Genomic DNA, 72089 nt, shown 5'->3' on the forward strand with positions numbered 1-72089 from the left:
GACCGAGCGCCGGCAGCACCATGAGATCGAATCAAGAAGAAAATGCGGCGATTAGTGTAGAACCTCTTTGGTGGCACCGATTAGGCCTTAGCTTCATCCGAGGAATCGGTGATGATGCTGCTCTTCCGGTGGTGCAGGTGAAGACAACGGTGTGGGAATGGAGGTGGCGCGAAAGATGAGGGGAACGTCGGGGCAACTCCTTGGAGGTGGAGGACGGGGTGGCTGAACTGGCGGGATGACGAGATCGACGACGGATCCTCATCCGGTGCGGTGGATGAGGGACGTCGAGGTGTTGTTGTGGACGACATCGTCGGGGAAGAGGCTCCAACTGATTGGCGGACGGAGGAGGGTGTGGGGCTTCACGGGTTTTCGCGGCCTCGGTGTACGAATGGGTGGGTGGATGGGATGGGAGGGGGGAACCATGGCTTAGGGACGCGCTTGTCCGAAATGTAGGGTAAGTTATGAAAGTACCCCCACCGATTTGAGCTAGGCGGTTCTTTCGGTTCGGGGGTATCACGAACATTTCACGTGTCGGGATTTCGCAGGAGGTGGGAGTTTTCGCGCGCGTTGTAATTTTGGGATAGCAAGGTGCGGGTTGAGATGGAGGGAGTTTTCAGAGCACAACGAGACAAAGATATATCTTACATATTTCTGGGTAACAAGGCGCGGGTTGAAGAGCCGGGAGTTTCGCAACACGATAGACAGAGATGCTAGCTTGAAATTTCGGCATAACAAGGGGCGGCTTGAAATTTCAGAAGAACAAGCTTAATGTGTAAAAAAGACAATTCACACCTCATCACTAGAGAGAGCCATGCCCGTTTTACTATATTACTATAAATGCATTCAAATACAACAACAACAAAACTATAAAAATCGGGACAACAAACATAACGTGTACAGTACCAAACCAATTTGCACTTCCCTCAACAATAATTTTTTTTTTGTGTTGTCTAGCATATGGACTAAATTTGAGTACATTTTCCCTGTTTGAATGGGATTGTACTTGGGTTAGTTATACAACCATCTAAATATTATCTTCACAACACATGACATGAATATAGGAGTAGTAAATTCCTATATAAATATAAACTACATGTACATACGATCTCAAATTCAAATATATGTATCCATTTTATGTTGAATTCAAATCATAGTACATGTATGCTCTATCTAGATGTTCGGAATCTAAACCATATATGATACTACGTACAATGTGTTTAACATACCCAACACACACACAAACACCATTTAGACTAGTAAGGTACACGTGCATTGCACGCATGAGATTTGACAACCAAATTATGAATAAATACCACATTATATATAGCATGTAAGCTTTGAGTCATATATGCATAATGTAGATGTTCGTTTAATTCTTATAATTCATCTCATTCAAAATCATTTAGTTTTAACAAAAAAGCTAATCTATTTTAAGATTCATGGAATTGTGCGTTGTAAAGCATAAAGTAAAAACAAACAATGGCAATTCATGTAGAAAAAAATTTGGGCAATTATGATATGGAAGATTCTAGAACAAAGGAGAAGTGCTTGTGTTTTGAGGTTTGTGCATTATGCTAAGTTCAACCATGGAGTCTTCTAGATTGTACATGTGGCAAAATCTGGTGGAATGTAGATGATATCCAATGGCTAGTAGTGCTCGGATTTGCCATCTCTGCACCGTCGGATTGGCTTCATCCAACGACCATCTTTCAAAATTATTCGCACACCATATAGGGGTATAGATATAGATATAGATATGTGATGCGAAAGCCACCCATCATCTCCAATTAGAATAGTGTGTCCATGCACGAATGCAATGTGGCCAAACGATGTGTGCCATCGGTATCTCAAATTCAAATCAGTCTGACGTTGTTCAATGTGTATACAGTATAACATGCTCGTTTCCAAACCACACCACACATATCTCAGTTATATTCATGCATGCATGGGTTTCAAACATCATGATCTCTTATTCAAATATTTGAATTCAATTTACATTGATTATGACCTCACCTAGTCTTTTACACCCACACAGTCGTCTTCTCTTTATAATTGTACCACTAACTTTATCTCATGCATGCATGCACACACACTACCACTCGGCATTACCCATCACACATGCAATCTTTTTCTTTAGGTCAGTCTCCCATGCATGCACACACATACACACCCCTCTTCATCATTTCGGCCATTCTTTATTTCTCACGTGCATGCACAACGATCGATGTTCCTCTATGTGTGTGTATATATAGCTAGGTCTTTCCCAGTTTTCCACACAAACCGATCGATCTATATATCTAGTGAGGTCTCACCCTCTTTTCCACGTACACATCGATCAATCTATACCTCTCTATATTGGATTACATAGCTAATACACCCACATTAGTTATATATCCAACGTCCCCCTCTCATCATCCATGCCTTCCGCTTCATCTCTCAGCCGCGCGCACAGTGGCGAAGACAGGGGGCAGCAAGGGCCCTGCCCCCCTAACATCACTATATATTGAGGCTAATATGAATGTGATCAGTAGATCAATTGCTGGTAAAATGGTTTAAGTTGATGAATTGGCCCTCCTCGTAAAGGATTAGCAATGCTTGGCCCCCTAGCGCATTTATTTTTCATGGCTCTGCCACTACGCGCAACAGTGCACGTTCCGCCCCCTCTCTTTAAGTATTGATCTCGCACTAGTGCACTCCTTCATAGTCTCCCTCCACTTGGCCCCTCGCACCATCTTCCAGCCCCCACCAGATTCTGCCACATGTACAATCTAGAAGACTCCATGGTTGAACTTAAGCACAATGCACAAACCTCAAAACACAAGTGCTTCTCCTTTGTTCGAGAATCTTCCGTACCATAACTGCCTAAACTTTTTTCTAGTTGAATTGCCATTATTTGTATTTACTTTATGCTTTACAATGCACAATTCATGAATCATAAAATAGATTAACTTTTTTGTAAAAACTAATTGATTTTGAATGAGATGAACTATAAGAATTAAACGAACATCTACATCATGCATATATGACTCAAAGCTTACATGCTATAGTGTGGTATTTATTCATAATTTGGTTGCCAAATCTGATGCGTGCAATGCACGTGTACCTTACTAGTACTTCTAGTATGTGCAAAACATGTAAATTAGAATTCCAATGGCACGCTACACAGTGTCTCTCCCTTTTTCAGTTCATGAAGCCACGTGGCACATGTGGAGGCGTTGTCGCGACCTCCTTGTGTGGATTGATCATAGTGATGTGTTGCTGGTTCCAGAAGAATGTACTCGTCCTCTCTCACGCACACTGGCAGTACATGCAGGAAGCGAAGATGTGCACACACACTCATTCCCTCGCACGCACACGTGGGTACACGGTGGGACACGTTTTTGTACGAAGATCCACCCCATGTGATAATTTGACGTGTGTAAAGTCCTTCACTTCATTGATGGTCAAATAATACAGCGCATGCAAATTGAGTGGACGTGAGGAAGGAAGTAGTTGAGAAAGACATTACTACTCCACTGCGTGCATGCGAGTAGTTAAATCATGGGTTGCTACTTCCATTGGTCTCCTTCGTATTCTGTGACAATTTTTGACCATATTTTTAAGTAACATAATATTTATGCATGTCATAAAAAGTGGCACAAAAAAGGGGCCAATAAACCAGGACGCAGGCAGCATGATCAACTTTTGCCTGCGCTACTGTTGGTGGCCTTTGTATTTAAATATGGACGGAGTGGAGTAGTACTATCTTTATCTTAGCCTCGTAGGGCTCTCCCAGCGCCTAGGCTCGCCTCCCCGCCTTACCCACCGGATCCCGCCATGGAGGATCCCACCATGGATAATCCCTTAGATACCAGGATCCCGCGGGCTGCCCTCTCGCTGTGCCCCACAGCACTCCCGCCTTTGAGCGAGACCCACATGTGTTTTAGAGGGGATCCATTGCTCTGGAATCACAGATCGGTGGCGCCGGAGGACATGCCAGGGCTGCGTTTCAGGTGGTGGGCAGCAAGGGCAAATCGGATCGAGGAAGAGCCGCATCGATTGGAGAGAAGTTCGAAGGAGCTGCGCCTGGCGCAGCACAAGGCGAAGGCGCAAGTCGATCTCAAGGGAGAGATGCTGAGGGATGTTAGCATCTGGTAGCGTCGCGTTGATTTCGAGCTAGGGCAAATGGCAGAGATCATATACACGGAATAAACTGTGGAGGAAAGAATGCGCATGCTTGCGGAATGGCATGAGCAGCCGGTGCTACTATTCAAATGGGCGGTAGGAGAAGCCAAATCGTGGGACCAGCTGCGTTGGCGCCACTGGGCATGCATCGTAGGCGAGGTGAGATGCCCTTCTTCCCCGCCAGCGATGCAGTGACCTACTCGATTGCTGTTGTAGTGAACTTGCGGCGCCATGGCGGTTTGCAACCGTGACAATCGCTCCATCTATATGTATTGTATTCCTGTGAAAATACTTGGTTGTTTGGAAAAAGATGGTAATTGATTTATCACTTGTTTTTGAATGCTTAGTCGTGACAATCACCCAAAGCCACAACCAGAAGTCTCCATCGCGTAATACCTATGGTCGGTCGCAGCAATAGACGGTCGGTCGGACCCGCGACACGCATGGGCTTGGTCTGACATGTACAACCAGTTACATCACTGACTTGTGCGACCACATTTGAGCATTAGTACTTGAAATTTGTGTTCCAGGAAGCTCATCGGGAGCTGTTTCGGGCCTCGAAACCAAAACCATCAATTAATCTTTAGCTTGTTCCCATCACATTCCAAAGCGTATAGTTTAATTAAGTGCAAACCCGCTCACACCTAGTACGTATCAAACCTGAACGTGTTCCCACTATGCAGGTTTTAGTACTAGTGCTAGTACTAGGTTATAAAAAGGGGAACTAGTTCCTAGCCGAAAATCACTCTACCTCTTCCTCCTCATAAGTCTTTCTTGTTCGTCCGTCCTTGCCATGGCCGGTGTGCAGAGCTCTAGGTCGAGAACTACTCGTAACAAGGGAGCGACAACCAAGGCCGCGGAAAAAAGGGCTCGTCGCCTGGCAGAGACCTCAAAAGATCTCTCACGGGCAGGCGAGGGCTCCCAGGAGCACCCTAGCCGCGGAGGCGAACATGCCGAGCTGGCGGCGCTGGAGTCGTTATCCCTCGACGACATGCCCGATCAGCTCAATAAGCAGGAGGAGTTCATCGACGGCTTGGTGGAGCTGCTGAAGGAGAGCCTCGATGACATGCCCGCTGAGCTCAATGAGCAGGGGGAGTTAACCACCGGCTTGGTGATGCTGCTGAAGAAGAGCATTGCCTCGGATAAGAAGGCGACCGGCGAAATCCTGCAACTTCAGGAGGACAAGGTGAAGCTCCGCCACGAGCTCGACCTGCTGAAGGAGGAGAACGCCGGCTGGAAGAAGCTGCATGAGAAGAGTAGTTCCTCGATGAAGATGCTGCATGAGAAGAGTAGTTCCTCGATGAAGATGCTGCAGGCCCTCATCATGGAACAGAAGGAGGAGTTGGCGAAGCTCCGCATCAAGCACCGGGCTGCTGTAAAGGTATGTAATGCGGGCATGGAACAGATGATGAAGGCTCGCGTCGAGAAATCCCGCGTCATGGACAGAATGAAGAAGATGGCGGAGGAGATGCGCCAGGAGATGGAGGTCATGGAGGCGATGAAGAAGCAGTTACGACTCCGCGACCAGCAACCCTTCATGTAGTAGAGAGCGGAGCCCTAGAATTGTGTGTGCATCTTCCGTCTTTTTTTGGGGGGATAATCCTCCTTCTTTTGCTCCTGTGTTTCTTATTTTGCTTCGGGTGTTTCGCCGCATGTGTCATGTTCTCTGCGAGGCATGAATAGAACAATGCTAACAATGAGCGGCGCTGCAGGATCGATGACTAGCAAATTAGATCATTTTTATCGCCATATCACACTGGGCTGCCGTGTTTCATGCTCCTCCGTCGTACTAGTACTCCTCAAGTGGAAAACTTAAGTATACCACACGGTTCTTTGCTCATCCTCAGGTCGTTGGCAACATTTATACGAGCAGTCAAATCATAAGGCCCGCCTTCCAGCAGTAATGAGCCGTCAAATCACAAAGGCCCTCGCCTCTCGTGAAACCGACCAAGCGAGACTGCCCCGCCCTCTAGCCTTTAAATGTATACTTTTGTACAATAGTACTACTATCGATGGTTTGTGGCATGGAGCAAAACTAACAAGTGTAATTAAAGAAAAAAGGTGGTACACATAAAGAGCGCTCGTCACCAAATTATGCATATAGTACTATTAAAAAAGCTAGTACGTGCTAGTACGTGCTTAGATGAGGTGCTAAATTCTATTAAAGAAGTTAGCATACCTATTTAATTCTTGGGTTTTTATTATTATGCCACTAGTTGTGTGTCGCTACTCAGTTTTGCCATTAGAAGTTACAACTACTCAAAAATGCCATCGATCCGCGAGATGCTTGCTCAAAAATGCAATTAGATATCTCAAAAATGCCATCATTCCGTTAGATGTTTTGCTCAAAAATGCCATTAAACATTGTTATTTTCACGTCAAACCCATTGACCATGTTATATGACAAAAATAAGCCTAGACCCACTTGTCGATTATCTCTATCTCACAATGATACGTGTGGCCCCGCTTGTCAGGAGTAACCAAGCAAATAATTTTACAGGAAAATAAGAACGCTATTGGGATCAAGTAGGCCCCACACTTTATTGTACTGTAGTGAGATAAAGGGAGAGTTGGCATGTTGGTCCATACATATTTATGCCATTATAACATGGCAAAAGAGATTTTAGTCACAATAATGGTGTCCAATCCATTAAAAAAACAATAATGGTGTCCAGCACAACGCACCCCTCAAATAAAACTAAGCACCCTGAAATTCTTTGACAACTAAACTGCTGGCTATATGATGTTGGCCATATATGTTGTACATATATAATGTGAAGAAACGAGTGGTAGTACTACCAACTACAAGATGAACTATAAGAAATACTAGCATGTATGTACTAAAGAGTTAAAGTAATAATGAGAAGGAACATAACATAGTTCTGCTGGGGGCTCACCACAACACACCCCTCAAATAAAACTAAGCACCCTGAAGTTAAACTAAGCAACTAATCTAGTAGACACTGCATTACAACCACCACGAGCAATGACACTGCCACCTTACTCGGACTCCTCATCCACGTGCTCGACTTCGTCCTTGTCCCTCTTCCTCTTGGCCGATACTTCTTTGCCTGAACCGCACACTTGGCTCTCGCTCTTCATCCAACCCTTGTAGATATTGAAACAAAGGTAGGCATCCATTGCAGCGTAATTGATGTGGTCTCTACCTAGTACATCCCACTGCCATGCACGATGAAACTTGGGCGGAGGTTTCGTCAGTTTACCGTACGAAGGATCAACCATGGCTGCTGCCAGGGTCAGCATTGAAGGCTAACGGGAGGACACCAGCACATTCCTCTGGAGGTTGAACGGATGGCCTACAATGAGGCCTATCCAACCCAGGACTTCTTTGTCGTTCGTGAAGTCTATAGAAACGAATTTGACTTTGCCGCCCCTGAGGAAGTTCTTAAAATCCTCGCGCTCAACGTCGGCATGGCATATGTGGTAGACCAAGCACAAGTTATGAACGCAAACCTGAATCAAGGCGGGCTTCTTCTTCTCTTCCTCCTTTAGATTCTTCTATTTTCCCAGGATTGTGGTGTACTCAACATCTAGCCCAGTGACCCAATCATCACCCTTTGACTTTTCAAACATGCGTCTGAAGCGAGCAAGGCATCCTTTCACCGTCGCGGAAGAACGGGTGTAGATGACGTCGAACTCATCGCCGGTGATGGTTCTAACCTTGTACTCACCGCCGATCATGGAGATTTGGGACGCCATGGATTTGGGAGGAGGGTTAGGATTAGTGGAACTGCTGTAATGTGAAAGGACGGGACGACTAGGAGAGAACTGCCGTAATGTTAAAGGACGGCCAGGAACGAGTAGGAGCAAACTGCTAGCGGTTTTCCGATTTAAAAAATGCTGAGTGGGGCTTGCGAATGACAGGGTAGTGGCTTGCCCGGTGGATAAATGGATTCATGCCCAGTACTATGGGGGCCCAATTAGATGTCATGTCTGCTAGACGCCCAATTAAATGGCTTCATGCATCTGCGTGTTCGCACGTCAAGCGTCGGGAAAATTATAGGTGTACGAAGCTTTCAATGCTCCCATGATACGGGCTTCCGAGAGCCCTTGGATCTGAGATCGAACGGTTGTATGGCATGATTCTAGACCTATGGGTGAATATCCTATCCTGGAGGGTTATTCTGCAAATTTTCAACAACTTAGCATGCGACCGTTCGATCTCAGATCCAAGGGCTGTCAGCAGCCCGTATCATGGTCGCGCCTACCACAACCGTCACCTCGCTCACACGGTCGCGCCCTTGGAGATTTCAGACGGCTATAAATGAGCATTTTTTTTGCCTACTTCACATGCATGAAACTACTTCCTCCGTCCAGGTGCGTTAGGCTATCTGATGTTGGCATGTCATACATAGTCATCACTTAGTCACTCATACAACAAGGTTAGCTGTAAGGTTGGTTATAAGAGTAATTTTTTTACTTCTCTCTACCTCTTTCTTCATACTCCCTCCGTTCAGTTTACAAGTCCTGCGCGTATACCTAGGTTGTCAATTTTATCACCGTAATATAAACTATATAACACAAAAAGTATACCGTTTGAAAATAGAACATTTGAAGTTTATAATGTATGTTTCTTTTGTAATATATGACTTCTAGTATTAGGTTGGTCAAATTGACGACCTAGGGGTACGCGCACGCCTTGTAAACTAAGAGAGAGGGAGTAGTATTTATTGCATTTGCCAAAAGGAGCAAGGAGTACAATACTTGGCACCTGTATACCATGGAGGTGGTCAGGAATCGGGAGACTCACGCCGGTCGTAGCCCCGCAGTTAAAATGATAATGGCAAGTCAAATCACAGGGCCCCACCTGTCAAGCAGTAAATAGCTGTCAAATCACATAGCCCTACGTCAGCAGCCTACTCCCTCATCTTCTCGCCTCTGTGTCGAACCGACTAGGCGGAACTGCCCCGCCTACCGCACGGGAAAAGTCCCGCCCTCGACTTTTAAATATAATTTTGTATCCGTGGATTGCGCCAAGGAGCAAAGCCTCAAGAAAACGGCGGTACACATGTATACAACACGCCCGTCGCGTTCGCGTCGCACCCGAGACGGTCAGTCGGTCTGGCGCGCTGCTCTCTGAATGGAGCGCGTGTCATATTGCGTTTGCACACATATGTGGGACCACAATTGAGAACCGACCATAGGCACACTCCCCGGCCCTGCAAGTCGGCTGAGTTAATAGAAGAGAGAGACGAGCGATATTACTGGAGCAGTGTTGTACAGACATCGGTGCCTGGACGATCCCTGCATGACACGGAAGATCAGTTCGTCCATGCATGTGACCAGACTCCAGCAGACAGCTGGATTTGAAGGAAATATGCCCTAGAGGCAATAATAAAGTTGTTATTTATATTTCCTTATATCATGATAAATGTTTATTATTCATGCTAGAATTGTATTAACCGGAAACTTGATACATGTGTGGATACATAGACAAAACACCGTGTCCCTAGTAAGCCTCTACTAGACTAGCTCGTTAATCAAAGATGATTAAGTTTCCTAACCATAGACATGAGTTGTCATTTGATGAATGGGATCACATCATTAGGAGAATGATGTGATGGACAAGACCCATCCTTTAGCTTAGCATAATGATCGTTCAGTTTTATTGCTATTGCTTTCTTCATGTCATATACATATTCCTTCGACTATGAGGTTATGCAACTCCCAGATACCGAAAGAATACCATGTGTGCTATCAAATGTCACAACGTAACTGGGTGATTATAAAGATGCTCTACAGGTATCTCCGAAGGTGTTTGTTGGGTTGGCATCGATCGAGATTAGGATTTGTCACTTCGAGTATCGGAAAGGTATCTCTGGGCCCTCTCGGTAATGCACATCATAATAAGCCTTGCAAGCAATGTGACTAATGAGTTAGTTGCCGTAAGATGTATTACGGAATGAGTAAAGAGACTTGCCGGTAACGAGATTGAACTAGGTATGAAGATACCGACGATCAAATCTCGGGCAAGTAACATACCGATGACAAAGGAAATTACGTATGTTGTCATTGCGGTACGACCGATAAATTCTTCGTAAAATATGTAGGAACCATTATGAGCATCCAGGTTCCGCTGTTGGTTATTGACCAGAGAGGTGTCTCAGTCATGTCTACATAGTTCTCAAACCCATAGGGTTTGCACGCTTAACGTTCGATGACGTTTTTGTATTATATGAGTTATGTGATTTGGTGACCGAATGTTGTTCGGAGTCCCGGATGAGATCACGGAGATGATGAGGAGTCTCTAAATGGTCGATAGTTAAAGATTCATATATAGGACGATAGTATTCGGACACCGGAAGTGTTCCGGGGGTAATGGGTACGTATCGGGTCACCAGAAGGGGTTTCGGGCATCCCCCCGACAACTACACGGGCCTAATGGGCCAAGAAGGGGACAAACCAGCACCTAGGGGGCTGGTGCGCCCCATGTAGGCCGAAATAGGGGGAAGGAAAGAGGAGAAGAGGGAAAGGAAGGGGAGGGATTCAGCCTCGCCCTTCCTTCTCTCCTCCCTCCTCCTTCCTTCCCCCTCCGGATGAATATGGAAGGGGGGAGGCCGAATTGGGAGGCGCCCAAGTAGGATTCCTCCTACTTGGGGCGCCCCCTTGGCTGCCTCTCCTCCCCTCCAACCTATATATATGAGGGGGGCACCGCTAGGACACACAACATTGATTCCTAGCCGTGTGCGGCGCCCCTTCCATAGTTTACGCCTCCGGTCATATTGTCATAGTGCTTAGGCGAAGCCCTGCGCGGATCACTTCACCATCACCGTCACCATGCTGTCGTGCTGACGAAACTCTCTCTCGACACTTTGCTGGATAAAGAGTTCGAGGGACGTCATCGAGCTAAACGTGTTCAGAACTCGGAGGTGCCATACGTTCGGTGCTTGATTGGTCGGAACGAGAATAAGTTCGACTACATCAACCGCGTTGTCAAACGCTTTCGCTTTCGGTCTACGAGGGTACGTGGACACACTCTCCCCCTCTCATTGCTATGCATCTCCTAGATAGATCTTGCGCGAGCGTAGGATTTATTTTTGAAATTGTATGCTACGTCTCCCAACAGTGGTATCCGAGTCAGGTTTATGCATATATGATATGCACGACTAGAACACAAAGAGTTGTGGGCGGTGATCGTCATACTGCTTACAACCAATGTCTTATTTTGATTCGGCGGTATTGTTGGATGAAGCGGCCCGGACAAACTTTACATGACCACGTTCATGAGACCGGTTCCACCGACAGACATGCAACTAGTTTTGCATAAAGGTGGTTGGCGGGTGTCTGTTTCTCCAACTTTAGTTGAATCAAATTTGACTGCGGCCGGTCTTTGTTGAAGGTTAAAACAGCAAACTTGATAAATCACCGTTGTGGTTTTTATGCGTTGGTAAGAACGGTTCTTGCTAGAAGCTCATAGCAGCCACGTAAAACTTGCAACAACAAAGTAGAGGATGTCTAACTTGTTTTTGCAGGGCATCTTGTGATGTGATATGGTCAAGACATGATGTGATATATGTTATTGTATGAGATGATCATGTTTTGTAAAAGTTATCGGCAACTGGCAGGAGCCTTATGGTTGTCGTTTTATTGTATGAAATGCAAATGCCATGTAATTGCTTTACTTTATCACTATGCGTTAGCGATAGTTGTAGAAGCAACAGTTAGCGAGACGACCACGACGCTATGATGGAGATCAAGGTGTCAAGCCGGTGACGATGGAGATCATGACGGTGCTTTGGAGATGGAGATCAAAGGCACAAGCACTACAAGAAATATGTCAACTACTGACCTTCTGGCAGTGACCCTGGAAGAATTGGTCATAGATCTATGACCATTTGAGACCAATTGGTCAAAAGCTGTTCGGGGGGCTCCAAACCCTAAACCATTGCGACCATTTTGGTCAAAAAGGTCGTAATTTCCTTACACGAAATGGTCATAAAGCAAACAGCGCTAGTCCGCTGCCTTATTTCCAGTTGTTAACGACCAATATAGATGGTCATAGCCTTGTAAATTGTGGTGGGTTGCGATGACTAGGCGCCATCTCATCAGTTTTGCCTATGTGTCATGTCCATGTGTCAATTTTTGCCCTAGGTTGTGAAGCAACCTATATTTCTGTTATTCCAAAAATTCCCAAAAAATTCTCATAAATTGTTTGGATCATATCTTCATCAAATATGTCAAAAACCTTCCTTGCCTAGTTCAAAAATAATTCAACAATATTCATTTTCCTATTCTGTTCAGAGCAGCACTTTGTGAAGAAAGTACCACTTTGGCATGTCCAAATAGTATCCATTTTCTACAGTGCTTTCCTATGCTCAAATAACCATCCTCCACCAAATACCAGCTCAATCCATTCATTATTTTGAGCCCAGCTTCAACATTCGTATTTATGTCCAGTGTGGTAGTTTGCAAAGCAAGTACCACCTAGGATCCTCCTTTTGAGCTGAAAATTTGTGAAGACGGTCTTCTAACTGATCATCCTCAGCCAAAACTCACGCCCATTAGCCATGTACATTTCCCGTACCGCTAATCAAACACTTGGCTGCTAATTCATGTTTGAGCATCGATCGGTCTCCTCGTGAGAATCTTATAATGTAATTTTCTTCCTAGCACCTACCTGGGGAGTGCCCAACCCACTAGACATGCCTAGGCCGCCCAGAACACATGGCGACGCCACGGTCACGCGGTGACCACGCGGCGGGCATGCGAGTTTACGCGCTCTAGAGTTGGGGCCCTCGGCCACCGCCCAAACCTCAACGTATCGCCATGAAACCATGTATTTATGATTAAATAGGTACTTATGTAACTAGAAATGATTTTTGGAAAAAATAAATAGCAAACTATGAGGCAGCTGCAGTTCAAATTTGACCCGCTTCCAGCTGAATCGGCGGAAATTTATCTTTTTCACGAGAGGTGGATCAAAACTTTTTACACCCAACCATTTTGTCAATTGTGCATTAAATATGTCCTAGTATTTTAGAAAATTGATTTGGTCCAATTTTGCAACAATTATTTGGGAGGTCCTTCACAAAAAAACCTCCTTTTGGGCACTTGAAAAATGGAAAATGGTTTTTTCGTCCAAAGAAAATGAAAACTTCCTTAGGCAACATTGTTTGCCATTCCAATATGCACCCTTGTGCACAATATGAGATCATTTGAACAAACTATGCCATGAATGTGGCCATAAGATTGATCATTTGGCTTGAAAGCCATTGATCTCCACACGTGATAGCTCGTTTGTGAGAACACTTTTTTAAAATAATAGTCGTATTACAAGTTAGTTATTTTTCCTTGGAACTTGGCCACATATAATGACACAATGCGAAGGTTTCCCAATTTTTTGAATTTTTTATGCCCGTTTCAAAATGCGGTCAAAACGGCGGGAATGACCATTCCTAGTTAGTGGTTGAATCTTGGAATTTTTTTGGTGTTTCTCTGATTAAATAGGTACTTATGTACCTAGAAATGATTTTTGGAAAACATAAATAGCAAACTATGAGGCAGCTGCAGTTCAAATTTGACCCGCTTCCAACTGAATCGGCGGAAATTTGTCTTTTTCACCAGAGGTGGATCAAAACTTTTTACACCCAACCATTTTGTCAATTGTGCATTAAATATGTCCTAGTATTTTAGAAAATTGATTTGGTCCAATTTTGGAACAATTATTTGGGAGGTCCTTCACAAAAAAACCTCCTTTTGGGCACTCGAAAAATGGAAAATGGTTTTTTCGTCCAAAGAAAATGAAAACTTCCTTAGGCAACATTGTTTGCCATTCCAATATGCACCCTTGTGCACAATATGAGATCATTTGAACAAACTATGCCATGAATGTGGCCATAAGATTGATCATTTGGCTTCAAAGCCATTGATCTCCACACATGATAGCTCGTTTATGAGAACACTTTTTTGAAATAATTGCCGTATTACAAGTTTGTTATTTTTCCTGGGAACTTGGCCACATATAATGACACAATGCGAAGGTTTCCCAATTTTTTGTTTTTTTTTGAATTTTTTATGCCCGTTTCAAAATGCGGTCAAAACGGCGGGAATAACCGTTCCTAGCTAGTGGTTGAATCTCTGAATTTTTTTGGTGTTTCTCTAATTAAATAGGTACTTATGTATCTAGAAATGATTTTTGGAAAAAATAAAGAGCAAACTATAAGGCAGTTGCAGTTCAAATTTGACCCGTTTCCAACTGAATCGGCGGAAATTTGTCTTTTTCACCAGAGGTGGATCAAAACTTTTTACACCCAACCATTTGGTCAATTGTGCATTAAATATGTCCTAGTATTTTAGAAAATTTATTTGGTACAATTTTGCAACAAATATATTATAGGTCCTTCACAAAAAAACTTAATTTGGGCACTCTAAAAATGGAAAATTGATTTTTCGTCCAAAGAAAATGAAAACTTCCTTAGGCAACATTGTTTGCCATTCCAATATGCACCCTTGTGCACAATATGAGATCATTTGAACAAACTATGTCATGAATGTGGCCATAAGGTTGATCATTTGGCTTGAATGCCATGAATCTTCACGCATGATAGCTCATTTCTGAGAATACTTTTTTGAAATAATTGCTGTATTACAAGTTTATTATTTTTCCTGGAAACTTGGTTACATATAATGACACAATGCGAAGGTTTTCCAATTTTTTGATTTTTTTTGATTTTTTTATGCCCGTTTCAAAATGCGGTCAAAACGACGGGATTGACCGTTCCTAGCTAGTGGTTGAATCTTGGATTTTTTTGGTGTTTCTCTGATTAAATAGATACTTATGTACCTAGAAATGATTTTTGGAAAAAAAAGAGCAAACTATGAGGCAGCTGTAGTTTAAATTTGACCCGCTTCCTGCTGAAACGGCGGAATTTTGTCTTTTTCACTAGAGGTGTATAAAAACTTTTGACAACCAAACATTTTGTCAATTGAACATTAAATATGTCCTAATATATTATAAAAATGATCCGGTCGCATTTTGCAACAAATATATGGTAGGTCATTTACAAAAAAACTCAATTTAGGCACTCGAAAAATAAAAATGATTTTTTTGACCAATTTAGATGGTCATAATGTCGTACTGTATTCAGATTGGTCCGTGGACGCATCACGCGGATCATGCATCGAACACCGTCGGATGATCGTGGATCGAACGGCAGTCATCAGCCCTTCCACACCATCCCCGAAACCCTAGCTCTGCCCTGTGGTAATTTTACATCCACCCCCCGCCTCCTTTCTTTCCCTCGCTCTCTTCTCCTCCTCTCGCCTTCCAGATCCTCCCTCGCCGCCACCCGCCCCTCCCCTCGCTCTCCTCGATCCAGATTGCTCCTCCCTCCCTCCCCTCCAGCATTACAGCGCCCCGAAGCGTGCGTGCTCGCCGCATACTCGACGAGAGGATAGCGCTCGCCACCTCTTCTCCACCTCGCGCCTCGCAGTCGTACTACAAACCAACCCCGACCGACGCAACTCCAGTCACTCCCCGCCTCCCGCGATGGTTGCCACGACGAAGATCCCGCAGTGGCAGCTCTTCATCGACGGCGACTGGCACGCACCCGCGCTCGGCCGCCGCCTCCCTCTCATCAACCCCACCACCGAGGCCTCCATCGGTCCGTACCAGATCCATCCATCCTGCTTTCTCTCTGCTTTCCATTCGCCCGTGCCGTTGGGTGCTCATCGGTAGGTTTGCGCAGGCGAGATCCCGACGGGCACCTCGGAGGACGTGGACGCGGCGGTGGCTGCCGCGCGGGCGGCCCTCAAGAGGAACCGCGGCCGTGACTGGTCCCGCGCGCCCGGCGCTGTCCGGGCCAAGTACCTCCGCGCGATCGCCGCCAAGGTACTACTCTCTTGCTGCTTCCGCGCACAACTACAACAATAGGCCATGTGGTTGCGTATGTAGATATGCTTGGATAGGTGAGATTGGTCGAGTTGTATTTTACCAAATATGGAGTAGCAGCTACCAGCGCGTAGTGGGATCTGAGCATTTTGTTCTAAAAAAAATCCTACTCTCCGATATATATAATCCTAAGACTCAAAACATTTTGTTCTAGACTCAACAACGTCAGCGATTCGATCAAGCAGGGGGCTCCTAAGTCGGGGATGGCTCTGATACCAACTTATAACACCCACGATGCGGCTATATCTCCCACAAGTCGAGGCACGACTTAGAGGCATAACCGCATTGTAGGTTTTTTCGCAAGAAGGGTCATCTTCACACAATCCCATGTAATGAACAAGAATGGGATAAAGAGAGTTGGCTTACAATCGCGACTTCACACAATACTTAAATAAATCATACATCAATCAGAGTACACACATAGACCGACTACGGTCAAAGCCGAAAGAAACGAAGATAACCCAACTGCTAGATCCCCGATCGTCCCAACTGGGCTCCTCTACTGATCAACAGGAAACGAAACATAGTAACGACCAAGGTCCTCGTCGAACTCCCACTTGAGTTCGGTAGCATCACCTGCACTGGTATCGTCGGCACCTGCAACTGTTTTGGTAGAATCTGTGAGTCACAAGGACTCAGCAATCTCACACCCGCAAGATCAAGACTATTTAAGCTTATAGGAAGGATGGGGTAATGAGGTGGAGCTGCAGCAAGCACTAAGCAAATATGGTGGCTAACATACGCAAATAAGAGCGAGAAGAGGAGCAACGCAACGGTCGAGAAGCTAGAAGTGATCAAGAAGTGATCCCGAAACTACTTACGTCCAAACATAACCCAAAACCGTGTTCACTTCCCGGACTCCGCCGAAAAGAGACCATCACGGCTACACACACGGTTGATGCATTTTAATTAAGTCAAGTGTCAAGTTCTCTACAACCGGACATTAAAAAATTCCCATCTGCCACTTAACCGCGGGCACGGCTTTCGAAAGATAATACCCTGCAGGGGTGTCCCAACTTAGCCCATGATAAGCTCTCACGATCAACGAAGGATATTCCTTCTCCCGTGAAGACCCGATCAGTCTCGGAATCCCGGTTACAAGACATTTCGACAATGGTAAAACAAGTCCAGCAAAGCCGCCCGATGTGCCGACAATACCGATAGGAGCTGCACATATCTCGTTCTCAGGGCAACACCGGATGAGCACTACGTACAACTAAAACCAGACCTCAAGTTTCCCCGAGGGGGCGCTGCAAGTGGCTCTAGTTCGGACCAACACTTAGAGAAGCATTGGACCGGGGGGGGGGCTAAATAAAGATGACCCTCGGGTTGGCCGACCCAAGGGAAGGGGTAATAGGTTGTTAGGAAAATGTAAAACCAAGGTTGGGCCTTGCTGGAGGAGTTTTATTCAAAGCGAACTGTCAAGGGGTTCCCATAACACCCAACCGCATTAGGGACGCAAAATCCGGGAACATAATACCGATATGACGGAAACTAGGGCGGCAAGAGTGGAACAAAACACCAGGCATAAGGCCGAGCCTTCCACCCTTTACCAAGTATATAGATGCATTAATTAAAATAAGAGATATTGTGATATCCCAACATATCCATGTTCCAACACGGAACAAACTTCAGCTTCACCTGCAACTAGCAACGCTATAAGAAGGGCTGAGCAAAAGCGGTAACTTAGCCAAACAACGGTTCGCTAGGAAAGGATGGTTAGAGGCTGGACATGGCAATATGGGAGGCATGATATAGCAAGTGGTAGGTAGCGCGGCATAGCAATAGAGCGAACAACTAGCAAGCAAAGATAGAAGTGATTTCGAGGGTATGGTCATCTTGCCTGAGATCCCGCAAGGAAGAAGAACGAGTCCAAGAAGAAGACGAACGGGCGTAGTCGAACGAATCCTCACAACTCCGAAACGAAACCGAAGCTAACCAGAGAAGCAAACCGGAAAGAAGCAAACAACATGGTAAACAACCATCACATCAACATGGCATGGTGCACAATCAAGTATGATGCATGTCCGGTTTAAATAGGCATGGCATGGCAAAGTGCAACAAACAACACTACAAATTAAGTGGAGCTCAATATGCAACGACTTGCATATTGACGAAACACCACACCAATTATTTAGTTCTCTCTCGGTTATGTACCCAACAATATTAAATGTTGGTTAACATGGCAAGAGATGAAGCATAAGTAAACTAACTATTTAGGCAAGTTTAAATGAGGCCGGAAACAACAAACAACAATTCCGGAAAATCCTCATATGCATATTTCGAATTTGCTACTGTTCTGCCCTAAACCATATTTTAGAGTTGTTAAACATGCAAAGTAATGCCACCATGTTAAACTAGACATTTTCCAAGCAAGTTACATATATAGTTTATTTAAATCCGAGTTACGGTTAATTAGTTATGAAATAAAGCATTTTAGCATGGCATTTAGGCAAATTAATGCAAACAGCAAGTTAAACATTTTTAACATGGATGAAAGTTGCATATTATGAAACTAGATGAAATTCTAAGCACTTTATATGTTTACATCATTTTAATATGATGCATGGTTCATGAGTTATTATATGCATGAAGTTTAGGGTCCAATCTGTAAATAGGCAGTGCACTGGTTAATTAGAAAAACATTTCGCGAAAAAAAACGTGACTCGGGCCGAATCTGGCTGGCCCAACATGCACAGGAGAGGGGCGGGAGGAGCTGCTCACCCATGGGCCAAGCCCAGCTGGAGAGGAGGCGGTCCAAGCGTCGCAGATCTGGGCTTCGGGCGAGCTTGCGACCCAGGAGGCTGGCCACGCTGGCGCGGTCGAGGACGGGATCAACACGGGTGAGGCGCTCGTTTCCCTCACGTACAGAGACGAGCGGGCGAGGCAGAAGCAGGGCACGACGGCGGCAACGGGGACTTTGGCGCACGGCGGCCTCGAGCGGCAGCGGGCTGCACGGAAGGCCGGCGAGGTGGAGACGGGGCGGATCCGGCTGGCCGGCGCCGAATCCGTGCAACGACAGCGCGGGTGGAGCTCAGGGGCGGCGTCAGTTCCCTGTGGAAGAAAGACAGGGAGGGAGCATTTAGAGAGAGAGAGAGAGAGCATAGATGGAGAAGGAAGCAAGGTGAGGGCAGGCGCGGCTTCGGTCGACCTGCTGGTCGGGTGCTGGTCGTGGCAGAGGCTCGGGGCAAGGAACCTCCAGCGGCGCCATGACCATGGAGAGGTGGCTGGAGGCGGTGGGTTCCTGGATCCGATCGAGATGGGGAAGGGCGGCCGGCGTGGTCGTCTCCTCATGGACCCAAGGCGGGGTGGAGTAGAGCTTGGGGAGGCCGTGGCATGGGGTCGACGGCCATGAGGTCCCTACAAGAGAAACGAGGGAGGGAGATGAGTCCCAGAAGAGGGAGCAACGGGAGAAGAAGAGGCGCGCAACGGGTGGTGCCTGGGTGGCGAAGGCGTCGGCAGGAGGAGATGGCTCGCCGATGTTGGGGAGGACGAGCTCCAACGGCGGCTGTCCTTGGCGGCGGTGGTGGTCCTGCAGGCGAGGTCCGGTACGAGACGACGCGGACGGAAGGCTGCAAGGAACTCCATGGGAGGCGTCGGGTGCTCCTGTCTGAACAGAGAAAGAGAGACAGGGAGGTGAGACGAGGAAGGCAGAGAAACCACAGGAGGAGGAGAAGGGCAGCGAAGCTTATCTCGTGGTCGCCGGCAGCGGCGCCGGTCGCCGGACGACGAGGCGAGGTAGAGGAGCCAGGGGAGGCTCGGACGGCTACACGTGCGAGAAGACGAGCTCGGGTGGCTGCGGCTGTAGGGGTGGATCGAGCAGAGACCGGTGAGGTTGGTCGGGGATGGATTTTTGGATTGGCTCTGGGGGGATCCCGAGAGAGAGTGGCGGTGGCGCTAGGGTAGGATCCCTAGAAATTAGGTGGTTTGCCTAGATATATATATAGTAGGTGGATTTAATTTAGGGGTATATCGTCCCTCCGATCGTAATCGGACGGTCGAGAATAAATAGTTTAGGAGAGTCCAACGAGAAATCGTTGATGATTTAGGGATGTTAGGGGATGATCCGGACCCATCGGTAACAACAACCCGGGTCGGGTTCGGGAAGCTTTCAGACGCGCGCGAGGGGTGGTCTGAGAAGGGTCGACAAAGACAAAGTGTCTGACAAAAGGCCCCGGAGAAGACAAGAGAGAAACGAAGAGCAAGGTTGCAAGTGTGGTTGGTCTCGAAATGGTCAACGAAGGCAGGGGAACGCGGCAACTACGAACGACTACTAGTTTTAAGAAAAACATGCGAATACAATGCGTATGATGACATGATGAAATGCAACAACAACAAAATAAAACACACGACGGTTACGCAAAACATGGAAGGCGTCTAGAGCGTCGGTCTCAGGGCGTTACAACACTCCACCACTACAAGAAGATCTCGTCCCGAGATCTAAGGACGACACCGGAGAAAAGTGGAAGAGGAAGAGAAGAGGTAAAGCTAAGTTGCTTCTTTGACAAACGAGTGAAACCACGAACCTTGAGAGATTGAACGAACGAAAAGAGAGAATCCAAGGGAGATGAACGAGATTGAAAACACTCCGTTATCAAAGAGGAACAAGGAACATCATGTGAACCTTGGAGTTTGCAAAGCTATGAATGACGAGAACAATGGACGAGAAGTACATGCAAGCACTCCGGTTGAAACGAGATGTACAAGGAACGGTAAGGATCAATTATGATAACGCTCCGGTTGGAAAATGGAAGGGATAGAATATGAACTTGGCAAAATGAAATCACCTGGATGAGACTCCGGTTAAAAGAGGAATGATAGACACAACACTACGGTTAAATGGATAAGTAAGAAAAGAACACGATCCTCACAATTCGAGATGATGAGCGAAGAGAGCAACATCACCATGCCTCCGGAAGAAAAATAAGAAGATAGATCATTGGAATAAAGATTTGGAGAAGAAAATGCCAACTTCTGCCACAAATGATCTTGGAAAGCACCCTTCCAAGAAGGTTAGAACGGAATTGTTGGAAAAACCAACAACGAAACGAATAAGCTTGTAGTGGGCTTATGGAAAACTTCTCAAGATAGAGGCGAAATTCTGCCACTATGGAAACAACTAATATAATTGATAACACCAACGATATGAAAAAAACTTCTTTCACCAAGAGGATAGGAGAAAACTTGGATCATTGATAAGCACCATAATAGCAACATTCCTTAGGGAAGGCTTTAGGTGAAATATGACACAAGATAACTCCAACAAAGAGATTAAAGGATTTAAAATACCTCATTCTTGACAACATGTGAAACATGGAACATGGATGGAAATTGTCAAGAAGGACATAACACCACCTCAAAAGATAAGGTAGGAAGAATTGCACTTCGGAATGCAAGATGAAGAATGCTTGAACTCCTCAAAACAAAACATGTGTAGAACAACATGTTTATCTTTGAGTATAGCTTGGCGGATCATAGCTTCGAGAGAATTCTTGAAGAACACTTGAAGAATGAAAGGAACCCTTGACGAACCACCATGTAGAGCCTCCATGAAGAACTCCGGTAATAAAGCATGATAAAAAGAAAGAAAAGTTGAAAACACAAGGTGAAGCCTTGCAATGATTTAGATGGAGCTTCGCGACGAGATAATGCAGAAAGCTTGGAACTCCGGAAAAGAAAAAGATGAAGCATCTCGAACCAAGAAATGTGACATGATGAACAACTCTGGAAAGAAGAAACTACATCACTTGGATGAAACCATAATAAGAATTACATTATGCATATCCTTCACCAATTTAAATTGATGACAAGCAACGGATTTGGCATACTACTTATTCTCGTAGAAAGGATTAAGAGAGATATGGCGTAAACTTGAGAAAATTCTTCAACGATCCGCCGGTAGGATTGGAAAGAACGAATGAATTGATATGATAACCAAGGAAGAGAACTCTTGAACGAACCACCGTAAGAATTGAAAATTAACAAAGAAAAGATAAAGAAACACCGGGAAGAATTATAAAAGAACGAAGATACTTTAGAGAATTTAGATACATGAGAACAAAGAGATCATGAACTGATTAGAGGATATTTGAACGATGCGCCGGTAAGATTTGGGGAATGAGATCTGAAAGCTGAGAATGAATAATACTGAGATGATGGGCTCCAGAGAATCAAAATGAAAAGACTCCTGAATTGCTCCGGATGGGTGAAAAGAATTCTCGCAATCAAAACAATTATGAGAGGATGGCATCAAGCTAGAACCATGAATCTTTGGAAGAAAGGATAAGAATTTGGAGGAGAAACTCTTCTTTGGTCTTCAAAATCCGAGAATGACGACGAGAAACACCACCATGAATTGTTGAGGCACTCCGGAATGAAAATTGGAAAAGTTGAACCAACGATGAAAATAATTTGAAAGATCTTGGAGAAAGACATTTGACTGATGAGAATTCATTCTTACGTCAAACTTCGAAATTAATTGAGAATAACTCAAGAGTCAGGTAAGATCCTGGGAAAAGACCTGTGGTTAGGGCCCACTCAAAAGAAACACCGTTGAAATGATTACTTGAAAAAGAGATAGCACCGGTTGAATTAAATGGCTTGAATGAGGTAACAACCTCGAAATAGTTAGAATTGATGCGGAGTGGAAACACGAATCTTCAGAGATATCTTCAGCACTCCGGAACAATTGAATAGCAAGCGGGGAATGATTAAGAGATATACCGGCATGAGAAAGCATTTGAAAGGAGGAAAGGGATATAATCAACACTGAAAGCTTCAATTGAATCCACCGTAAAAGAATACGAGAATGAAGAATGATAAACTTGAAGCTTCCTGAGCATCTTCCTGAGAATCACCAGATAAGAACATTGATGGAAAAGAATGGAGAAACTTCACATCCATAAATGGATACATGATTAAGAAATCTGAGTCCTTGAGGAAAGAGGGTGGGAGGGCGGGAAAAACAAAGACAACTTGGGACGGATGAAGCAAACACTGTTGCAAAGAACTGAGAATTGATCTCGCGAATGTTGAAAAGATCGGGTCCACTTGAAAAAGAGCACATCGGTTGGAAAAGAATTTGCATGACAATCTCGATGATCAAGAAGGATTGGTATTCACATAGAAGTATGAGAACACCGCTTAGGAAAGGTATGGAATCAACACTTGACTTCGAAGCAACTCGAATACCACAAACCAAAACAAAACAAAGGATTGGCTCGTAGAATAAGCCGGAAACAAACATATGATAGAGATTTCGCCCAAAGTGTTCGTGATGAGGCCCCACCGGCACGACGTACAGCGGACGTCACGAATGACAAACAAGACGTCCCCGAATCGGCATAGCCAAGGATTCTTTAAGACGCCTCGCGACCACTGTAAATCGACCGTGAAAAGCGAACCACTAGACGTTGGACCCCAATCTCAAATCATACATCTGTCGAAAAGATATTCTAGGAGCTACTTGAATTCCCACCTATAAACTCCCGAAACTTTCTGGTTATGCAATCAGGTGTTGGGGATACAGGGGACGCAATATATCTCACCCAAACTAACAATACCTAGATCCAGCTGTATCCATCCGTCAACACATAACCAAGAAACCTTCGAAAATCGTGTACCTCAACCTTCGAAAAGCATCCGTTATACGAGTTATGGCAATACTCCCGAATCCCGCCCCAGTACTGGGTGGCGTCGAGGTGATCTCACCAACAACTGCATAAATGAGATTTTCGATGTCGGCGAAACTCAGGTATTCCAGAACTGCAACGATAAAATTGTGACGACAACACCTCGGAGCTCAACTCCCCGGGACACTGCCACAACCCCTAAATGTCAGGAGGCACCAAGAACAATGTTCTCGTCACAAAACCATCAAAACGATTCCAAGATACCCCGCGTGATCCAAAATTTTTTTAGTGAAATTTGAGGAGAGGAAAGTCAAAACATCTACGCCAGGAGGCCTCACCAGAGCGACGAAGGGACTGAGGAGTAAAAAGAATCCTACTCTCCAATATATAATCCTAAGACTCAAAACATTTTGTTCTAGACTCAACGACGTCAGCAATTCGATCAAGCAGGGGGCTCCTAAGTCGGGGATGGCTCTGATACCAACTTATAACACCCACGATGCGGCTATATCTCCCACGTGTCGAGGCACGACTTAGAGGCATAACCGCATTGTAGGTTTTGTCGCAAGAAGGGTCATCTTCATACAATCCCATGTAATGAACAAGAATGGGGTAAAGAGAGTTGGCTTACAATCGCCACTTCACACAATACTTAAATAAATCATACATCAATCAGAGTACACACATAGACCGACTACGGTCAAAGCCAAAAGAAAAGAAGATAACCCAACTGCTAGATCCCCGATCGTCCCAACTGGGCTCCTCTACTGATCAACAGGAAACGAAACATAGTAACGACCAAGGTCCTCGTCGAACTCCCACTTGAGTTCGGTAGCATCACCTGCACTGGTATCGTCGGCACCTGCAACTGTTTTGGTAGAATCTGTGAGTCACGAGGACTCAGCAATCTCACACCCGCGAGATCAAGACTATTTAAGCTTATAGGAAGGATGGGGTAATGAGGTGGAGCTGCAGCAAGCACTAAGCAAATATGGTGGCTAACATACGCAAATAAGAGCGAGAAGAGGAGCAACGCAACGGTCGAGAAGCTAGAAGTGATCAAGAAGTGATCCTGAAACTACTTACGTCCAAACATAACCCAAAACCGTGTTCACTTCCCGGACTCCGCCGAAAAGAGACCATCACGGCTACACACGGTTGATGCATTTTAATTAAGTCAAGTGTCAACTTCTCTACAACCGGACATTAACAAATTCCCATCTGCCACTTAACCGCGGGCACGGCTTTCGAAAGATAATACCCTGCAGGGGTGTCCCAACTTATCCCATGATAAGCTCTCACGATCAACGAAGGATATTCCTTCTCCCGTGAAGACCCGATCAGTCTCGGAATCCCGGTTACAAGACATTTCGACAATGGTAAAACAAGTCCAGCAAAGCCGCCCGATGTGCCGACAATCCCGATAGGAGCTGCACATATCTCGTTCTCAGGGCAACACCGGATGAGCACTACGTACAACTAAAACCAGACCTCAAGTTTCCCCGAGGGGGCGCTGCAAGTGGCTCTAGTTCGGACCAACACTTAGAGAAGCATTGGCCCCGGGGGGGCTAAATAAAGATGACCCTCGGGTTGGCCGACCCAAGGGAAGGGGTAATAGGTTGTTAGGAAAATGTAAAACCAAGGTTGGGCCTTGCTGGAGGAGTTTTATTCAAAGCGAACTGTCAAGGGGTTCCCATAACACCCAACCGCGTTAGGGACGCAAAATCCGGGAACATAATACCGATATGACGGAAACTAGGGCGGCAAGAGTGGAACAAAACACCAGGCATAAGGCCGAGCCTTCCACCCTTTACCAAGTATATAGATGCATTAATTAAAATAAGAGATATTGTGATATCCCAACATATCCATGTTCCAACATGGAACAAACTTCAGCTTCACCTGCAACTAGCAACGCTATAAGAAGGGCTGAGCAAAAGCGGTAACTTAGCCAAACAACGGTTCGCTAGGAAAGGATGGTTAGAGGCTGGACATGGCAATATGGGAGGCATGATATAGGAAGTGGTAGGTAGCGCGGCATAGCAATAGAGCGAACAACTAGCAAGCAAAGATAGAAGTGATTTCGAGGGTATGGTCATCTTGCCTGAGATCCCGCAAGGAAGAAGAACGAGTCCAAGAAGAAGACGAACGGGCGTAGTTGAACGAATCCTCACAACTCCGAAACGAAACCGAAGCTAACCAGAGAAGCAAACCGGAAAGAAGCAAACAACATGGTAAACAACCATCACATCAACATGGCACGGTGCACAATCAAGTATGATGCATGTCCGGTTTAAATAGGCATGGCATGGCAAAGTGCAACAAACAACACTACAAATTAAGTGGAGCTCAATATGCAACGACTTGCATATTGACGAAACACCACATCAATTATTTAGTTCTCTCTCAGTTATGTACCCAACAATATTAAATGTTGGTTAACATGGCAAGAGATGAAGCATAAGTAAACTAACTATTTAGGCAAGTTTAAATGAGGCCGGAAACAACAAACAACAATTCCGGAAAATCCTCATATGCATATTTTGAATTTGCTACTGTTCTGCCCTAAACCATATTTTAGAGTTGTTAAACATGCAAAGTAATGCCACCATGTTAAACTAGACATTTTCCAAGCAAGTTACATATATAGTTTATTTAAATCCGAGTTACGGTTAATTAGTTATGAAATAAAGCATTTTAGCATGGCATTTAGGCAAATTAATGCAAACAACAAGTTAGACATTTTTAACATGGATGAAAGTTGCATATTATGAAACTAGATGAAATTCTAAGCACTTTATATGTTTACATCATTTTAATATGATGCATGGTTCATGAGTTATATGCATGAAGTTTAGGGTCCAATCTGTAAATATGCAGTGCACTGGTTAATTAGAAAAACATTCCGCGAAAAAAAACGTGACTCGGGCCGAATCTGGCTGGCCCAACATGCACAGGAGAGGGGCGGGAGGAGCTGCTCACCCATGGGCCAAGCCCAGCTGGATAGGAGGCGGTCCAAGCGTCGCAGATCTGGGCTTCGGGCGAGCTTGCGGCCCAGGAGGCTGGCCACGCTGGCGCGGTCGAGGACGGGGTCAACGCGGGCGAGGCTCTCGTTTCCCTCGCGTACAGAGACGAGCGGGCGAGGCAGAAGCAGGGCACGACGGCGGCAGCGGGGACTTGGCGCACGGCGGCCTCGAGCGGCAGCGGGCTGCAGGGAAGGCCGGCGAGGTCGAGACGGGGCGGATCCGGCTGGCCGCCGCCAGATCCGCGCAACGACGACACGGGTGGAGCTCAGGGGTGGCGTCAGTTCCCTGTGGAAGAAAGACAGGGAGGGAGCATTCAGAGAGAGAGAGAGAGAGAGCAGAGATGGAGAAGGAAGCAAGGTGAGGGCAGGCGCGGCTTCGGTCGACCTGCTGGTCGGGTGCTGGTTGTGGCAGAGGCTCGGGGCAAGGAACCTCCAGCGGCGCCATGACCATGGAGAGGTGGCTGGAGGCGGTGGGTTCCTGGATCCGATCGAGATGGGGAAGGGCGGCCGGCGTGGTCGTCTCCTCATGGACCCAAGGCGGGGTGGAGTAGAGCTTGGGGAAGCCGTGGCGTGGGGTCGACGGCCATGAGGTCCTTGCAAGAGAAACGAGGGAGGGAGATGAGTCCCAGAAGAGGGAGCAACGGGAGAAGAAGAGGCGCGCAACGGGTGCTGCCTGGGTGGCGAAGGCGTCGGCAGGAGGAGATGGCTCGCCGACGTTGGAGAGGACGAGCTCCAATGGCGGCTGTCCTTGGCGGCGGTGGTGGTCCTGCAGGCGAGGTCCGGTACGAGACGATGCAGACGGAAGGCTGCAAGGAACTCCATGGGAGGCGTCGGGCGCTCCTGTCTGAACAGAGAAAGATAGACAGGGAGGTGAGACGAGGAAGGCAGAGAAACCACAGGAGGAGGAGAAGGGCAGCAAAGCTTATCTCGTGGTCGCCGGCAGCGGCGCCGGTCGCCGGACGACGAGGCGAGGTAGAGGAGCCAGGGGAGGCTCGGACGGCTACAGGCGCGAGAAGACGAGCTCGGGTGGCTGCGGCTGTAGGGGTGGATCGAGCAGAGAACGGTGAGGTTGGTCGGGGATGGATTTTTGGATCGGCTCTGGGGGGATCCCGAGAGAGAGTGGCGGCGGCGCTAGGGTAGGATCCCTAGAAATTAGGTGGTTTGCCTAGATATATATATAGTAGGTGGATTTAATTTAGGGGTATATCGTCCCTCCGATCGTAATCGGACGGTCGAGAATAAATAGTTTAGGAGAGTCAAACGAGAAATCGTTGATGATTTAGGGATGTTAGGGGATGATCCGGACCCATCGGTAACAACAACCCGTGTCGGGTTCGGGAAAGCTTTCAGACGCGCGCGAGGGGTGGTCTGAGAAGGGTCGACAAAGACAAAGTGTTTGATAAAAGGCCCCGGAGAAGACAAGAGAGAAACGAACAGCAAGGTTGCAAGTGTGGTTGGTCTCGAAATGGTCAACGAAGGCAGGGGAACGCGGCAACTACGAACGACTACTAGTTTTAAGAAAAACATGCGGATACAATGCGTATGATGACATGATGAAATGCAACAACAACAAAATAAAACACACGATGGTTACGCAAAACATGGAAGGCGTCTGGAGCGTCGGTCTCAGGGCGTTACAAAGTACCTCCGCGCGATCGCCGCCAAGGTACTACTCTCCTGCTGCTTCCGCGCGCAACTACAACAATAGGCCATGTGGTTGCGTATGTAGATATGCTTGGATAGGTGAGATTGGTCGAGTTGTATTTTACCAAATATGGAGTTGCAGCTACCGGTGCGTAGTGGGATCTGAGCATGGGATCGGAACTGAACCATCACATGGCGTTGTAGTTAGGCTGGCTTCTCAGATGGAACATGCCTTTGCCTAGTTCTGGGTTGGTGAACATGGTCTTCTTAGCTATGCTTATTTTCTGTTTTAATGTCTGTATCAGTTCCCCCTGCCATTAAGGGCATCACTAAGAAGTCTGAATCAAGTTCCCCAATGATTGTCAGCTTATTTTCCATGGAGTGGAATTTGAGTTCTGAGCCTCAAATTATCAGGAAAGTTGCAGTCCCTTCTGCAACAACTTTATAAATCCAATATCTTATTACAAATCCATTTGTCCTGTTAGATCTTAAACCTTCGCAAGCTTGGATGATATGATCTATTATGTGAGCATTTTACTAAATCCTTCTGTTACCTCCATTTGTGTTTTATGATAAACTGATGTGTAACAGTTTGCATAGAAGCAATTATCTTTCTCTGTATTCAACGGTGAATTATATAACTGAGATTTATTTTGGCAGGTCAGTGCTGCTAATGAACGAATGCTAGGAGGGGGAGGTGTTGATGGAGGTATAAACTAGCTTCCGACGAGATGGTGTGTATTGTACATACCCCTCTGTGATTTATGCACTTCACATGCATTTTCCCCATCACCCACCAATCGTAACATGCTAGTTGTATGTGCTGCAGCCATTCTTGCACTTGATTTCAAATCCGAGTGTGGTTTGTTTCTCTACAATATTTTGGAGTGTGGGCTATTCGATCTGACGCGGCTCGTCGACGCAGGGTGATCGAGGAGAGGGGAGAGGCCTGGGCGAGTGGACCGGTCCGATCGGTCAGGGTGGCGACCAAGGAGCTGAGGATGTCGAGGAGGGCAGTGAACCCCGGCGGTCATGGAAAGGCGGCTGGACATGTGTAGGTGCCTCGTCAACCCGTGAACTCTCACAGGATAATTAATCCGGTTCCCTTTTGATCTCTTCGCATCAATTCTGCCGCACATCCCAGTAATCCTAGATTAATTTGGTTCTTTTGTTTTACTTATTGCAGGTGACACTGCTCTGGCCATTTCTGCGGCTTATGGGATGCCTGCTATCACGAGATATCTCCTGGGTCGTGGTGCTGATCCAACTTGGACGGTGGAACAAAGAAACAATGAGTTTTTGTGCGACAACTTTGAGGATTGGATTATAACGTGAATTGGTTTCTGATACTCTGTCGCTCAAGTGTTAATTCTAGTCTTGTTTGCTCACCATTCGATGACTTTTGCTATTATTATAGTAGGCGCAATCAGCATGACTTCTTATGTGTTTCTTTCGCTATTATTATAGTAGGAGGTTGCTATTCTTTTATTAGAACAAACATGAAATTGGTTGCTCTATTAGGCAACTCATTTTTTTTGTGCTATTTCCTGGAGCTTCGAGTGAAGAGTAGGCTTGCAATGCCTGCCTTTTTTGTGTGCTATTTTTTTGTGTGCTATTCCCTAGTTTGGGATTTTCTCCCAATTGCTAGGCATCTAGTTCCTATACTAATATACTTGTACTGCTCATGCTGCTGTTGCTAGTGTTGTAGCACAACACAACACTTCTAGTTCCTATACTAATATACTTGTACTGCTCATCCAACTCTACTGATAAATGTTTACACTGTTAATTATTGGTGAATGGTGATGTCTGTAGTCACGAGATCCTTTCCGCGGTTTGCAAAATGCTGTGATGAATCATGAAATCTACGACGTATGTCAGACTTCAGAGATGCCATTTGTCATTGATGAGAAGATATTTCATATTCTGAGCAATAATGTTTGCATTTCATATTGATAGTTGCCAAACTATAAATTGTTATAGCCTTTTTTCTTGCTGTCGATGCATGCTTATATGTTTGAGGGTCAAGTGATGAGGAATAAACCATAATATGATGGAGCTCTTCTCCTCTGATTCTTAGTATTTAAGTCTCTGATGGTACCTCAACACCCTGATATGTTTGTGGCTTTCTATGCTATCCACATACTGAAGGAAGTCCTGCTATCTTCACGACAAATATAATTTTGCTTGAACGAGTTTATAAATTGAACTATCTCCACAACAAAGATATTTACCATTTGTAGTTCCAATCTAAAGTGTTGCTTGATTTCATTTGTGGTTCAAGTGATGATGAGAAACTGCAACAATATGACAGGAGTTACACTCTTGTGATTCATAGTTTAAAGTCTGATTATTTCTTATCTTCAAGTAACCGTTGTATTGTGAAATGCAATGCTACTCACGTTCTTGTTTTCTTACGAATTGCTTGATGCAATTTCTAGGATGGGTTTCTTTGACATTGAGGGAGTATTGTCTTATTACTTGTATATCCATCAGCTGTTACTGTGCCTTTGTGGCGCAGTCTGAATCTCTGTAGACCGATCATATCTGAAGCATGAGCCAAGCACAACATGTCTACAGTTTCAGAACGGAAAACCAATCATGCTATAAGTATTAAGCAACTCCATTGCAGTCTAATTTGTTCAGAATGGAGATGCAAACTTTGGTTGGTTTGCATCATACCTTATAGCCATATATATATATAAAGCTTCCATTTAACGTCCGAAGAATGCATACCTGATTTGAGTTAGACTCTAGTCTTGACTATTTTATGTAGGTGGCAACTGACAAGAGTTTCAGTCTAGCTCATCTGAAGTTTCTCTGTATGCAGGAGGGCGAGCTGGAGGAGCTTGAGAAGGGCGTGGAGCCTGCGTGGGAAAGCTTGGTCCACCTGCTCAAGCGCATCGTCGACAGGCTGAACGTCGTTGACCACATCAAGGCCGTCAAGGACTCGCCCGACCTCCGTGCCGCCGTCGAGGATGTCCAGGTAGTCTCTTCTTCTGTCACATTGCCTGTGATCTGGACGAACGAAGTCGTTGATTGGTTAGCGCATCATCAGATGATGATGTTGTCTCTGTATTTCTTCTTACTCCATGAATTAATCCTGATGAATGCTACTTGTTTTGCACAAGCTGACAAGGACACTAGCTAGAGTGCACTGCTGCTCCTCTTCTTGCATGCAACATAATCTGAAATTCATTCAGTTCCACTGTGCGTAAACACTATAGTGTACAACTATCAACTTGTTTCACTATTCAGTTTGTCACCCATTCAGCTTACTTACTGGGGCATCTTTCTTGTAAGAGTTTACTTAAAATAGATTGTAGTTTCTTTCTTGTTTGTTTTGATACCCATATACCTGCCCTGTATTAGCTCTTTCCTTTTGTGCACGTTAATTCAGTGTTTGTGTTGATTTGATGCCAATGTTCAGAAACAAGATTTTTTATGGATGGGTTTATGTGTTCTGCTGGTATATATGCACGCTAGTATATATGCACACGAATTGGCCTTCATTATTTTGTATCTAGTGTTAGATATATGCTGTTAGATTTGCTTTCATTTTGTACCTAACTATTTTGTTCTATAACATGCAGATGCCGGCGTTTCATGTTTCGTCGCGAGCATCAAGACGAAGAAGTCGGAAGAAGCATAGTTCAAGCTCATCGGAGCTAGTTCAAGGAGTAATGAAGCCCTTGATGCTAATCCGTATTGGAACAAATTGAAGCACGAACTGTGACATATAGAGCTTGTTATACTGTAGAGCTTGATGCTCATCGGCTCATGTGACATATTGTACACCTGTAGAGCTTGTTATACTATGATCGCATTTGTATGTGTTGATGTAACAGATTGTTGCTTCTTGTTATTTGAAGTATTACACCTGTTTTCTGTCTATTTTGATTTAAATATTGGTTGTTTAATTATTGGCATATAGAAATCTGAGGAACATGACCATGACAACAAGGACCCACAAACCAAAAACGGACATTTGGGACCCGCTTATCAGAATCTGACAATTGGGATCCATTTGAAAAAGGAAAAAGAAGGGCCACAACCCAAAAATAAAAAGGCCGAATTATAGGGCCTGGCCCGTATAGCTTACCCAAATTGAAAGAAAAACAACAACAAATGGGCTGAATTAATGGGCTCGGCCCATATAAACACCCAATTGGACCGGGCCGATTTTAATTTTTGACCTTTTCAATTGGTCGCAATTTTGCCACGTCAGATTGCCATGTCGGATCCGACGTGGCCTGGGCAGATAGCCAGTGACCAAAACAAAAGGTCATGGGTTCAACGACCTTCTGAGAGAAGGTCGTTAATTTCAGTTTACGACCGCCAGCTTTTGACCTTCTGTTTTTGGTCACAAAAAGTTCGCAAATGAAAAACTATGACCTTTCAGCGGCCATAGTGAGGGTCACAAGTTGACATATTTATTGTAGTGAAGATGATGACGGCCATATCATGTCACATATTTTGATTGCATGTGATGTTTATCTTTTATGCATCTTATTTTGCTTAGTACGGTGGTAGCATTATAAGATGATCCCTTACTAAAATTTCAAGATATAAGTGTTCTCCTTGAGTATGCACCATTGCGACAGTTCGTCCTGCCGAGACACCACGTGATGATCGGGTGTGATAAGCTCTATGTTCACATACAACGGTTGCAAGACAGTTTTGCAGATGCAGAATACTCGGGTTAAACTGGACGAGCCTAGCATGTACAGACATGGCCTCGGAACACTGGAGACCGAAAGGTCGAACGTGAATCATATAGTAGATATGATCAACATAGAGATGTTCACCATTGAAAACTACTCCATCTCACGTGATGATCGGACATGGTTTATTTGATATGCATCACGTGATCATTTAGACGACTCGAGGGATGTCTACCTAAGTGGGAGTTCTTAAGTAATTTGATTAATTGACTTAATTTATCATGAACTTAGTTCTGATAGTATTTGCATATCTATGTTGTAGATCAATAGCTCGCGTATAGCTCCCCTATTTTATTTTTGATATGTTCCTAGAGAGAACTAAGTTGAAAGATGATAGTAGCAATGATGCAGACTGGGTCCGTGATCTGAGGATTATCCTCATTGCTGCACAGAAGTATTATGTCCTTGATGCACCGCTAGGTGACAGACCTATTGCACGAGCAGATGCATACGTTATGAACGTTTGACAAGCTCGGTATGATGGCTACTTGATATTTTAGTGCACCATGCTTTACGGCTTAGAACCGGGACTTCAAAAATGTTTTGAACGCCATGGAGCATATGAGATGCCAAGAGCTGAAAATGATATTTTAGACTCATGCCCGTGTTAAGAGGTATGAAGCCTCTGACAAGTACTTTGCCTACAAGATGGAGGAGAATAGCTCAACTAGTGAGCATGTGCTCAGATTGTCTGGGTACTACAATCGCTTGAATCAAGTGGGAGTTAATCTTCCAGATAAGATAGTGATTGAGAGAGTTCTCTAGTCACTATCACCAAGTTAGTAGAACTTTGTGATGAACTATAATATGCAAGGGATAACGAAAACGATCCCCAAGCTCTTCGCGATGTTGAAATCGGCGAAGGTAGAAATCAAGAAATAGCATCAAATGTTGATGGTTAACAAGACCACTACTTTCAAGAAAAAGGGCAAGGGAAAGAAAGGGAAGTTCAAGAAGAATGGAAAGCAAGTAGCCACTCCCGTGAAGAAGCCCAAAGCTAGACCCAAACCTGAAACTAAGTGCTTCTACTGCAAAGGAAATGGTCACTGGAAGCAGAACTGCCCCGAAAACTTGGAGGATAAGAAGGATGGCAAAGTGAACAAAGGTATATTTGATATACATGTTATTGATGTGTACTTTACTAGTGTTCATAGTAGCCCCTGGGTATTTGATACCGGTTCAGTTGCTAAGATTTGTAACTCGAAAGAGGAGTTGCAAAATTAACAGATACTAGTTAAAGAGCGAGGTGACAATGTGTGTTGGAAGTGATTCCAAGGTTGATAAGATCACCATCGCACACTCCCTTTACCTTCGGGATTAGTGTTGAACCTAAAATAAATGTTATTTGGTTTTTGCGTTGAGCGTGAATATGATTGGATCATGTTTATTGCAATACGGTTATTCATTTAAGTCAAAGAATAATTGTTGTTCTGTTTACATGAATAAAACCTTCTATGGTCATACACCCAATGTATCTCGATCATAGTGATACACATATTATAATATTGATGCCAAAAGATGCAAAGTTTATAATGATAGTGCAACATATTTGTGGCACTGCCATTTAGGTCATATTGGTGTAAAGCGCATGAAGAAACTCCTTGCAGATGGACTTTTGGAATCACTTGATTATGAATAATTTGATGCTTACGAACCATGCCTCATGGGCAGGATGACTAAAACTCTGTTCTCCGGAACAATGGAGCGAGCTACTGACTTGCTGGAAATAATACATACCGATGTATGCGGTGCGATGAGTATTGAGGCTCGCGGCGGCTATCGTTATTTTCTGACCTTCACAGATGATTTGAGCAGATATGGGTATATCTACTTACTGAAACACAAGTCTGAAACATTTGAAAAGTTCAAAGAATTTCAGAGTGAAGTGGAGAATCATCATAACAAGAAAATAAAGTTTCTACAATCTGATCATGGAGGCGAATATTTGAGTTACGAGTTTGGACTTCATTTAAAACAATGTGGAATAGTTTCACAACTCACGCCACCTGGAACACCATAGCGTAATGGTGTGTCCGAACGTCGTAATCGTACTTTATTAGATATGGTGCGATCTATGATGTCTCTTACCGATTTACCACTATCATTTTGGGGTTATGCATTAGAGACAACTACATTCACTTTAAATAAGGCACCGTCTAAATCCGTTGGGACGACACCGTATGAATTGTGGTTTGGCAAGAAACCTAAGCTGTCGTTTCTTAAAGTTTGGGGTTGCGATGCCTATGTGAAAAAGCTTCAGCCTGATAAGCTCAAACCCTGATCGGAGAAGTGCATCTTCATAGGATACCCAAAAGAAACTGTTGGGTACACCTTCTATCACAGATCCAAAGGCAAGATTTTTGTTGCTAAGAATGGATCCTTTCTAGAAATGGAGTTTCTTTCAAAAGAAGTGAGTGGGAGGAAAGTAGAACTTGATGATGTAATTGTACCTTCTCTCGAATTGGAAAGTAGCTCATCACAGAAAACCGTTCCCGTGATGCCTACACCAACTAGAGAGGAAGCTAATGATAATGATCATGAAACTTTAGATCAAGTTACTACCAAACCTTGTAGGTCAACCAGAGCACGTTCCGCACCAGAGTGTTATGGTAATCCTGTTCTGGAAGTCATGTTACTAGACCATGACGAACCTACAAACTATGAGGAAGCGTTGATGAGCCCAGATTCCGCAAAATGGCTTGAGGCCATGAAATCTGAGATAGGATCCATGTATGAGAATAATGTATGGCTTTGGTTGACTTGCCCGATGATCGGCAAGCCATAGAGAATAAATGGATCTTCAAGAAGAAGACTGACGCTGATGGTAATGTTACTGTCTACAAAGCTCGACTTGTTGCGAAAGGTTTTTAACAAGTTCAAGGACTTGACTACGATGAGACCTTCTCACCTGTAGCGATGCTTAAGTCTGTCCGAATCATGTTAGCAATTGCGGCATTTTATGATTATGAAATCTAGCAAATGGACGTCAAAACTGCATTCCTTAATGGATTTCTTAAAGAAGGGTTGTATATGTTGGGGATTGTTGCAGAAATTAAAAATTTTCTACGCATCACCAAGATCAATCTATGGAGAGACTAGCAACGAGAGAGAGGCGAGTGCATCTTCATACCCTTGAAGATCGTGATGCGGAAGCGTTACAAGAACGCAGATGAAGGAGTCGTACTCGTAGCGATTTAGATCGCGGTTGATTCTGATCTAAGCGCCGAACGACGGCGCCGCCGCGTTCAACACACGTACAGCCCGGGGACGTCTCCTCCTTCTTGATCTAGCAAGGGGGGAGGAGAAGTTGAGGGAGAGCTCCGGCAGCACGACGGCGTGGTGGCGGTGGAGCTCGTGGTTCTCCGGCAGAGCTTCGATAAGCGCTACGGAGGAGGAGAAGGTGTAGGAAGGGGGAGGGCTGCGCCAGGAGAAGGGGTGCGTTGTCGTCCCACCCCCCACTATTTATAGGGGAAGGGGAGAGGGAGCCGGCCCCCTAGATCCATCTAGAGGGGGGCGGGGGCGGCGGCCCCTAGGGTTTCCACCTAAGGGGGCGGCGGCCCCTGGGGGGCGGCTACCCCCTAGGGTTTCCAACCCTAGGCGCCTTGGGCCCTTGGGGGGAGGGGGCGCACCAGCCCACTAAGGGGCTGGTTCCCACGCAACTACAACACATTAGGTCCTTCGGGGCAGGTGGACCCTCCCGGTGGACCCCCGGAACCCCTTCGGTGGTCCTGGTACAATACCGATAAACCCCAAAACCTTTCCGGTGACTGAAACTGGACTTCCCATATATAAATCTTCACCTCCGGACCATTCCGGAACTCCTCGTGACGTCCGGGATCTCATCCGGGACTCCGAACAACTTTCGGTAACCACATACAATTCCCATTACAACTCTAGCGTCACCGAACATTAAGTGTGCAGACCCTATGGGTTCGGGAACAATGCAGACATGACCGAGACATCTCTCCAGCCAATAACCAACAGCGGGATCTGGATACCCATGTTGGCTCCAACATGTTCCACGATGATCTCATCGGATAAACCACGATGTCAAGGATTCAGTCAATCCCGTATACGATTCCCTTTGTCTACCGGTATAGCACTTGCCCGAGATTCGATCGTCGGTATACCGATACCTTGTTCAATCTCGTTACAGAAAGTCTCTTTACTCGTTCCGTAACGCATCATCCCGTGACCAACCCCTTAGCCACATTGAGCTCATTACGATGATGTCTTACCGAGTGGGCCCAGAGATACCTCTCCGTCATACGGAGTGACAAATCCCAGTCTTGATTCGTGCCAACCCAATAGATACTTTCGGGGATACCCGTAGTGTACCTTTATAGCCACCCAGTTACGTTGTGACGTTTGGCACACCCAAAGTACCCTTACGGTATCCGGCAGTTGCACAATCTCATGGTCTAAGGAAAAGATACTTGACATTAGAAAAGCTTTAGCGGACAAACTACACGATCTTGTGCTATGCTTAGGATTGGGTCTTGTCCATCACATCATTATCCTAATGATGTGATCCCGTTACCAATGACATCCTATGTCCATGTGACACCCAAAATTTTATTTGGCTTTTTCAAAACTTTTCCTTGTTTTGAGGGAGGTGATTTGAACTTTTCTTCTAAAAGAACTCTCCCTCTCAAAATATTTTCTTTTATGACTAGTGCTTCATTTTTGGATTCACTCAAAACTTGATTTTGGTCTTGGAGGTTTTCCTCTTTGATTTGGACTCAAACCAAAATGCTTTTCTTTTGGGAAAAATGCCTTTGGAAAATTTCTTTGAAAATACTCTATAGCTTTTGGAATAATCCTTTACCACTTTCAACAATTCTCTCTTGCCATGATCTTAGTGCAAATCCACTCTCCTAACCCTTCCCTCATCTTTGGATCATGTTTTGCATCAAATCCAGCAAGTTGAACCTCCCCATATGATTATTTTCCATTTAAATCTTATCAAAACAATTTCTGTCTCCTATTCTAGCCCTTGGAGATTTACAAAGGAGCTACCATTTCTGTTTTGAGTTTTGCCCCCAAACCAATTCCCCTTCCTAGTCCTTTGAACCCTCAACCAAGATCCATGAAGATCCACTGGTCATCAGTTCAAATTTTTCAAACTATACTTGCTGCAAGTTTGGACCAGATTTGTCAAATTTGGTGAAATTCATTCAAACCTTTCTCCAAAAATTCTGAGTAAAATCAGGCAGCCTCTGGGTGCATTGAGTGGTCACCTCACCAAGTCCCAGCCCCAGGAAAATTTTTCTCCTTGCCAAATCATTCTCTTGAACACCTACTGGACACTGTTACTGTCATTGTTCAGTTAAGTTCAGAAAACAGTTTCAGTGCACTGTCGTTTTCTTCAGTGTTCGATCTCAATCTCGCCAGTGACGCTGTGTCGCCTTGCTCCCCGTCCTCTCCCCCTTGTTCCTGCGCCGCACGATCCCCTGGAGCCTTGCGGACGTCGGCGACGAGCAGGAGGAGGTGCGCCGCCCCGTGACCGACGCCAGCGGCGGCTTTGCGGCCGCCAGAGAGAGGCGCGGCGCAGACGGCGCCACCCAGCGCCGCCCAAGCCACCGGAGCTCGCCGCGTGGCCTTCCACTCCCCAGAACGCGCTGCCACTCTCGTCGTGAACCGCAGGGCGTGGAGCGCGCTCTCTGCCGCCGTCGTGCCCGTGCGGCCACCCCACCGTGGACCGGCGCCATTACGCCAAGACCAACCGAGATTTGCGGGGGAACGGCACCAGTACACCTCACTGATGCTGCCTGGCCACTCAAACCCCTTGCTCAACCACTGCCTCGCCGTAATCGCTCACCGGAGTTTTCCCATTCACGGCCTTCCCCTCGATCAGCCTATAAATAGAGGCCCCGAGCTTCAACTCGAACCCACACCATCTCTGCACTCCACCTAGACCGCGCCAAGCCACTGGAAGAGCCCCGGGGGAGCCTTCTTCCCCGACTCCGGCCGCCGCGACCCGCCACGGGATCCAGCTCGATTCACTCGCGTGCGTGCACCTCTGCCTCCCATCTCTTGCCAGTAGCTCTCTAGTGCATCCCTCTTTCTGACCCGCGCTTCAATTCGAGGTTTGCAGCCACCCACCGGAGTTCTCCACCATCACCCGAGCCGCCGTCCGCCGGAGAAAGTGTCACCGTCGACGTGGTGCTCTCCGACGGTCGAGTCCACCACCCACCGACGCGGAAGGACACGTTGAAGCTCTTGGTACACTCTGATCTCCCTGTCTCGCCGTGGTTCGACGCCGGCGACCTCCGCAGCCTTCGGGCGCCGGCGAGGTTTTTAAACCTGACATGTGGGACCCCCTGTCAGCCTCTCTTCTGTTTCCCCTCGCGAAACGTTTTCTGTTGGCGCCTTCGGGCAAATACGTTTTCCCTTTTGAGCTGGCGCGTTTCTTTCCGAAGCGTTTTCTGTTTTCTCAGTTAAGCCCCTGGAATTTTTCTGTTTCATTACAGATGAGTCCCTGGACAGAAACCTTTATAACTTTTTAATAAAAAGTGATTTTTGAATGATTCTTTTTTTGTCAGTATTGTATTTTACCTAGTTTTTTATAGTATTTATTTGGAAAAAATTTGGAGAAGTTTTTATGCACGCGATGGTTTTCACGTTAGTGCCCGTTTCCGTTATGCCGTAGGTTCCGGAAGAGGTGACGGAGCCGCGAACTTCGCCGAGCTAGACTCCGACTTCTCCGAACCAGGCAAGCATGTTTGAACCTTTGATATGATAAGTGTTTTGCATGTTTGCGTGAGAGGTTGTGCGTGGTATATGAGTGTCAGTGAGTACCTTGTTGCTTGTGAGGCAACTACCCGCATGTTCCAAAGTTGCGATGATCTCTGGTGAGAGATGGCCTAATCATGTGGGGACATGAAGGGCAGCAAGATGGTACTGTTGTAGCATACCAGCCTTGCGTCATCCGACAAATTCCGACGTTAACGTGGACGGAGTCACATTATCGTTCTTCCCCCTTCCGTGCTACCACATGTTTTCTGCCAGAATGCGGTTTAGTAAGTTGGTAACCTCTTTCCGTGTACACACCAAACAGAGGGGCCGGGATGATGGTTCCATGGCCCTGGATTAAAGCCAGTCATCCGGTCAGGGGGCATGGGTGTTTCCGGTTGGGACCGAGAGGGGGCACCCCTTAGAGCGCGCGTATAGAAATTTGATCCCATGCTACGCGAGGTTGTAGCCTCCCCGTCTCAAGGTTTTTTCTTGAACGTTGCCGAGGGTGATTCCTGGCTTCGGAAATGTTGAATGGGTGTGTACTGGTTAGATGTGTTTCTTCCAAAACACCGTAAACGGAACTAGTCCCCGTGACTACAGAAATCCGTTGGCTGTGGTTAAAGTACAAACTCTGCAGAGTCAAATCCTTCCGAGTCAACGTATCCATAGTCAAGTATCGTGATGAGTGTATCTATGTCTATGTCATAATCTCGTGGTATATCTTTCGTTCCGGTAAGCAAGCTTGAGTAGTAGACTTGGCTGAACGTTATTCCTGTGGATGGACTAACCCTGTTGTTTACCTCATGTCTGCTTGTTCTCTTGATATGACTTATAATTCATGAACTACTGAGTTTTGAATATAAGCCCTTTATGTGATGTCGCTCAGACGTCCGACTGTGGCATGTTTGTCTCTTATTTTCTGTTATAAGCCCTTTATGTGATGTCACTCAGACGTCCGACTGTGGCACGCACTGCCTTTATTTTTTGTTATAAGCCCTTTATGTGGTGTCGCCCTGAAGCCTGACTGCGGCATTATTATTCTTGCAGTTTCCGCTCGAGGAGTCATTCAGACCCTTGTTTGGCACCAGTATTACTATTCTTGCAGTTTCCTCTCGAGGAGTCATTCAGACCCTCGTTTGGCACCCAGTATTTAATTTGGGATTTCGGGAGGACTACCGCCCGACTTCTCTGTTATTTTCTCATGCAATTATTGTCTCTATGTCTGAACGCACTTGTTATTCCGTTCTTATGCTTCATGTTTACATTTGTTATATCTTATGTCCGAACTGTCTTGCGAGTACTTTCATAGTACTCACCTGGCTTGTTGGTTTGGCCAGATGTTGACGAAGGCGATCTCTTGGATGAAGAGTTTGATAGCGCGTCCGACGCCTAGAGGAGTCCCAGTCAGTCCTGTGCGATCCCGGATATTGGTCACTTGTATTATATACGCTTCCGCCACCTGCAATAAGTCTCCTCGAGCCTCACTCCGATGCTCGAAGAGCTGTAGTTCTCAGGAGCCATATCACCCACTTCGCGGTGATATTTCCACCATCGTTGTTATCGTGAGTTAGTAGTTATGCCACCCTATCCACCGTTATGTTTTATCGGCATTCATGTAATAAATTGTCGAGCCGTCCCCGCTCAACCTTGTATTATATTCAGTACTCCTGGTATTTTTCTTCTGTGACCAAGATATTGTCTACCAGTGAGAAGGAGTTCTTCTTTACTGGTCCGTAAAAGGGATTGGTCTCTCAATAAATATTTTATTGAAAAACCGGTCGTGACAAGCTTGGTATCAGAGCCAGGCTGACTGTAGGAAGCCACTAGGTGCGATCGCTAATCGGTTATTAGCATCTTTTGTGCTTTTTTAGCATTTTGCAATTGTAGCTATTTTCTGTTGGTCATCATAAATTTATGACATGACTACTCAGAATTTTTGCCTACTTTTGTAGATGGCTGGCAACAGCTATGAGACTCGAGTGTTCACGAACGTGCCCGAGGGGTTTGTCAAACTCCTCGTCTCCATCACCAAGCTCGCGATCGGGCCAGCGGCTCGTCCGGAGTTCACGCTTAATCAACACAAGCTCAACGGCGACGTGTCTATGCACCAAGCTGTGGTGCAATTCAAGGGAGGACGTTCTGCAGCTCGCCACTTCCGTTTTGTGGGAAGGGCCATGCCTACGGAGAGGCATGCCATGCAGATGGCTGCCCGTGAGGCGATAGCTCGTCTTCGGGACATCCTTCCTACGATGAAGACTCGTCGCTACCGCTACCTCCCATGCCACGTGCCATATACCAGTCACTATGCATTCGCCTGCCATCGGGGAGAACGAGATGAAGCCATCGATATGGTTGTGGAGTATCTCAAGGCTCTGGAGGAGTCTTTCGACAACCTCGTGGACGATCTTGTGGCTGCCCGCATGGACTTAGTCCGGGGCGGTCCTGCCTGCAGGAAGCAGCTTCTTCACACAGCACCGCCTCTGACATTCGTCTCGTCTTCAGCCTCTTATGCACCGGCCGTTTTGGCCACTGCTCGCCGTCTGCCTACCACTGAGGAGTTCGACCGAGTCATCACCCCTATTCCAGTCAGAGCTGCACCGCCTGCCGCACCCGCCCTACCACCAGTCGCCCCCGCGCCATCACCACAGCGCAGTGTTGCGCTCCAGGAGCCAGCTAGAGAGGAGGTGGAGGTTGAATCTCCTGGACCACTGAGTCTTGCCCTCGGCAAGGGGAAGGACATCGTCACCATCTCCGACTGAGAGCGCCGAGTAGCCGCGCGTTACGTCTGCTTGTATGTTGTGTTTTATCTGTACGCCAGTTTGTATTAGTGTGTTTGCTGCTTTCCGGAGGAGTACGCTAGTCTAAATAACATGTCAGGAATGTGTACGCGCATCCTGAGTGCTGTATCGTGTGTTTGCTTTTCGCATGTAAGATATATGCTAAGCAGTTCTTCTCCGTGCAAAATCGTTTATGTCTTCTTAAAAACCTTGAGGTCTTTTAAATTGTTGCCTTTGCAAGATTTTCCTTGTATTACACAGTTCTTCTCATGGGTTTTGCAACATAATACCCCAGACTGGAAAAATGTCTCGCCCGTGGACTCGCTCCATGCCCAATCAGCCAGAAGAAGTTTATGGGACACAGACTAGCAACAACTTCACTCTGGGACAGTCCAGTCAACAAGACAGTGAAGCAGCCTTGTCTCAAGTATGCCGTCTCTTCGAACAAAGCCAGCAACAGCACCAAGAGATGATGAATCACGTCATCAATATGGGAAACCACTGTGAACCCTATCAACCGCATTCCAAGTTATCTGAGTTGCAGAAGACTCGCCCTTCAACTTTTTCTCACACCGATAGGCCGCTGGAAGCCGATGACTGGCTTCGTGATGTCGAAAGGAAGCTGATTATTGCTCAGTGTTCAGATCATGAGAAGGTGCTTTATGCACCACACTACCTTACTGGAGCAGCTGCAGCATGGTGGGAGAATTTCTTACACATGCATCCCAGTGAACACAACATCACCTGGGAAGAGTTCAAGGAAGGCTTTCGTGGGGCACACATCCCCAGGAGCGTCATAAAAATCAAGAAGAGATAATTTGACGACCTCAAGCAAAGAGGCATGTCAGTGACAGAATACAACGGTCAGTTTACCCAGCTATCCCGTTATGCCTACGACGAGCATATGACTGAGAGCAAGAAGATGGAAAAATTCCTGGACGGTCTGGCACCAGCCCTAAGATGCCAGTTGGTGGTACACACTTTCCCGGATTTTAAAACTCTGGTTGACAAGGCCATCACCTTGGAGAATGAGCGCCGCAGCCTGGAAGATATCCGTAAGCGGAAAAGGGACAAGACGACCCTCGCTCGCAACAACCGAAGCAAAACTGAGGTCCCAAGGACAGGAGCAAGGAAATCCACAACTACTGATCTAAGGCCCGTCAGGCAGTTTCATGCCAGGGACAAGGAGTTCGCGTACCATCCAGGGGTCACATGCTATGCTTGTGGAGAAGAAGGGCACTATGCTAAACAGTGCCCAAAGCCGAGGAACTCGGCCCCCAAGCCGAACAGTGGTGGAAACAATCCAGCCCCCAAGCGCAACAATTTCAATCCCAACAACAACCACAAGAAGGGTCACCTGAACCATGTGACCAGGGAAGAAGCGCAGGATGCCCCAGACATCATGCTCGGTACGTTCCCTGTCAACACAGTACCCGCCACGGTTTTGTTTGATTCTGGAGCTTCCCATTCGTTCGTTTCGAAGAGTTTTGGTTTGCAACATGGTTTTCCGATACTTCCCTTGGAAAAATCTATGATCATCAAGTCCCACGGAAATAAGCAAATCACTCAGAGTTACTGCCAAGGAGTAATCATTGAGTTTGAAGGACTACAGTTCCAAGCAAATCTCATCGTGTTGGAAAACAAAGGACTGGATGTCATTTTAGGGATGGACTGGTTAACCACCAACAAAGGATTCATTGACTGTTTTAATCGGACCGTGATTCTCACTCACCATCACGGCAAGACAATAAAGGTTACAGCTCAAGAAAGGCCACAGTCACGGCAACCAAAACTAAATAAAGTGGACATTTCAGAACTGAGAAAAGTTCCAGTGGTATGCGAGTTTCCTGACGTATTTCCTGAAGAACTACCAGGCATGCCACCAGACCGAGAGATAGAATTCAGCATCGAGCTAGCACCTGGCACCGCTCCCATCTACAAGAAACCTTATAGAATGGCACCCTCAGAATTGGTGGAGTTGAAGAAGCAGATAAAGGAATTATTGGACAAAGGGTTTATTCGAGCCAGCTCCTCACCATGGGGTTCGCCAGTGTTGTTCGCCAAGAAAAAGGATGGGACACTGAGACTGTGTATAGACTATCGAGCCCTCAATATGGTCACCATCAAAAACAAATATCCGATGCCACGGATAAATGATTTGTTTGACCAGCTCGCACAAGCCAAGGTGTTCTCAAAAATTGATTTGAGATCGGGATATCATCAACTGAAAGTATGGACAGAAGATATCCCTAAAACAGCATTCACCTCCAGATACGGATTATATGAATTCACAGTGATGCCTTTTGGTCTAACAAACGCCCCCGCATATTTCGTCCACCTCATGAACAAAGTGTTCATGAAATTCATGGACAAATTTGTTGTGGTGTTCATTGACGATATTCTGGTTTACTCAAGGACACCGGAAGAACATGCTGAGCATCTCAGAATTGTTTTGGGAGAATTAAGGAAACACCAGTTGTATGCCAAGTTTAGCAAGTGTGAATTTTGGCTAAGGCAGGTTGGTTTCCTAGGCCATATATTGAACCAAGAAGGCGTGGCCGTAGACCCAGAAAAAGAAAGGCCATACTTGACTGGAAGCCACCCGCCAACGTTACAGATGTGCGGAGTTTCCTGGGAATGGCCGGATATTATAGAAGATTTATTGAAGGATTCTCCACTGTGGCAAAACCAATAACACAGTTGCTCAAGAAGGACAAGAAATTTGTATGGACGGAAGCATGCGAGAAAAGCTTCCAAGAACTTAAGAAGAAGCTAACAACCGCACCAGTATTAACCGTGCCAGACATACACAAGAGTTTTGAAGTATATTGTGACGCATCCCGAAAAGGCCTCGGATGTGTACTAATGCAGGATGGCAAAGTTGTCGCATATGCCTCCAGGCAGCTGCGAAAACATGAGGAAAATTACCCAACACATGACTTGGAGCTAGCAGCAGTCATACATGCACTCAAGGAGTGGAGGCACTTTCTATTGGGAAATCGCTGTGAAATATATACGGACCATAAGAGCCTCAAATATATTTTCACACAGCCAGAGCTAAATTTACGCCAACGACGCTGGTTGGAATTGGTCAAGGACTATGATGTCGGCATTCATTACCATCCAGGGAAAGCAAATGTAGTGGCCGATGCCCTTAGTCGAAACCCCAGCCCGGACAACAACGGTCCGCAAAACTTGAGGCCTGAGTTTCAGCAAGAGTTCGCTAGGCTCAACATGGTGTTAGTCTCTGAGGGCACCGTATCAAATCTGGAGATACAACCCACCCTAGTGGAACAAATCAAGAAAGCTCAACAGGGACATCCCAGCATCGAAGGTATAAAGAAGAAAAGGAACCTTGGTAAGGCTTCAGAGTTCGTCACAGACAGTGAAGGAATATTATGGTGCGGAGACAGACTTTGCGTACCTAACATTGAGGAACTCAAGCAACAAATCTTAACCGAAAGTCACACGGCTCCATACTCGATCCATCCTGGAGGAACTAAAATGTACAAAGACATTCAGGAGAGATTTTGGTGGCACGGTATGAAAAGGGATATAGCCGCATTCATTGCTTGTTGCGATTCATGTCAGCGCATCAAGGCCGAGCATCAAAAGCCAGCAGGGCTACTCCAGCCAAACAGGATACCGGAGTGGAAATGGGATGAAATAGGAATGGATTTCATCGTCGGACTACCTCGATCACAACACGGAAATGACGCCATATGGGTCATCACAGACCGACTAACCAAGGTTGCTCATTTCATTCCCGTGAAGACTACCTACTCCACACAAAGGCTGGCTAAGCTTTATCTCTCTCATATAGTTTGTTTGCATGGAGTCCCAAAGACTATAATATCCGACCGAGGCACACAATTTGTCTCCAAATTTTGGGATCACTTACAACAAGCTCTGGGCACGCAGCTAGCTTTCAGTACAGCATACCACCCTCAGACTCATGGGCAAACGGAACGTGTAAACCAAATCCTAGAGGATATGCTGAGAGCCTGTGTGCTCACCTATGGATCCAGTTGGGAAGAGAGTTTGCCGTATGCCGAATTTGCTTACAACAACGGTTACCAAGCCAGCTTGCAAATGGCACCCTTTGAAGCATTGTACGGACGGAGGTGTCGTACCCCACTGAATTGGTCAGAAACAAGTGACAGCCGCGTCTTCGGCCCAGACATGCTCAAGGAGGCCGAGGAGAAAGTTAAACAGATCAGGGACAGACTCAAGACGGCGCAGAGCCGACAAAAGAGCTACTACGATCAAAAACATCGTGAGGTCAGCTTTGAACCCGGTGATTCCGTATACCTACGAGTGTCTCCTATGAGGGGTCTGCAACGGTTCAAAATTAAGGGGAAGCTAGCCCCAAGATTTATTGGACCATTCCGTGTAGTCGCACGAAGAGGCACAGTAGCCTACAAACTAGACCTACCCAAGGAGCTGTCAGACGTCCATGACGTATTCCACGTCTCACAATTGAGAAAATGTGTGAGTAACCCGGAGAAGCATGTATCTCATGAGAGCATTGATGTGCAACCAGACCTCACCTACAGAGAGAGGCCGGTAAAAATATTGGAAGAGTCTGAAAGGAGGACCCTTCAGAAAACGACAAAAATTTTCAGAGTACAGTGGAGCAATCACACCGAGGATGAAGCTACATGGGAAAGGGAAGATTTCCTTCAGGCAGAATACCCATATCTATTTGAGGATCAGCAGAAATCTCGAGGACGAGATTTTTCCTAAGGGGGTAGGTGTTGTGACACCCAAAATTTTATTTGGCTTTTTCAAAACTTTTCCTTGTTTTGAGGGAGGTGATTTGAACTTTTCTTCTAAAAGAACTCTCCCTCTCAAAATATTTTCTTTTATGACTAGTGCTTCATTTTTGGATTCACTCAAAACTTGATTTTGGTCTTGGAGGTTTTCCTCTTTGATTTGGACTCAAACCAAAATGCTTTTCTTTTGGGAAAAATGCCTTTGGAAAATTTCTTTGAAAATACTCTATAGCTTTTGGAATAATCCTTTACCACTTTCAACAATTCTCTCTTGCCATGATCTTAGTGAAAATCCACTCTCCTAACCCTTCCCTCATCTTTGGATCATGTTTTGCATCAAATCCAGCAAGTTGAACCTCCCCATATGATTATTTTCCATTTAAATCTTATCAAAACAATTTCTGTCTCCTATTCTAGCCCTTGGAGATTTACAAAGGAGCTACCATTTCTGTTTTGATTTTTGCCCCCAAACCAATTCCCCTTCCTAGTCCTTTGAACCCTCAACCAAGATCCGTGAAGATCCACTGGTCATCAGTTCAAATTTTTCAAACTATACTTGCTGCAAGTTTGGACCAGATTTGTCAAATTTGGTGAAATTCATTCAAACCTTTCTCCAAAAATTCTGAGTAAAATCAGGCAGCCTCTGGGTGCATTGAGTGGTCACCTCACCAAGTCCCAGCCCCAGGAAAAATTTTCTCCTTGCCAAATCATTCTGTCGAACACCTACTGGACACTGTTACTGTCATTGTTCAGTTAAGTTCAGAAAACAGTTTCAGTGCACTGTCGTTTTCTTCAGTGTTCGATCTCAATCTCGCCAGTGACGCTGTGTCGCCTTGCTCCCCGTCCTCTCCCCCTTGTTCCTGCGCCGCACGATCCCCTGGAGCCTTGCGGACGTCGGCGACGAGCAGGAGGAGGTGCGCCGCCCCGTGACCGACGCCAGCGGCGGCTTTGCGGCCGCCAGAGAGAGGCGCGGCGCAGACGGCGCCACCCAGCGCCGCCCAAGCCACCGGAGCTCGCCGCGTGGCCTTCCACTCCCCAGAACGCGCTGCCACTCTCGTCGTGAACCGCAGGGCGCGGAGCGTGCTCTCTGCCGCCGTCGTGCCCGTGCGGCCACCCCACCGTGGACCGGTGCCATTACGTCAAGACCAACCGAGATTTGCGGGGGAACGGCACCAGTACACCTCACTGATGCTGCCTGGCCACTCAAAGCCCCTGCTCAACCACTGCCTCGCCGTAATCGCTCGCCGGAGTTTTCCCGTTCACGGCCTTCCCCTCGATCAGCCTATAAATAGAGGCCCCGAGCTTCAACTCGAACCCACACCATCTCTGCACTCCACCTAGACCGCGCCAAGCCACTGGAAGAGCCCCGGGGGAGCCTTCTTCCCCGACTCCGGCCGCCGCGACCCGCCACGGGATCCAGCTCGATTCACCCCCGTGCGTGCACCTCTGCCTCCCATCTCTTGCCAGTAGCTCTCTAGTGCATCCCTCTTTCTGACCCGCGCTTCAATTCGAGGTTTGCAGCCACCCACCGGAGTTCTCCACCATCACCCGAGCCGCCGTCCACCGGAGAAAGTGTCGCCGTCGACGTGGTGCTCTCCGATGGTCGAGTCCACCACCCACCGACGCGGAAGGACACGCTGAAGCTCTTGGTACACTCCGATCTCCCTGTCTCGCCGTGGTTCGACGCCGGCGACCTCCGCAGCCTTCGGGCGCCGGCGAGGTTTTTAAACCTGACATGTGGGACCCCCTGTCAGCCTCTCTTCTGTTTCCCCTCGCGAAACGTTTTCTGTTGGCGCCTTCGGGCAAATACGTTTTCCCTTTTGAGCTGGCGCGTTTCTTTCTGAAACGTTTTCTGTTTTCTCAGTTAAGCCCCTGGAATTTTTCTGTTTCATTACAGATGAGTCCCTGGACAGAAACCTTTATAACTTTTTAATAAAAAGTGATTTTTGAATGATTCTTTTTTTGTCAGTATTGTATTTTACCTAGTTTTTTATAGTATTTATTTGGAAAAAAATTGGAGAAGTTTTTATGCACGCGATGGTTTTCACGTTAGTGCCCGTTTCCGTTATGCCGTAGGTTCCGGAAGAGGTGACGGAGCCGCGAACTTCGCCGAGCTAGACTCCGACTTCTCCGAACCAGGCAAGCATGTTTGAACCTTTGATATGATAAGTGTTTTGCATGTTTGCGTGAGAGGTTGTGCGTGGTATATGAGTGTCAGTGAGTACCTTGTTGCTTGTGAGGCAACTACCCGCATGTTCCAAAGTTGCAATGATCTCTGGTGAGAGATGGCCTAATCATGTGGGGACATGAAGGGCAGCAAGATGGTACTGTTGTAGCATACCAGCCTTGCGTCATCCGACAAATTCCGACGTTAACGTGGACGGAGTCACGTTATCGTTCTTCCCCCTTCCGTGCTACCACATGTTTTCTGCCAGAATGCGGTTTAGTAAGTTGGTAACCTCTTTCCGTGTACACACCAAACAGAGGGGCCGGGATGATGGTTCCATGGCCCTGGATTAAAGCCAGTCATCCGGTCAGGGGGCATGGGTGTTTCCGGTTGGGACCGAGAGGGGGGCACCCCTTAGAGCGCGCGTATAGAAATTTGATCCCATGCTACGCAAGGTTGTAGCCTCCCCGTCTCAAGGTTTTTTCTTGAACGTTGCCGAGGGTGATTCCTGGCTTCGGAAATGTTGAATGGGTGTGTACTGGTTAGATGTGTTTCTTCCAAAACACCGTAAACGGAACTAGTCCCCGTGACTACAGAAATCCGTTGGCTGTGGTTAAAGTACAAACTCTGCAGAGTCAAATCCTTCCGAGTCAACGTATCCATAGTCAAGTATCGTGATGAGTGTATCTATGTCTATGTCATAATCTCGTGGTATATCTTTCGTTCCGGTAAGCAAGCTTGAGTAGTAGACTTGGCTGAACGTTATTCCTGTGGATGGACTAACCCTGTTGTTTACCTCATGTCTGCTTGTTCTCTTGATATGACTTATAATTCATGAACTACTGAGTTTTGAATATAAGCCCTTTATGTGATGTCGCTCAGACGTCCGACTGTGGCATGTTTGTCTCTTATTTTCTGTTATAAGCCCTTTATGTGATGTCACTCAGACGTCCGACTGTGGCACGCACTGCCTTTATTTTTTGTTATAAGCCCTTTATGTGGTGTCGCCCTGAAGCCCGACTGCGGCATTATTATTCTTGCAGTTTCCGCTCGAGGAGTCATTCAGACCCTTGTTTGGCACCAGTATTACTATTCTTGCAGTTTCCTCTCGAGGAGTCATTCAGACCCTCGTTTGGCACCCAGTATTTAATTTGGGATTTCGGGAGGACTACCGCCCGACTTCTCTGTTATTTTCTCATGCAATTATTGTCTCTATGTCTGAACGCACTTGTTATTCCGTTCTTATGCTTCATGTTTACATTTGTTATATCTTATGTCCGAACTGTCTTGCGAGTACTTTCATAGTACTCACCTGGCTTGTTGGTTTGGCCAGATGTTGACGAAGGCGATCTCTTGGATGAAGAGTTTGATAGCGCGTCCGACGCCTAGAGGAGTCCCAGTCAGTCCTGTGCGATCCCGGATATTGGTCACTTGTATTATATACGCTTCCGCCACCCGCAATAAGTCTCCTCGAGCCTCACTCCGACGCTCGAAGAGCTGTAGTTCTCAGGAGCCATATCACCCACTTCGCGGTGATATTTCCACCATCGTTGTTATCGTGAGTTAGTAGTTATGCCACCCTATCCGCCGTTATGTTTTATCGGCATTCATGTAATAAATTGTCGAGCCGTCCCCGCTCAACCTTGTATTATATTCAGTACTCCTGGTATTTTTCTTCTGTGACCAAGATATTGTCTACCAGTGAGAAGGAATTCTTCTTTACTGGTCCGTAAAAGGGATTGGTCTCTCAATAAATATTTTATTGAAAAACCGGTCGTGACAGTCCATGGTTAGGAAACCGTAACCATCTATTGATCAACGAGCTAGTCAACTAGAGGCTCACTAGGGACATGTTGTGGTCTATGTATTCACACATGTATTACGATTTCCGGATAACACAATTATAGCATGAACAATAGACAATTATCAGAATAAGGAAATATAATAATAACCATTTTATTATTGCCTCTAGGGCATATTTCCAACAGTCTCCCACTTGCACTAGATTCAACAACCTAGTTACATTGTGATGAATCGAACACCCATAGAGTTCTGGTGTTGATCATGCTTTGCACGTGGAAGAGGTTTAGGCAACGGATCTGCGACATTCAGGTCCGTATGCACTTTACAAATCTCTATGTCTCCATCTTGAACATTTTCACGAATGGAGTTGAAGCGACGCTTGATATGCCTGGTCTTCTTGTGAAACCTGGGCTCCTTGGCAAGGGCAATAGCTCCAGGGTTGTCATAGAAGAGAGTCATCGGGCCCGACACATTGGGAATAACTCCTAGGTCGGTAATGAACTCCTTCATCCAGATTGCTTCATGTGCTGCCTCCGAGGCTGCCATGTACTCCGCTTCACATGTAGATCCCACCACGACGCTTTGCTTGCAACTGCACCAGCTGACTGCCCCACCATTCAAAATATACACGTATCCGGTTTGTGACTTGGAGTCATCCAGATCTGTGTCGAAACTAGCATCGACGTAACCCTTTGCGACGAGCTCTTCGTCACCTCCATAAACGAGAAACATATCCTTAGTCCTTTTCAGGTACTTCAGGATATTCTTGACCGCTGTGCAGTGTTCCATGCCGGGATTACTTTGGTACCTTCCTACCAAACTTATGGCAAGGTTTACATAAGGTCTGGTACACAGCATGGCATACATAATAGACCCTATGGCCGAGGCATAGGGGATGACACTCATCTTTTCTCTATCTTCTGCCGTGGTCGGGCATTGAGCCGTGCTCAATCTCACACCTTGCAATACAGGCAAGAACCCCTTCTTGGACTGATCCATATTGAACTTGTTCAATATCTTGTCATGGTACGTGCTTTGTGAAAGACCAATGAGGCGCCTCGATCTATCTCTATAGATCTTGATGCCTAATATGTAAGCAGCTTCTCCAAGGTCCTTTATTGAAAAACATTTATTCAAGTAGGCCTTTATGCTTTCCAAGAGTTCTATATCATTTCCCATCAATAGTATGTCATCCACATATAATATGAAAAATGCTACAGAGCTCCCACTCACTTTCTTGTAAACACAGACTTCTCCATAAATCTGCGTAAACCCAAACGCTTTGATCATCTCATCAAAATGAATGTTCCAACTCCGAGATGCTTGCACCAGCCCATAGATCGAGCGTTGGAGCTTGCATACCTTGTCAGCATTCTTAGGGTCGACAAAACCTTCCGGCTGCATCATATACAATTCTTCCTTAAGGAAACCATTAAGGAATGCCGTTTTGACGTCCATTTGCCATATCTCATAATCATAGAATGCGGCAATTGCTAACATGATTCGGATAGACTTCAGCATCGCTACGGGTGAGAAGGTCTCATCGTAGTCAACCCCTTGAACTTGTCGATAACCCTTAGCGACAAGCCGAGACTTATAGATGGTTACATTACCATCCGCGTCTGTCTTCTTCTTAAAGATCCATTTATTTTCTATGGCTTGCCGATCATCGGGCAAGTCAGTCAAAGTCCATACTTCATTTTCATACATGGATCCTATCTCGGATTTCATGGCTTCAAGCCATTTGTCGGAATCCGGGCCCGCCATCGCTTCTTCATAGTTCGAAGGTTCACCATTGTCTAACAACATGATTTCCAAGACAGGGTTGCCGTACCACTTTGGTGCAGAATGTGTCCTTGTGGATCTACGAAGTTCAGTAGCAACTTGATCTGAAGTTTCATGATCATCATCATTAACTTCCTCTCTAGTCGGTGCAGGCACCACAGAAACATTTTCTTGAGCTGCGCTACTCTCCGGTTCAAGAGGCAATACTTCATCAAGTTCTACTTTCCTCCCACTTACTTCTTTCGAGAGAAACTCTTTCTCTAGAAAGGATCCATTCTTGGCAACAAAGATCTTGCCTTCGGATCTGAGGTAGAAGGTATACCCAATAGTTTCCTAGGGTATCCTATGAAGACGCATTTTTTCCGATTTGGGTTCGAGCTTTTCAGGTTGAAGTTTCTTGACATAAGCATCGCATCCCCAACTTTCAGAAATGACAGCTTAGGTTTCTTCCCAAACCACAATTCATACGGTGTCGTCTCAACGGATTTCGACGTAGCCCTATTTAAAGTGAATGCGGCAGTCTCTATAGCATAACCCCAAAATGATAGCGGTAGATCAGTAAGAGACATCATAGATCGCACCATATCCAATAGAGTGCGATTACGACGTTCGGACACACCATTACACTGAGGTGTTCCAGGCTGCGTGAGTTGTGGAACAATTCCACATTTCCTTAAGTGCGTGCCAAATTCGTGACTCAAATATTCCCCTCCACGATCTGATCGTAAGAACTTTATTTTCCTGTCATGTTGATTCTCAACCTCACTCTGAAATTCCTTTAACTTTTCAAAGGTCTCAGACTTGTGTTTCATCAAGTAGACATACCCATATCTACTTAAGTCATCAATGAGGGTGAGGACATAATGATAACCACCGCGAGCCTCAACGCTCATTGGACCGCACACATCAGTATGTATGATTTCCAATAAGTTGGTTGCTCGCTCCATTGTTCCGGAGAACGGAGTCTTGGTCATTTTTCCCATGAGGCATGGTTCGCATGTGTCAAATGCTTCATAATCAAGAGACTCCAAAAGTCCATCTGCATGGAGTTTCTTCATGCGTTTGACACCAATGTGACCAAGGCAGCAGTGCCACAAGTATGTGGGACTATCATTATCAACCTGACATCTTTTGGCATTCACACTATGAATATGTGTAACATCACGTTCGAGATTAAACAAAAATAAACCATTGACCAGCGGGGCATGACCATAAAACATATCTCTCATATAAATGGAACAACCATTATTCTCGGATTTAAATGAGTAGCCATCTCGCATTAAACGAGATCCAGATACAATGTTCATGCTCAAAGCTGGTACTAAATAATAATTATTGAGGTTTAAAACTAATCCCGTGGGTAGATGTAGAGGTAGCATGCCGACGGCGATCACATCGACCTTGGAACCATTTCCGACGCGCATCGTCACCTCGTCCTTCGCCAGTCTCCGCTTGTTCCGCAGCTCCTGTTTTGAGTTACAAATATGAGCAACCACACCGGTATCAAATACCCAGGAGCTACTACGAGCGCTGGTTAGGTACACATCAATAACATGTATATCACATATACCTTTGGTATTGCCGGCCTTCTTATCCGCTAAGTACTTGGGGCAGTTCCGCTTCCAGTGACCGTTTCCCTTGCAAGAAAAGCACTCAGTCTCAGGCTTGGGTCCATGCTTTGGCTTCTTCCCGGCAACTGGCTTACCGGGCGCGGCAACTCCCTTGCCGTCCTTCTTGAAGTTCTTCTTACCCTTGCCTTTCTTGAACTTAGTGGTTTTATTCACCATCAACACTTGATGTTCCTTTTTGATCTCCACCTCCGCTGATTTCAGCATTGAATATACCTCAGGAATGGTCTTTTCCATCCCCTGCATATTGAAGTTCATCACAAAGCTCTTGTAGCTAGGTGGGAGCGACTGAAGGATTCTGTCAACGACCGCATCATCCGGGAGATTAACTCCCAGCTGAGATAAGCGGTTGTGCAACCCACACATTTTGAGTATGTGCTCGCTGACAGAACTATTCTCCTCCATCTTACAACTATAGAACCTGTCGGAGACTTCATATCTCTCGACCTGGGCATGAGCTTGGAAAACCATTTTCAGCTCTTGGAACATCTCATATGCTCCGTGCTGCTCAAAATGCTTTTGGAGCCCCGGTTCTAAGCTGTAAAGCATGCCGCACTGAACTAGGGAGTAATCATCACTACGCGACTGCCAGGCGTTCATAACGTCTTGAGTTGCTGGGAAAGCAGGTGCTTCACCTAGCGGTGCATCAAGGACATATGCTTTCTTGGCATCTATGAGGATAATCCTCAGGTTACGGACCCAGTCCGTGTAGTTGCTGCCATCGTCTCTCAGCTTGGTTTTCTCTAGGAACGCGTTGAAGTTGAGGGCAACATTAGCGTGGGCCATTTGATCTACAAGACATATTGCAAAGATTTTAGACTATGTTTATGATAATTAAGTTCATCTAATCAAATTATTTAATGAACTCCCACTTAGACAGTCATCCCTCTAGTCATCTAAGTGATACATGATCCGAATCGACTAGGCCGTGTCCGATCATCATGTGAGATGGACTAGTCATCAACGGTGAACATCTCCATGTTGATCGTATCTACTATACGACTCATGTTCGACCTTTCGGTCTCTTGTGTTCCGAGGCCATGTCTGTACATGCTAGGCTCATCAAGTCAACCTAAGTGTTTTGCATGTGTAAATCTGGCTTACACCCGTTGTATTCGAACATTAGAATCTATCACACCCGATCATCACATGGTGCTTCGAAACAACGAACTTTCGCAACGGTGCACAGTTAGGGGGAACACAATTCATGATATTTTAATGAGGGATCATCTTATTTATGCTACCGTCGTTCTAAGCAAATAAGATGTAAAAACATGATAAACATCACATGCAATCAAATAGTGACATGATATGGCCAATATCATTTTGCTCCTTTTGATCTCCATCTTCGGGGCGCCATGATCATCATCGTCACTGGCATGACACCATGATCTCCATCATCGTGTCTTCATGAAGTTGTCTCGTCAACTATTACTTCTACTACTATGGCTAACGGTTTAGCAATAAAGTAAAGTAATTACATGACGTTTATGTTGACACACAGGTCATAAATAAATTAAGACAACTCCTATGGCTCCTGCCGGTTGTCATACTCATCGACATGCAAGTCATGATTCCTATTACAAGAACATGATCAATCTCATACATCACATATATCATTCATCACATCCTTTTGGCCATATCACATCACACGGCATATGCTGCAAAACAAGTTAGACGTCCTCTAATTGTTGTTGCAAATTTTCACGTGGCTGCTATAGGTTTCTTAGCAAGAACGTTTCTTACCTACGCCAAAACCACAACATGATATGCCAATTTCTATTTACCCTTCATAAGGACCCTTTTCATCGAATCCGATCCGACTAAAGTGGGAGAGACAGACACCCGCTAGCCACCGTATGCAACTAGTGCATGTCAGTCGGTGGAACCTGTCTCACGTAAGTGTACGTGTAAGGTCGGTCCGGGCCGCTTCATCCCACGATGCCGCCGAATCAAGATAAGACTAGTAACGGCAAGTAAATTGACAAAAACGACGCCCACAACAACTTGTGTTCTACTTGTGCATAGAAACTACGCATAGACCTAGCTCATGATGCCACTGTTGGGGATCGTTGCAGAAATTAAAAAAATTCTACGCATCACCAAGATCAATCTATGGAGAGACTAGCAACGAGAGAGAGGGGAGTGCATCTTCATACCCTTGAAGATCGCGATGCGGAAGCGTTACAAGAACGCGGATGAAGGAGTCGTACTCGTAGTGATTCAGATCGCGGTTGATTCCGATCTAAGCGCCGAACGACGGCGCCTCCGCGTTCAACACACGTACAGCCCGGGGACGTCTCCTCCTTCTTGATCCAGCAAGGGGGGAGGAGAAGTTGAGGGAGAGCTCTGGCAGCACGACGGCGTGGTGGCGGTGGAGCTTGTGGTTCTTCGGCAGAGCTTCGCTAAGCGCTATGGAGGAGGAGAAGGTGTAGGAAGGGGGAGGGCTGCGCCAGGAGAAGGGGTGCGGTTGCCCTCCCACCCCCACTATTTATAGGGGGAAGGGGAGAGGGGGCTGGCCCCCTAGATCCATCTAGAGGGGGGGCGGCGGCCCCCTAGGGTTTCCACCTAAGGGGGGCGGCGGCCCCTCGGGGGGCAGCGACCCCCTTAGGGTTTCCAACTGGGGGGGGCGCCCGCCCCCGTGGGAGGGGGCAGCGGCCCCCTAGGGTTTCCAACCCTAGGCGCCTTGGGCCCTTGGGGGGGGGGGCGCACCAGCCCACTAAGGGGCTGGTTCCCACCCAACTACAGCCCATTAGGTCCTTCGGGGAAGGTGGACCCTCCCGGTGGACCCCCGGAACCCCTTCGGTGGTCCCGGTACAATACAGATAAACCCCGAAACCTTTCCGGTGACTGAAACTGGACTTCCCATATATAAATCTTCACCTCCGGACCATTCCGGAACTCCTCGTGATGTCCGGGATCTCATCCGAGACTCTGAACAACTTTCGGTAACCACATACAATTCCCATTACAACTCTAGCGTCACCGAACTTTAAGTGTGTAGACCCTACGGGTTCGGGAACTATGCAGACATGACCGAGACATCTCTCCGGCCAATAACCAACAGCGGGATCTGGATACCCATGTTGGCTCCCACATGTTCCACGATGATCTCATCGGATGAACCACGATGTCAAGGATTCAATCAATCCCGTATACGATCCCCTTTGTCTACCGGTATAGCACTTGCCCGAGATTCGATCGTCGGTATACCGATACCTTGTTCAATCTCGTTACGGCAAGTCTCTTTACTCATTCCATAACACATCATCCCGTGACCAACCCCTTAGTCACATTGAGCTCATTACGATGATGTCTTACCGAGTGGGCCCAGAGATACCTCTCCGTCACACGGAGTGACAAATCCCAGTCTCGATTCGTGCCAACCCAACAGATACTTTCGGGGATACCCGTAGTGTACCTTTATAGCCACCCAGTTATGTTGTGACGTTTGGCACATCCAAAGTACCCTTACGGTATCCGGGAGTTGCACAATCTCATGGTCTAATGAAAAGATACTTGACATTAGAAAAGCTTTAGCAGACGAACTACACGATCTTGTGCTATGCTTAGGATTGGGTCTTGTCCATCACATCATTATCCTAATGATGTGATCCCGTTATCAATGACATCCTATGTCCATGGTTAGGAAACCGTAACCATCTATTGATCAACGAGCTAGTCAACTAGAGGATCACTAGGGACATGTTGTGGTCTATGTATTCACACATGTATTACGATTTCCGGATAACACAATTATAGCATGAACAATAGACAATTATCATGAACAAGGAAATACAATAATAACCATTTTATTATTGCCTCTAGGGCATATTTCCAACAGTATATGATGCAACCAGAAGGTATTGTCGATCCTAAAGGTGCTAACAAAGTGTGCAAGCTCCAGCGATCCATTTATGGACTGGTGCAAGCATCTCAGAGTCGGAATATATGCTTTGATGAGGTGATCAAAGCATATGGTTTTATACAGACTTTTGGAGAAGCCTGTATTTACAAGAAAGTGAGTGGGAGCTCTGTAGCATTTCTAATATTATATGTGGATGACATATTGTTGATTGGAAATGATATAGAATTTTTGGATAGCATAAAAGGATACTTGAATAAAAGTTTTTCAATGAAAGACTTCAGTGAAGCTACTTAAATATTGGGCATCAAGATCTATAGGGATAGATCGAGATGCTTAATAGGACTTTCACAAAGCACATACCTTGGCAAAATTTTGAAGAAGTTCATAATAGATCAGTTAAAAGAAATGGTTATTGTCTGTGTTGCAAGGTGTGAAGTTGAGTAAAGACCCAAAACCCGACCACGGCAGAAGATAGAGAGAGAATTAAAGTCATTCCCTATGCCTCAGCCATAGGTTCTATGAAGTATGCCATGCTATGTACCAGACCTATTGTATACCTTACCATGAGTTTGGCAAGGGGGTACAATATTGATCTAGGAGTAGATCACTGGACAGCGGTCAAAATTATTCTTAGGTACCTAATGAGGACTAAGGAAATGTTTCTCGATTATGAAGGTGATAAAGAGTTCGTCGTAAAGAGTTACGTCGATGCAAGCTTTGACACTGATCTAGATCACTCTAAGTCTCAATCTAGATACATATTGTAAGTGGGAGCAATTAGCTAGAGTAGCTCCATGCAGAGCATTGTAGACATAGAAATTTGCAAAATACATACGTATCTGAATGTGGCAGACCCGTTGACTAAACTTCTCTCACAAGCAAAACATGATCACACCTTAGTACTCTTTGGGTGTTAATCACATAGAGATGTGAACTAGATTATTGACTCTAGTAAACCCTTTGGGTGTTGGTCACATGGCGATGTGAAATATGGGTGTTAATCACATAAAGATGTGAACTATTGGTGTTAAATCACATGGCGATGTGAACTAGATTATTGACTCTAGTGCAAGTGGGATACTGAAGGAAATATGCCCTAGAGGCAATAATAAAGTTGTTATTTATATTTCCTTATATCATGATAAATGTTTATTATTCACGCTAGAATTGTATTAACCGGAAACTTGATACATGTGTGGATACATAGACAAAACACCATGTCCCTAGTAAGCCTGTACTAGACTAGCTTGTTAATCAAAGATGGTTAAGTTTCCTAACCATAGACATGAGTTGTCATTTGATGAACGGGATCACATCATTAGGAGAATGATGTGATGGACAAGACCCATCCTTTAGCTTAGCATAATGATCGTTAAGTTTTATTGCTATTGCTCTCTTCATGTCATATACATATTCCTTCGACTATGAGATTATGCAACTCCCAGATACCGGAGGAATATCATGTGTGCTATCAAGTGTCACAACATAACTGGGTGATTATAAAGATGCTCTACAGGTATCTCCAAAGGTGTTTGTTGGGTTGGCATAGATCGAGATTACGATTTGTCACTCCGAGTATCGGAAAGGTATCTCTAGGCCCTCTCGGTAATGTACATCATAATAAGCCTTGCAAGCAATGTGACTAATGAGTTAGTTGCGGTATGATGTATTACAGAATGAGTAAAGAGACTTGCCGGTAATGAGATTGAACTAGGTATGAAGATATCGACGATCAAATCTCGGGCAAGTAACATACCGATGACAAAGGGAATTACGTATGTTGTCACTGCGGCATGACCAATAAATTTCTTCGTAGAATATGTAGAAACCAATATGAGCATCCAGGTTCCGCTGTTGGTTATTGACCGGAGAGGCATCTCGGTCATGTCTACATAGTTCTCGAACCCGTAGGGTCCGCACGCTTAACGCTCGATGACGTTTTTGTATTATATGAGTTATGTGATTTGGTGACTGAATGTTGTTCGGAGTCCCATATGAGATCACGGACATGATGAGGAGTCTCGAAATGGTCGATAGGTAAAGATTCATATATAGGACGATAGTATTCGGACACCGGAAGTGTTCCGGGGGTAACGGGTACGTATCGGGTCACCGGAAGGGGTTCCGGGCATCCCCCCGGCAACTACATGGGTCTAATGGGCCAAGAAGGGGACAAACCAGCCCCTAGGGGGCTGGTGCACCCCATGTAGGCCGAAATAGGGGGGAAGGAAAGAGGAGAAGAGGGAAAGGAAGGGGAGGGATTCGGCCTCCCCCTTCCTTCTCTCCTCCCTCCTCCTTCCTTCCCCCTCCGGATGAATATGGAAGGGGGAGGCGAATTGGGAGGCGCCCAAGTAGGATTCCTCCTACTTGGGGCACCCCCTTGGCTGCCTGTCCTCCCCTCGAACCTATATATATGAGGGGAGGGGGGTCGCTAGAATACAGAACATTGATTCCTAGTCGTGTGCAGCGCCCCCCTCCATAGTTTACGCCTCCGGTCATATTGTCGTAGTGCTTAGGCGAAGCCCTGCGTGGATCACTTCACCATCACCGTCACCATGCTGTTGTGCTGACGAAACTCTCTCTCGACACTTTTCTGGATCAAGATTTCGAGGGACGTCATCGAGCTAAACGTGTGCAGAACTCGAAGGTGCCGTATGTTCGGTGCTTGATTGGTTAGAACGAGAATAAGTTCGACTACATCAACCGCGTTGTCAAACGCTTCCGCTTTCAGTCTACGAGGGTACGTGGACACACTCTCCCCCTCTCATTGCTATGCATCTCCTAGATAGATCTTGTGTGAGCGTCGGAATTGTTTTTGAAATTGTATGCTACGTCTCCCAACAGGATTGGCCATCGTCTACATATCGTGCAATCTATGTTGTACAGGGTTGTAGTTCTGATGAGAAATCTAAAAAAAAGTTTCTTGTCATCTCGCAATATTAGGTGTCATGTGGTTCGGATCACTGCGAGGGTTAAACAGCGACACCTGAGTTCCACCAAGGCGCTGGTCATTGGGGGCACATGCACGAAGACTACTCGGCTGCCATCTAGGTCAAGCCGGCTATGTTAATCAGGACATCTATTGATGGACCCCTTTCTATGAGTTTATCTTTAATTTGAGCATTGATCCTCGTCTAGTTTGTCCATCGGGATTCATATTGTGTCCTTGGGGCAGTGAGGTTATGGTTTCTTGTCATGTGGCATTTTTTCGTGTTATATGTTAATCCGGTGCTTCAGATCGAAATGACGACAACTGCGCCTCTGGGGCACGTGCATGAAGACTTCTCGACAGTCATTGAGGAGGTCAAGCCAGCTCCGGTAGATAAAAGAAAACTACTGCACTATATCGGCAGGGGCCTCAACACTTGCTTGCTAGTGTTGCTCTCTTCACACCGTCTCGTCCTCTCCAGATCTAAACATGACAACATTGGCCACACTCTCTCTCTGCTCACCGCTGGTCACAGATCCAGCCGGATCCTCTCTGCCGGGGAAGGTGAGAAGGTGTAATGTTCGGTCGTCCTCGGCGACGGCTCTTACCCACTGCCGGTGCGTCTCGACCAGCGTGCCTTACCGTTCTCTCGCACGCAGCGCCGGCTAGGGAGGGCCTCCGACTTCTTCTTCCTCGCTGCCATAGTGTGGGCAGATCCGGCCTCCCGCCGCCCACCTAGCGACATCCCGACGACCCTCAGGTATAACTTCCTTCGAAACAGGCCTTGCTCTACTTTCCCAGCTCCTAACGTCGCTGCATTTGTATCTTTTACTATTTCTCAGGCCCCCTTGTAGATAGGATCGATTCGCTGTTCGAAAGCCACCTAAATTTTTACTGTTAAGAGGTAAAACTAGTTCATGCAGTCGAATCTAGTACTACTTGGTTCAAACAGGGTAGAAAGGGTGTGGGGATGGGGGAAGATTTGTTACCTGAATCTAGGACTTGGTCAAAAGAGGAAATAATGAGGGCGAAAAGTAGCAGAGACTGGCTATCCAACTGGTCTCTTGGTCTAATAGGGAAATAAAGGGAAACACAGTACAAACTCAATATAAACCGATCTATTGGTTGAAAAAGGAAAGAAAGTGGGGACTGGGGGACAAATCAACAAAATATGTCCAACACTAGATTTGCTAGCCTTACACAGTATAAGGTGGCTATACCGAACAAAAATGGGACCAACCCAGATATCATGTTTTGATGTTTGTTGCCCCGAGCCCCTCTTATGTAATGCCACTAGTAAAATGTAGCAGTCACACTGTTAAAAGTAAGGACACATTAAACCAATATTGTTTTCAATGTAATGCCTCCAGTAAGATGAATCAATGGCACTGTTTTTCATGTCCTGCTAAATTTCCCATTAAGATAAGTTGTTTCTTTTCATTAGAAATGCAACTGTCCTGGTGTGCCTACTCTCCCGTGCCCAAATAGCAACTCTTTAGCAGCTGTTAATGTAATGTTGCTGGTAAAATGAAGCAATGCGACCATTAAAGTAATGTTACATTTAACGGTTGTCATAGTTAATCCTAATGCCCACACTAATATCTAGCAATGCTGCTGCCTTAGAAATTGCTACTGTCCTTGTAGGATCGCCATTCAGATAAGGACCATGCTTCTTTTCATTTGATGTATGTTTCATCACTTTTTAGTCACCCTCCTTTCCACCTTTTTGTGCAAACAGAGATATACATTTCACACTTGATCTTAGTTGAACTACACAAATGATATCCAAATTATAGTTGAACATTCCACGAGCTTCACGACGAACCTTGATGTTGCTCAATTTTATTGCAACAAATGAAGAAGAAGCTACTAGCTCATGGGACATTGCTTCATTTTAGGTGAACTGCACAAATGAGCATACTATGACACTATCACAATATTTTCTTCTATTTATTTGTGTATGTTTCATCAACTAGTGCCACTATAATGTAATCACGCTTTTTCATTATCTGTGCAAATAGGGTTATTCAGTTGCATTTTGGTGGAACTGCACAAATGTACGAATGGAACCGGCATATATGCAGAGTGCGAGGTGTGCCAAGTAAAAATTACTGACACCAACCATGCTCCATGCAAGCATTGGCATCCACCACCACCAGTAGGATGTGTGGCGCTCTCTGTGGACGGATCTTTGTCGGCAGCAAATCTTCTAGCCAAATACTAGTAGCTTATATTGGCACTTTTCTAGGGAGTACTCTTTTCTGAAAGAAGCACCAATCTATTTTTCTTTATTTGTACACAGTGTCGCAACTTTGTTTTTGGTCCAGAGCTATTTTAGGGTGATTGAAGTAGTACTCGGAGACTGATTGTAAGCATGATTTTCATTAGCCGTCACACTGATTGTAAGCATGAGCAGATGGAAGATTAGGTTAGTGCGAAGCTTACCTTAAACCCTACCGCCATCGTTGAAACGAGGCGAGCGTCGAGGGAACCGTGGAGAACGGCGGGGAAGTGACGTCGCGCCATCCGGCCTCCTCTTGCGGTGGGAGAACAAATACTCCTGTGGATCCTGTTGGCTCTGCACCCTCACGAACGGCACACCGTACTCGATCAATTCGTTATCCTCTGGATGCTCGACCTTCGACCTGTACGCCCACCACCTCCGCCTGACTTTCACATCGAGGGGGTGGTTTTGCAATGGAGAAGAGGGAGAGGCGAGACGGTGGTCTTGCAATGGAGAAGACGGAGAGGCGAGATGGTGGTTTTGCAATGGAGAAGATGGAGAGGAGAGGGGATGGTTTTGCAATGGAGAAGGGGGAGAGGCGAGATGGTGGTTTTGGAATGGAGATGTTGGAGAGGAGAGGAGGTGGTTTTGCAATGGAGAAGAGGGAGAGGAGCGTGCGACAGTGATTTAGGATTGGACGAGAGGGCCGGCGCGCTGTGACTGGATCAAAATCAAAATCAATTACCCTTCAATTAAGAAAGAGACCACACATTAACTAGTCCCCCTTTTATTATGGGTCATAATTGACCATGATTTTCATAAATAAAATATATGTTATACGTTGCAAAAATAATATAATTTGAAAGTACATTCAGATATGAACCAAACGATACAATTTTTGGTGACATGCATTCACATTTTGCTTGTCAAACTTTGACCCAAAATACGCAAAACAAAAAAATACTTCCAAGACCAGCGCCGCTCGTCTCTTCTTAAACCACCGCCGCTCCTCTCCTGTTCCAATCTAAATCTAGCGCCGCTCCTCTCCTCTTCCATTTCAAAACCACTGCCCCTCCTCTCCTGTTCCAATCCAAAACTAGCGCTGCTCCTCTCCCATTCTAATCCAAAACCAGCGCCACTCCTCTCCTCTTCCATTCAAAAACAACCGCCGGCATGTGAAGGTGCTGTGGAGAAGTAGATCGATGGAGGAGTACAACCGATACATGAGGATCACAGACGGCGACCCTGTGAAGCTAGCTAGGATGTTGGATATACAATCCTGGTTTGACAACAAGGACCAACTAGCAGCGACGGCGACATCCATGGCCAAACATCTGCAACAGAGCGAAAAGGCGGCAATACTCCCGAAGGGAGTCGCGCGGGAGTACATAGAGCTGCTCCTCTGGGCCATGGAATAAACAGATTCACCGAATCTGATCGTGAGGCAGCGGTGGTGGGAGTATCGATCCAAGATGGGGCATCCACCAGAGATTGAAGAAGGATCGAGCATCTACAGGGTGCCGTTTGTGAGGGTGCCGTGCTAGAGCGAGCCGGTGGAGTCTTCGTCGACCGAACCCAACTGCAAGAGGAGAAAAGCAGTTGGCCCGATGACTCTTCCCCGCCATCCTCTCCCTCGCCGTTCACATCGTCTCATGGGGCGGATGTCTGCCACCGAGGAATAGGAGGGGACTGCCCCCCAACCCAATAGTTGGGCAGGTTGTGAATTGTCAGGAGGAGCTTAGGGTTGTCAGTATTTGCAGGTTGTGAATTGTGTTTTGTGTATTTTGAGAGTACTTTCAGATATGAATGTCTTTTGAATTTTAGATTTGCAGTATTGAGCATATGAAGTATTTTATGAATTCTAGAGATCTACTTTTAACACTTAAAAAAATGTAGTTTCATATAAAAGTGCAGACAATTTGATTCTCAGAGAAGAAACTACAAGTTTCAGTTTCAGATAAGAAACTGCAGGTTTCAGAGGCAGAGCATTTATATTAACACGCCCTTTTCAAACAGGGATAACATCATGTTGGAAGTTTTATTCATGGTCGAAAATGGAACTACCAGCCAGTTAACACCATGCTGATCAACATTCATGCATAGCACATCTTCATATGATGCACAGTCAAAAAGATATGCTATTTTCAAAATGCCCATGCAATGTCGAGTTTGCGAAAAACGGAGAAAACGAGGGTCAAAGTTTTGGCAAGTGTTGGACGTGGTGTGCATAGATGACAATGGGGACCCACATGTCAATAATGGCAGAGGCAAAAAATTTGGAGATATTTTCACTGAATCAGGTGGAATCGAACCCGTGCAGAACAGCGCTCGGGTAGTGTCACTTGGCCACTGGGCTAGTTCAGTAGTTTCGAGAGAAATAAGGCACAACATCTACCATTACTGTAGCATGCCTTCCCCGGCTCCGGTGGTTCGTTCTCGTCGTCCACCTTTGTGCGCTCGCCACAGCGCCGCTGTCTGCCGTTGTGAACATGCTGAACAAACGAGAGGAATCTGGAGAGGACTGTACGTGGAGAGGCGGACAGTCGGGACCCACAAGGTATATGGCCGTACGCAAGCAAGTGCCTCATTGAAAAAATACTTCCCCCTAATGCTATACTGACGCTGGGGCCCACGGGTTTGTCAACATAGTTACATTTTGTTTTGAGGTGCTTCAACGTAGTTACTAAAGGAGATGAATTTACAACGAAGCCGGGGAGCTGGCAGGTATCATTTATTATTATTAGGCCAGCAAGTATAAACTGGGTTGTGGGCTGCCCCGTCTAGGCTTTCATTTTTAACATGCGCAACCCACGACATGCCGGTTTGTATTTTCTTGAGCGCCGTCATTTATCGATCGTCCTATGGACTTCGGATCCTAGTTTTTTTCCTGAAACATCTGCAGCCCAACTTATGTAATTTTTTGAAGAAAACGCAGAGGTCTGTTCTATTTTTCTACATAAGAATAGGAACGCCAGGTCCAACTTATGTTTCCCTTCTAACTATATTATATAGATTTATATTATTTTATATGCTATTTATATATTATTGTTATTGTCATCATATATTTAACAGATACTTACATATATAAGAAAAGAATATCCCACGTATTAGTAACTTATAAAAATAATTTTTAACAATAAAATTCTGGATTTTTTACATTAAGGCAACGAAAATCCTGGTGATTGTGTACAAAAGCTTGGTAAGATTTAAGGACCAATGTAATACTAAAGCACTTATTATTTAAATATATTTATAACAAAATGCCCAGCCCCTGTTTATTTTTTGATAACATTACTGCGCCCAACTCAACATTATAATTAGAATCAGCCCAGCAAAATCGTGTATTTCGAGAAAGTGCAAATGGGCTATAATTTTTTAGGAAAAAATAAATGGGCCCCATGGACGCTACATTATTCGTTCAGCCAGCCAGCAAATTCGTGTATTTCGAGAAAGTGAAAATGGGCTGTAGTTTTAAAAAATTGGGCCGCATGGACGCTACATTATTTGTTCACCCAGCCCAGCAAATGGACTGTAATTCTAAAAAAATCAAATGGACTGTAAATTCTGAAAAAAATGGGTTGAATATGTGCCACATTTTTGGAGGCTAAAATGTGGGCCAATAGGTCGAAGCCAAAGCAAGTCGTTGTCAACTTAGTCAACAAATGATTCTGACATCGATAGCCATTGGATTTACATCCAACAACCGGCATCCATCTTCAATCTCTCGTCTTCTTCCTCCAGCGCCACTGGGACCACCTGCTCCCGCCTCCTGCTACTAGCAGCTCTGCTTAGCACGCTTCAATGTGAAGCGCCACCCCACTGCCGGTCAGGCCATCCCTCCACACCTCCCGTTCTTCTCCACCGACTGCCGAACCACGCCGCACCAGAACTAGTTAACCCTCGTGCACCTCTCCGTCTACGACTCCACTCTCGCGTCTTCCCATCTCCGGCTCGTTGCTATCTGGGGCCTCACCATCGTCAACCACCTCGGATGCGCTCGGTGCGGCATGGTCAACGCACAAAAAAATGAATACTCCCCTTGCTAGCTGGGACCGACCGTAGTTGGAGGCTAACTTGTGGGCCTACTGACGCGGACGGAGGGCTTTGTCAACTTAGTCAATATGAACGATTCTAGCTCCAGTGACCGTACCATGTCCATCCAGCGACTGTAGTGCTTCTTCAACCTCTGGTCTTCTTGCTCCAGCCGCCCAAACCAGCACCGGTCGTGCCGCCTGCTCCTGCCTCCCGTGGCCAGCTCTGCTGCCGCGCAGGCCTCACTGCCCCACCCTACTCCAACCTCTGGCCAGGCCATCCCTCTACTCACCCACACCCCCTGTTATTATGCGGCGATGACAGCCTCACACCGCAGCTGAACCAGTCAACCCTCGTACTCCTCTCTGCGCGGGCATCCACTGCCGTGTCTTCCCCGGCTCCGCGTCATCCCCTTCCTAGGCCTCGCCGTCGTCCACCGCCTTGGTGCTCTCGGCGCGCCGTGGTCAATGTGGTCAAGGAATGACTTACATTAGAAAAGTACTATATGTGGAGAGGCTGACAGCTGGGTCCATGGCCGCAGCAAGGAAGTGGCTCCTTATTACGCGCAAAATAATGATTCATCCACCTGACAGCAGGGACCCACCGGACGGGCCACCATATTTCGCGAAAAAATGTTTCCCCCTGACTGCTGGGACCCCGAGCTACATCTTCGCACGCAAGGAAGTGCCTCCTTATCCTCCCTGACAGTCGGGACCCACCTAGTCGAAGCGTACATAGCGTTGTCATTCTGGTCGCGAATGTGTACGTACATACTGGTTGATCGGTCTGTCTGCAGGCTGCAGCGATGAACCGTGGCCGAGTAAGGAAGGGCACATGTCGTAGTAGAGGCGCGAATGTAGGATGTCACGCAGTCCCGTCAATATCGTGTACACGTACGTACAGCCAGGGTGCAAGAAAGAAAATACGGCCACGTATGTACATACGGGTGGGGTCTCGAACTCCTACTCGCGCATACATACGGCCAGGGCTCGTGTACATGGAGAGGCAGCGACGGCGTCCTGTTCATCGGCAGCCAACCGGCTGGGTCGGAATGGAGAAACTGCATCGCCGTGTTCATTGGGAGGCAACGGAATGCGTCGTGTTCATCGGGAGCCAACCGGCTTGGACGGAATAGCCGAAATGAGGCCTGGCGTATCGCAGAATGGAGGAAACAGCCTTGTGTTCGACCGCCTACGGTCAAAACGGGATCTTGTTCATCGGGAGGGGTCTGGCGTATCGCAAGACGAAGGAAACAGACTTGTGTTCGAGTGCCTACGGTCGAAACGGGGTCCTGTTGATCGCGAGGGGTGTGGCATACCGCAAAATGGAGGAAACAGACTTCTCTTCGACCTCCTACAGTCGAAACGGGGGTCCTATTCATCGGGAGGGGTGTGGCGTACAGCAAAACGGGACTCCACGAGCTACTGTTCATCCACCGTCTACTGCCTCACTCCAGCCTCCATGGGCTACTGTTCATCCACCGTCGACCTCCTCTAGCCTCCACCTGCGACTGTTCATCCACGGCGTCTCCCTCCTGCCTCCATCAACTACTGTTCATCCACGGGCTCCTGTTCATCCAGCCTCCACCGCTCCTCCACTGGCTACTATTCATCCAGCCCTCCACTGGCTACTGTTCAACCAGCCCGCCACGGAGTCCTATTCATCCACCCCCAACCGGCTCGATCGGGGTCCTGTTCATCCAGCGGCAACAACCTCTACTACCACGGGGTCCTATTCATCCATCCCCCACCGGGAACTGTTCATCCAACCCCCAACAATGCTCACTGTTCATCAAGAGGCAGCAGGTTCTATCGGCTTCAGTTAGCAGCAGTAGCGAAGGAATCGCTCGATCGGGTTCAGTTAACAGCCAGATCGATCGATAGCTCGGGTTCAGAAACGCGTAGCCTGCAGTGCAATAGCTCGGGTTCAGTTAGAGCCCAACACCTCACACCCATGCGCGTACGTGTACGAGAGAAACACGCAATCCCTCCGTGCATTGCTCAGCCCCGACCACCCACCGTAACCGGGAAGTCCCCGATATTTTCCTCGCCCTCGCTTCTACCATGGTTTTTTCTGTCATGGACGGCCCAAATAATGTCATGCAGCTGCGTCTCCGCCCCGCCCAGGATGAAAAGCCCATTTTCTGTCATGATTTTTTGTCATAGAAGTAGGAGCCCGCCACATCTATGATGATATCGGGTTTTGTCACAATTATCGTCATAGAAGTGTCATAAGCATGACAGAAAAAAATTCGTTTGGCCCAAAATGTCACAGATGTGTCTTTTTTTGTAGTGCTCACAAGTGTACCGCTCGACAATGACCGTACCACCTTCTTCGGTTACTAGACATCGCCCGACAACGACAACGGAAGTGGCAGGAACAGGACCTCGTCCGACAACGGCAATAGAAGCAACGGGAATAGGACCTTGCTGGGCAACCGCAATAGAAGCAGTGGGAACAAAATATTTCCTGTCTACAACAACAGAAACAATGGGAACAAGTTGAGACGAGGAAGGGCCAACCTAGAGACAAGGTGAAGCCAGGAGGATAGCAGGACCGGAATGGATCTAGACTCCAATAGCTTGTTGGTATATGTATGTATATTGTGCACTGTAATAGTTGGCTAGAAATTGGTTGGCTTCGGCCTGGCTTGTAATCAGGTCAGCTGTGAGGGTAGATGGGAGGTTAGCAACTGAAACACACCATGTTCTTGAAACCTAGATCACAGTAGTTCATCAGAGGCATTGAGTCCTAGAGATCCTGCGCCACCACCATTGTACCAGACTGCGTGATCGGCGGTGAGCGAAGGCGATGGAGAGCTTATCGGGAGAAGGGCAGACTGTGTACAAGCTGTTGCGCGTGGAGATCACCACCGATTTTGAAGCAGAGGTTCAAGGATCATGGCGAGTTCATGCTCAAATCCATGAGCAAGCTTCTGGAAGAGAACAATGCCACGCTTGATGGCCTTGTCTCGGCAAAGGTGGATGTGGTCCATGATGAGATGGCGCTCGAAATCGACCATATCCGCATTGAGATGAACAAGGATGGGTTGCGCAACGGGAACGACTCTTCAATTTTGCTTCGGGCTGGGGGTTGGCACGGCCGTGCCACCACAGATTCCCTTGACATTGACAATGACCACCCGGGGAAGGCACATAATATTATGTCCCTCCCCTTGTCAGAGATACGTGTGATTCCACTCAGATCCCAATTTTTTTCCGTCTCGAGAGGGCTTCAATTTGGATGTTCCCGATTCATCTACATTTTGGTCTACGTTTGGATGTTCCTCGGTTTAACGATGCGAATTCATGAATCTGGCAAACAAGGTGCGAGGACCAATTTCATCTCTGGAGTATTCCTTCTCACCGCCGGAGTGCTATGGCCACTGTCAATTTGGACGGAGCTGCTGCGAGGTGGTCGGAATCAGCTTAGAGGCGTTTACCGTCACCTGGACTGAATTTTGTCAGGAACTGCAATATAGGTATGGAAGAAATCAACCCTAGTCTCTAATTCGCAAATTGTTACATGTAGCTCAAACTTTCACAATGGAAGATTATGTAGAGAGATTCTCTCAGTTATATGGTCAGTTATCAGCATATGAGGATGTGTTGGATTCGTTGCATCGCACCACTCGTCTCCTGGATGGCCTAAAACCGGGTGTTGTATTGTTGTTGCTCCGCGGAAGTCTCAAACGTCTCCAATGTATTTATAATTTATGAAGTATTCATGCCATGTTTACAACAAATTTATATGGTTTGGTGCACTTTATATGATTCTCATGAACTAACCTATTAACCTAGTGCCCAGTGCCAGTTGTTGTTTTCTTCATGTTTTTTGTTTTCCAGAAAATCCATACCAAACGAAGTCCAAATGCCACGAAAATTTACGGTGATTTTTTTGAAACATAAGAGGCCACCAAAGCTTCAAGGACCAGAAGACCCACGAAGGAATCAAGAGCTCACCCCGCACACCCTGGGGGGTAGGGAGTGCCGTGTGAGCTCGTGGGTCCCACATAACTCTGATTGGCGTGATTCCAACGCTGAAAAATCCTATAAATCCAAAAACCCCCAGAAAGAAACTTAGAACTTGGACGCCGCCGCCTCAAGCCTCTATACCGAAGCGATCTCATCCGAAGGCCTTTTCCGACGCCCTGTCGGAGTGGGAAACCATCACCGGAGGCCATGTTCATCATCCCGGCGGTCTCCATGACAAGGAGAGAGCAATTCACCCTCGAGGCTGAGGGTATGTACCAGTAGCTATGTGT

General features: G+C 46.3%; 2 non-coding genes and 1 pseudogene across 2 annotated transcripts; all 3 read left to right on the forward strand.

Moving 5' to 3' along the window:
* Positions 1-30215: 30215 nt before the first annotated feature.
* Positions 30216-30312, forward strand: LOC120962200 (small nucleolar RNA R64/Z200 family). Its single transcript, XR_005753043.1, has one exon. It is a non-coding gene; the product is annotated as a small nucleolar RNA R64/Z200 family (small nucleolar RNA).
* An 84-nt stretch (positions 30313-30396) lies between these two features.
* Positions 30397-30477, forward strand: LOC120962195 (small nucleolar RNA Z199). Its single transcript, XR_005753041.1, has one exon. It is a non-coding gene; the product is annotated as a small nucleolar RNA Z199 (small nucleolar RNA).
* Positions 30478-30651: 174 nt separating this feature from the next.
* Positions 30652-30730, forward strand: LOC120962197 (small nucleolar RNA Z199; annotated as a pseudogene).
* Positions 30731-72089: the final 41359 nt, after the last annotated feature.

Source organism: Aegilops tauschii, chromosome 3 (assembly GCF_002575655.3).
Source record: "Aegilops tauschii subsp. strangulata cultivar AL8/78 chromosome 3, Aet v6.0, whole genome shotgun sequence".
In the NCBI taxonomy this organism is placed as follows: Eukaryota; Viridiplantae; Streptophyta; class Magnoliopsida; order Poales; family Poaceae; genus Aegilops; species Aegilops tauschii.